General features: G+C 39.4%; 2 protein-coding genes across 4 annotated transcripts; both read right to left on the bottom strand.

Moving 5' to 3' along the window:
* Window positions 1-16,595: 16,595 nt before the first annotated feature.
* LOC104109131 (alkaline ceramidase TOD1) lies at window positions 16,596-20,180 on the bottom strand. Of its 2 annotated transcripts, none has more exons than XM_009618348.4 (4): window positions 19,866-20,175; window positions 19,574-19,780; window positions 18,433-18,990; window positions 16,596-17,542 (listed from the first exon to the last, which is right to left on the bottom strand). In XM_009618348.4, exons 1-4 carry the CDS (start codon window positions 20,116-20,118, stop codon window positions 17,193-17,195), a joined length of 1,368 nt encoding a protein of 455 aa, XP_009616643.1. In that variant the 5' UTR covers window positions 20,119-20,175; the 3' UTR covers window positions 16,596-17,192. The 2 variants fall into 2 exon arrangements, with proteins under 2 accessions (XP_009616643.1, XP_018630726.1); XM_018775210.3 differs by lacking the exon at window positions 16,596-17,542 and adding an exon at window positions 17,568-17,810 and having other exon boundaries at window positions 19,866-20,180.
* Window positions 20,181-26,440: 6,260 nt separating this feature from the next.
* LOC104109134 (cyclin-dependent kinase E-1) lies at window positions 26,441-44,270 on the bottom strand. Of its 2 annotated transcripts, none has more exons than XM_070192320.1 (16): window positions 43,939-44,270; window positions 43,735-43,845; window positions 43,551-43,654; window positions 43,432-43,474; window positions 43,216-43,314; window positions 34,931-35,000; window positions 34,744-34,838; window positions 34,582-34,615; window positions 34,420-34,504; window positions 34,226-34,303; window positions 29,002-29,049; window positions 28,230-28,262; window positions 27,859-27,967; window positions 27,341-27,559; window positions 27,150-27,258; window positions 26,441-26,837 (listed from the first exon to the last, which is right to left on the bottom strand). In XM_070192320.1, exons 1-15 carry the CDS (start codon window positions 44,161-44,163, stop codon window positions 27,190-27,192), a joined length of 1,422 nt encoding a protein of 473 aa, XP_070048421.1. In that variant the 5' UTR covers window positions 44,164-44,270; the 3' UTR covers window positions 26,441-26,837; window positions 27,150-27,189. The 2 variants fall into 2 exon arrangements, with proteins under 2 accessions (XP_070048421.1, XP_070048422.1); XM_070192321.1 differs by having other exon boundaries at window positions 26,441-26,833; window positions 43,939-44,267.
* Between the last annotated feature and the right edge of the window lie 27,819 nt (window positions 44,271-72,089).

Raw genomic sequence — 72,089 nt, 5'->3', positions numbered from 1 at the left:
GAATTAATGGCAGCCCTTGGGCTCGATAGATAATCCCAGAGTGAGAATGGTTGCTCAAACTCGAGTTAGGATAGCCCTTAGGCTTTTATAGTCGAGTGAGGATTTGCTCAAACTCGAAATAAGAATATCCCTTAGGCTTAGTGGTCGAGTGAGGGTTTACTCGAACTCGAAATGCGGCAGCCCTTGGGCTTCGTAGTCGAGTGAGAATGATTTCTCTAACTCAAATTAATGGCAGCCCTTGGGCTCGATAGATAATCCTCGAGTGAGAATGGTTGCTCGAACTCGAGTTAGGGTAGCCCTTAGGCTTTTATAGTCGAGTGAGGATTTGCTCAAACTCGAAATAAGAATAACCCTTAGGCTTAGTGGTCGAGTGAGGATTTACTCGAACTCGAAATAAGGTAGCCCTTGGGCTTCGTAGTCGAGTGAGAATAATTTTTCGAACTCGAATTAATGGCAGCCCTTGGGCTCGATAGATAATCCCAGAGTGAGAATGGTTGCTCAAACTCGAGTTAGGATAGCCCTTAGGCTTTTATAGTCGAGTGAGGATTTGCTCAAATTCGAAATAAGAATATCCCTTAGGCTTAGTGGTCGAGTGAGGATTTACTCGAACTCGAAATGAGGCAGCCCTTGGACTTCGTAGTCGAGTGAGAATAATTTCTCGAACTCGAATTAATGGCAGCCCTTAGGCTCGATAGATAATCCCCGAGTGAGAATGGTTGCTCGAACTCGAGTTAGGGTAGCCCTTAGGCTTTTATAGTCGAGTGAGGATTTGCTCAAACTGGAAATAAGAATAGTCCTTAGGCTTAGTGGTCGAGTGAGGATTTACTCGAACTCGAAATAAGGTAGCCCTTGGGTTTCGTTGTCGAGTGAGAATGATTTCTCGAACTCGAATTAATGGCAACCCTTGGGCTCGATAAATAATCCCCGAGTGAGAATGGTTGCTCTAACCCGAGTTAGGGTAGCCCTTAGGCTTTTAAGTAGAACAGTACCTATGCTAACAAAACTGCTTTTACCAAAACCTATAGTGTTGCATAAACTATCCGCAGCTATAGATTAGCACCTTTTAGGAAGGGTATAATCTTGCTATAACCTTATCATATGGCAGCGACTCAGCCTCTATTGCACTGGATAACTATTCTTTCTGGTAAGCTTTTTCATGTGCAATTTTTCTGGCCTACATTTTGGAGTTGTAGCACAATCTCTCTAATCCTCTGCCAACTTTCTTTTTAATTTGTATCCCATGCAACTAAAGCTTTCATTTTGATAACTCGTTGTTATCAGTCCATAAGAAGGTCCTACATACACTATTAGTCACCAGTTTAAAGATCCTTTTTGGCAGCAGAAATACCTAGGTCCAGTATGTCTGCATCTTAAATAATACACTTTTTATAAGTTGAACTCTCCCAATGTATGACAGAAACTTAGTAGACCGACATTTGATTCTAGCAATTATCTTGTCAAAAAGAGGTATACACTGGGTAATTGTAAGCTTTCTGGAAGATAAAGGTACTCCAAGATATTTGAAAGGCATATCTCCAAAAGTGAGGTGCATTTCCTGAATAATCTATGTTCTGAACTCATGGCTTACCCCAGCTATATGAAGTGAGCTTTTCTCCAAGTTTGCTTGAAGACCATAGACTTTAGAGTAGTGATTAATAGCTGCAACAGTTTAATAGAAATCCTGTCATCCCTGCAACCGATAAGAAGGTTATAAGCAAAGCAAATATGAACAAAATCCATTTTTGAGCATATGGGATAATAGTTAAAATCTGGATTGTGCTTCAATTGGTTCAGTAACATATTGAGATACTTCATTGCTAAAACAAAGAGGTAATTAGGAGACATTTTAGCTCCTTGACTTAGCCATTTCTTTGCATGGAAAGTTGGAGTAGGCCAAATATTTATCAACAGAGACTACCACATTATCTAATTGACCAGCTTCAGAGAGGAAGACAAAATTCAAGTAATAGCATCATTTTATTGAATCATAAGTTTTTCTTATATCCACTTTAATCATACACGTAATTAGAGACACTCAAGTTCTTGAATGTCTCTTCATCAGTTCATGTGCAAGAATTACATTATCAAGAATGTTCCTAGCTTCCCTAATAAAAGTATATTGAGATGGGGCTACTAGGAAATAGCTTAGCAGTAAGAATCTTTACTATCAACATGCTAAGAATTTTCCAATAGAAAATGCTCTGAGAAGAATTTTCAAGAAGCATTCAAACATGATTCATGAGACACAAAAAGTCACTATTGTTTTAGTCACATAAAGTCATCTTACCAAAGCGTAACTAAAATATAAACTTTGGGGGAGAATACGAATATATTTTGACCGAGAATATCTTATAGGGGTCTCCTATTAATCGGCTTAATAAAATGGATTTAATGTAAAATGTGCAGAAATTACTATGCAGTAATTAAAACTGTGCACAGATTAATCTATGCATAAATAGAAGATGTGTGAAGAAAAGGAATTAGTAGTTAAGAGGTGTGAAATAGAGGAAGCTCCTGGCGAGATCGAGGAGATAAATACAATATGCATGACAAATACAAAAACGAGTAACAATTACTTTATTTAAAGGATATGCGGCTTAATTCAATACGCATAATTAAAAATAACAGATAGATGAATTAAAGATAAAATAAATGATCAAACCAATTGCAATATGATGACCAAGCCTGATCTTAGATTGAACAGTGGAATTCGTCCACGATCGGGCCCTCGATGCAAGCACGGCCGTGAGTAAGAAAAGAACAAACAAGTAATGCCTTGAACAGTAGCTAGAAGACAAAAGTAAATTTTTTTATTGCTTTGAATTGCGCGTTACAATGTGTCAGATCAAACAAAAACTTCCCTTTTATATAGTAGGAGAATTTCAGTCCTAGTATAAGTCTAAGAATATTAAAAAATAATCTTTTTCCGGTAATTGTTGTTCCATAATCGATACTGAATGAGATTCGCGCTGTAATATCCAGTTGAGGACTAATATTACGGCCCCCTATCTGTCATGCATAACCGTTCACCGTGTCTCCCGAGGTCTAGAAGTTACACTCGGTGCGGGATGTGTCGTTTTACCATATCAGATGTCGGATAGATCGCTCATTCTTCCCAGGTCTCGATATGAGGGATTTTTGGCCTCGATTATAATCACGTCGATCCATGTTTTCCCTTCGTTCTCTTATCGGGGAACCGGGGAAAATTTTGTCCCCGATTTTACCCATACGCAGATAGTCCTCTCATTTTTCGGAGAGTAGTTTTATCGAAGCGACGGGAAGAGATAAATTAACCCTGGTTCCTTCCTTCGTAAGTTACAACCGAGTTGACGGGCCAACGAAACGTCCCATCAGTCGCGTCGCTTTGACTTCGGACACGTGTCAGTCGTCGGTTGACTGTCCTCGGATGCGAAACGGCACGCATTGATTAGCTTTCCTCTATAAAAGCTCAGATCCCTTTTTCACTTTCCGATTCCAGAGCTCTCTGATTTACCCTCGAAATTTCTACTTAACTTTATCCTCTTCATATATTGCCCCTTGGATCTTCATATCTTCATTTTCAAATCTTCATACTTCTTCTTGAATCTTCAATCTAGACCTTCATATCTTCATCCCCACCTTCAAATCGTCATATTTTTCTTCAAACTTTCGTATTACCCAGATTTCGATGCCAAAAACTTTCAAGTCCATGCCTCAGCAAACTGCTCCTTCAACGTCCAACCCTGCCATGGATGCCGAGGTGGCCATTCCCTAGGTGGTCCCGGAGCCTCCCTTGAAAAGTTTCATTCCCGGGGGCTGCTCTATCGAAAATGACTTCAAAGTCGAGAAAGCCTCCAGTCAGCAGGACTGAAGCGAGGGAATATGGAGGTACATATGCTCTGTTACCGTGGACACATTCCCCATAGTTCGGGTGGATTACAACTGGGACGGAAAGGAGGTGGTCATTCCTGGGCCCGACGAAGACATCACCACTTACGTGGAGGCGTACCTAAGTATTTACACTTACCCCTCCACGCTCGTCCAGGTGGACCTTATATTCATCGACTTCTATAAAAGGTACAAGGTCTGCCTTGGGCAGATTCACCCATCCTTTTGGAGGATCGTAATCCTCCTCCGCCACTTTGTAAACAATACTGAAGCACCTCGGTTCACTCTTGACCATTTGCTTCGCCCTTACAGTCCCCGAATCATCTGAGGAGGGTTGATCAAGCTCGTTCGCCGAGCAAGTAAAGCTTCATTCTCGAGCATCGATGAAGATTGAGATCGAGGTTGGCAAGGAAGGTTCATTCGAGTGAAAATCAAAGACCTCATTCCCCCCGAATTTCTACCGTTCCCGGAAAAGTGGAACTCATCCCGTAAGTCTTTTACTTCTCAAGCACTTGGAAATTTCTTTTGTTCTTTCTATAATTTCTCGTGTTTACCGTTGTGCAACGGCCGCCTGGGTTCCTAATGAAGTCCCACACTTCAAGGAGTGGATCGAGGGGATCTGCAAACAAATATCTTACTTCGAGTGTGAATGACGTAAGCTCTCGAAGGGCAAGTGGGAGGCCCGTTCCCATGGTGAGATTTTCTCCCGGATAATTATATTCACACACTTGACTTGAATTTTTGCTAAGTCTTCTTCCTTCTCACAGGCTTGCCCAAGACCACCGAGCTTAGGCCGTTGGATGAGGACGAGGACCCATCCTCGATTGCCGAACCCTATGCTTCGAGACATCTCGGGGCTACCGCAAAGGAGGATAAAAAGACGAAGAAGAGAAAATACGCGGGCTCCCCGGATACCGAGGTGAAGAAGAAGAGGGTGGTCATCCGGGTCCGAAAAAGAAACAAAAAGAGCACCAAAGACTGGGTACCAGACCCTGATTCCCTTTTCCAGCTCAAGGATTACCCCAAGGATGATGAACTTGAGTTCATTACTCACGAGACAACCATCAACGAGGGGGAGCAGGCGACAACCGGAAAAGGTGGCCAAGAGGTCGATCCTTCTCTAGCTAGGGAACTGGAAGGAGATTCAGAGGCCATGACCTCCTGAGAAGCCTCTCCTATCCTAAAGAAGGTAGATGGTGTCATCGACATCACAAAGACGTCATCTCACATTGAGTCCATGTTCTAAGAGGCTCAAGCCAATAAAGATAAATCAAATGAGATGGCATCGGGGCCAAATAATGCCCTCAACATGTTTTTCGACAACATGAATATGAGCGCGTTGGATGACAACTCCGGGCTTGGTCACCTGGAGGTCTTAAAAAAGGATGTGCCATCGGGAGCGGGTGAGCCGAGCTGGAACCCGAAGCTAGTGAGGTAGTTCCTTGCCCCGAGTATAGATCCCTACCGTACGATAACGGTCGTTCTTACTATCCAAGCTGACCCAGGCGTTATTCGCTCCGGTGGGCGTGGACAGCTATCGTCGTTGCCTGTGACCAAGGAAGACCAGGCAAAGATGAATGATGTAGGCACATCGAGCCTTTTCAACGAGGCGCAATAGGCACTGAACCGGGTAAAACGACTACTGTTTGTATCCTTTGTGGATTTTGCTTAGCTTTAGCATGTTCTAATGACTTCATTGTTTTTCATTATTCGGTGCTTCATCATGAATCCTTTGGTCTCGCTTGGAAATCAGCCAGGTCGAGTTCAAGCTCAAAGAGCAGGTCTGGAAGAAAGACATGTACAGGGCTCTCAGTGAACGACAAGACGAGCCTCTTCAGGATCTCCTAACTCTCCGGGCCGAGCTGGTAAAGGCGAAAAAGGAGGACTTGTCTGTGAAGCATGAGCATGCCGATCTGGTCGAGAAGGTAATCTTTGTGGCTAAAAATAAGAAGCTACTCGTGATGACTAACAACGCAACTTTACAGGTCCATGAGAATATAGACTTTATTGACGAGCTTCAAGCCGATATAGATGAGGTCAAGGCCACGACCGAGGCGCTGAGGGGCTGGATGGACCTGCTGGCTTCAGAAAAAGAGGTTACGAAAGAGGAGCTAGCATCGGTTAAGGACCAGCTCCGGGTAGCAAAGGATAAGGTTGACAAGTGGTATTGGCTAAATGATGAACTCCGAGCTCATCTGGACTCAGCCGTCACGGAACGGGATGCCCTCGGCTAGGAATACACTGCGCTGACCAAATTTGAGGAAACTTCAATTGATTCATCCAAAGTCGAGGAAATGTTGGCCTAGTATAAGGCTGATATGGAGATAGTTGAGGCCCGCCTAAAGGCGAAGACTGAGTATGTAAAGCGGCTATCCCGGAGGGAGACCCTCGAGGAGATTTATGCCCGAGATATTGACCCGCCGGCCGAGATCGAAGAAGCCAAGAGGCTCAAGGCCAAGGCAAAGAAACTTTATGAGCCTGAAGGTCCCGAAGGCCCCGACGGTTCTGAAGGTTCTGACAGTTCCGGTGTTGAGTCGAGCCCCGGTGAAGATTAGGCATAAGTGCCTTAGTTATTTTTTGGTTTTCCCTTGTATATTTTCTTTCTAGCTTGTTTTGAGGTCGTTTTATCGTGCCTTTGTAAATTTGTTTTGAAATATATAAAATTTTCCTTTTGGAAATACCATGTTTTTACTTTCAACATCTCTTTGCAATTTGTTATTTGCATATCGCTCTTAATGACTTAGCGTAGAATCAAACGTAATCTAGCATATTTGTTCTTCAGAGGCCCGAATGGGGCCCGATTGCGATGGAAATTTCGAACTACTCGTGACTTCGAGATTTTGATAAAATTGAAGGCTTTTAAGATGCTTAAGTGTTTCAGTCATATACGACGATATTTTTGCTAAGGGTAACCTCTTAATAGGTTTTGATTATATGTAAGGGCGTTACTTCCTGAGTACGGACTTCGGACGTCTCCGAGCCTTTTTTAGGGTGGCTGTAGCTTTTAGTATTTGGGCTCTGCCTAATAAGCTTGATGGCTCCGGGATTCGATAACCCGGGCCGTCTAAATTAGTTACCAAACGACAGTCCTCGAGTAGGGGTAACCCGTGGGCTTTAGGATTTATGATCCGTTCTGAAGCATCGAAGAAGCGGAATGCCCAGTAATAAAGTATAAAGGAAGCAAAGATTTCTTTCATTGTTGTATATGTAGGGTACATAGTCGGAGGCACATAAGCCTTGTGCCGTGGCTAGAGTGGGATACATGGGCACAGTTCTTATGACCGTTTGACCCTTACAATGAATAATAATCACTAAGCCTTGGCAGATGACCGACGATATTCATTCCCCACTTCATAAACGGACACGACGATATGATCGAGTAAAGCATCTCTCCCGGTTGATGAATCATCGGGGTGTATCTTTGACATTCGTTGCATTGTCGTACGAAGTCTTTAACATCCTTCTCCATTTCATTCCAATAGTATCTGGCTCTAATATGCTTTAGAACTAAAGATTCCTCTCACGAATGGTTCCCGCAAGTTCCCTCGTGAACTTCCCTCATGGCATATTCAGTCTCTCCCGGGCCTAAGCATCTAGCGAGTGGGTCGAAGAAGGACCTTCTGAACAATTTCCCTTCGACTAAACTAAACCTGGCAGTTTTGGTGCGCAGGACCTTTGATTCCTTGGGATCCGATGGCAATTTTCCTATATTCAGGTATTCTATGTATTTGTTTATCCAATCCCAAGTCAAACTTGTCGAGTTTACCTCGGTGTGACCTTCTTCTACCACTGAATTCATCAGCTGCACATTACTGCCCCCGAATTGAATTCATCAGAGTTGACAGACGACCCTAGGTTGGCTAGTGCATTGACCTCGCTGTTTTGATCTCGAGATACATGTTGTATAGTCCATTCCTTGAATTGGTGTAGGGTTACCTGCAATTTGTCTAAGTACCTCCACATTCGTTCCTCTTTTACTTGGAACGTTCCATTGACTTGATTTACGAAGAGGAGGGAGTCGCATTTAGCTTTGATCACTTCGGTCCCGAGGCTTTTAGCTAGTTCTAGACCTGTAATTATATCTTCATACTCAGTTTCATTGTTAGTCAGTTTTACAGTTCTAATAGATTATCTAATTACGCTTCCCGTGAGTGGTTTTAACATAACACAGAGCCTGGAACCCATCGTGTTGGAGGCACCGTCTGTGAATAGGGTCCAGATTCCTAAATTAGCCCTCGAACTGAGCAGCAATTCCTTTTCAACTTTGGGTATGAAGGTCGGCGTAATGTCGGCCATGAAGTCTGCCAAAATCTGAGATTTTATGGCATCTCGGGGTCGGTACTCTATATTGTACCAGTTAATCTCCACAACCCATTTGGCTATCCGGTCCGAGAGCTCGGGCTTATGCATGAAATTCCTTAGCGGGTAAGAGGTTACAACACATATGAGGTGGCACTGAAAGTACGGTTTTAGTTTCCTGAAAGTGCTTAGCAAGGTGAGCGCTAACTTTTCTATGCGAGGATAACTTGTTTCGACATTACCTAGGGTTCTATTAACATAATAAATAGGAAATTGTGTACCTTATTCCTCCTGAACTAAGACACCACTTACCACCACCAAGTAAAGGTACAATTTTTTGTTTGCCTTAGGAGTGTGCAGCAAAGGGGGCTCGACAGGTATCGCTTGAGTTCTTCCAAAGCTTGCTGGCATTCCGGAGTCCAAGAAAAATTATTCTTCTTTTTCAATAGTAAATAGAATCGATGGATCTTGTTTGACGACCTCGAGATGAACCAGCCTTATGAAACTATATGCCCTGTCAGTATTTGAATCGCCTTGATATTGTCAACTATGGTAATGTCCTTTATGGCCTTTATTTTGTCAGGGTTGATCTCTATCCCCCGATTAGATACTATGAACCCGAGAAATTTGCCCGAACTGACCCCAAATGCACATTTCTCCGGGTTTAGCTTCATATTGTACTTCCTTAGTATGTCGAAGGTTTCCTGCAAATGTTTCAAATGGTCCTCTTCTCGTAGGGACTTGACCAACATATTGTCAATATAAACTTTCATTGATTTCCCTATTTGTTCTTCGAACATCTGGTTTACTAGGCATTGGTAGGTGGCACCGACGTTCTTTAATCCGAATGGCATTATGTTATAATAGTATGTGCCAAATTTCATTATGAAAGAAGTCTTTTCTTGATCGTCCGGGTCCATCCAAATTTGGTTGTACCCGGAGTAGGCGTCGAGAAAACTGAGTATCTCGTGCCCAGACGTCACGTCGGTCATTCGATTGATGTTAGGCAAAGGGAAAGAATCCTCTGGGCATGCTTTGTTTAGATCTTTATAATCCACACACGTCCTTAGTTTATTTTCCTTTTTAGGAACTACCACTACATTAGATAATCAATCTGGGTACTTCACTTCCCGGATAGATCCTATTTTTAGAAGTTTAGATAGCTCATCCTTGATGAACGCGCGTTGGTCTCGGACTGTGGCCTCCTCTTTTACTTAACCGGATGGAACTGCGGCTCCAAACTCAGTTTGTGAGTGGTTGCCTCGGGTGGAATCCCTGTCATGTCAAAGTGGGACCAAGAAAAACAGTTGGCGTTAGCTTTAAGAAAATCAATAAGTTTTTTCCTGTGCTCGGGGGTTAACCATGTGCCCAAGTATACCTTTCGATCTGGTAGATGCTCGATTAATATAACTTGCTCCAACTCTTCGACTGTCGATTTGGTGGTGTTGGTATCATCAGGAGCTATGAATGATCTTGGGACGTTGTAATCGTCCTCATCGTCCGCTCCTTATTCTTCATGTTTCTCCGGTTTGACTGAGCATGGTATCAGTGATTTCTATTTAATCACTTCTCTATTTGTCAGTTCCGCGTTCTTCGATGTTAAAACTGTGGGCACCGGGATCACTTCATCGACAACAAATATTTCCTTTGTGGCCGGATATTCTCCGTAGACCATTTTGACTCCCCTCCCCCCTCCCTCCCCCGGTGTGGGAAATTTCAGCGCCTCATGTAAGGTCGAAGGTACCGCCCTCATGTTGCAGACCCATGGCCTTCCAAATAAAGCATTGTACCTCATATCCCCTTTGATCACGTAGAACTTTGTTTCTTGGATTGTCCTGCAGTGTTTACCGGCAAAGTTATCTCTCTTTTTGTTGTTTCATATGCCATGTTGAATCCATTCAATACCCGGATTGCAGGTATGATTTGATCTGTAACCCCAATTGCTCTACGATCCTAGATCTGATGATGTTGGTCGAGCTACCTAGATCAATTATCACACATTTACCCAAGATTTATTGATAAGTACAGATATTACCAGTGCATCATTGTGAGGTTGTACGATGCCCTTGGCATCTTTGTCGCCGAATGAAATAGCTCCCTCCGGAACGTAATCCCGGGTGCGTTTTCCCCTCGTAATAGATACTTTAGTGCATTTTATCATTGGCCCTTGGGGGACTTCGACTCCCCCAATGATCATGTTGATCGTGTGATGAGGCTTTTCTTGTTCGACCTGTTTGTTGGCGTCCCTGTTTCTGAAGTGGTTTTTGGCTTGCTCACTTAGGAATTCTCGAAGGTGCCCATTATTGAACAGTCGAGCAACTTCTTCTCTTAGCTGTCGGAAATCTTTGGTCCTATGACGGTAATTGCCGTGATACTTACACATATAGTTAGGATCTTTCTGGGTTGGATCGGACTGCAATGGTCGGGGCCACTTGGTCTCTTTGATGTGCCCTATGGCTGACACGATGTTTGTAGCGTCTATGTTGAAGCTATATTCCGATAATCTTGATGCCTCACGCATATCTTCTTATCTTTTCTTGTATTTAGCTTATGTTTTAGTCATTTTATTAGTTTATTATTTACTCTTTTCAACTTTTTGAATCAAATTCCTTATTTTCTACTCCCGAGCGACCTGTCGAACCCATTTTTGCTCATCAACCCCTAGCCACTAGGCCCTCGATTACTTATCTTCTCGTTATTTACTAGGTGACGCCCGAATTTGTTTCCCCTTCGATCCGCATTGTACGGTTGGTATTGATCTCGGATCAGTCTTAGCTCCTGATTAATGGCTCTCTTAGATCTATCATCAGTCCTGACGGGGTAAACAGATCCAGAAGAGGCCCCGAGTTGGTCGTCCTTGACCCTGATCTTCAACTGGTACCTGTTGTGGACGTCGGACCAGGTTACCACCGGGTACTCCACCAAATTTTCTTTTAGCTATTGAGAGGCCACAGAACTTTGGGGTTGAGCCCCTGAGTGAATGCCTAAAGAACCCAATCATCTGCAACTGGTGACAGGTCCATCCGCTCCATCTGGAACCTTGACACGAACTCCCTGAGCATCTCGTTATCCCTTTGTTTGACCTTGAAAAGATCTGACTTTCTGGTCTCGACCTTGATAGCTCTAGCATGGGCCTTTACGAAAGCATCTGCAAGCATAGCAAACGAGTCAATGGAATTCAGAGGCAAGTTGTGATACCATATCATTGCTCCCTTGGACAAAGTTTCCCCGAACTGTTTCAACAACACCGACTCGATTTTGTCATCTTCCTAATCGTTCCCTTTAATCGTGCATGTATAGGAGGTTACATGCTCATTTGGATCCGTGGTCCTATTATATTTAGGAATATCGGGCATACGAAACCTCTTTGGGATCGACTTTGGTGTCGCACTTGGAGGAAAGGGCTTCTAGATAAATGTTTTGGAGTCTGGTCCCTTCAATATTGGAGGTGCTCCCGGGATCTGATCGACCCTGGAGTTGTATGTTTCTACCTTCTTGTCGTTGGCCTCAATCTTTTTCGCCTGACTCCACCCGTTTCGTCAATGCTTCGAGCATCTTCATTACCTCTGAAGTTTCTCGGGGATCGGCTTCACCCAGTCTCTCGGCAATTTGTTCATCACTTCGAGTGGTTTTCCGTGATCATTCAGGCTCGACCATGTTGGGGGCGCGGCTTTGATTCTGCAGTTGTGCTATCGACGCTTATTGAGCCTGTAACATTTTGAAAATCAGTCGTAGGCTTACCTCATCACCTTCATCTTCGGGAGCTTCTCGAGCTGTTGGTCGGGGTCCCCCGCGAACACTGTTTTCTGGATCATTAGGCAAATTGATGTTGCTGGTCAGCTGCGAGTTAGCATCGACCGGGTCGGCCGCTGGGACACCGTTGGGATCGGCAGGAAGCACATCATTACTGGGCACCACATTATTATTTTAGTCATGATGGCCCGACTTAGCATCAACGTTCAAGTGAGTAGACAGAGAGTTTGACATTTTTAGGCTGACTTGGAATTAAGATTTCAAAGAACAAGCGTAAAATAGGGTATGTTATGGAGATTCATACCAAATCACCACTATTATCCTTAGCCCACGGTGGGCACCAAATCTTTTACCCCAAAAATAAATAATAATTAAATTTGTTTGTGGTTAAAAAGATTGGTTTAATTCAATACGAATAATTAAGAATAACATATAGATGAATTAAAAATAAAATAAACGATCAAACCAATCGCAATACGATGACCAAGCCTGATCTTAGATTGAACAGTGGAATTCGTCATCGATCGGGCCCTCGGTGCAAGCTCGGTCGTGAGTAAAGAAAAAAACAAACAAGTAATGCCTTGAACGGTAGCTAGAAGACAAAAGTAAATTTTCTTATTGCTTTGAATTGCGTGTTACAATATGTCATATCAAATAAAAACTTTCCATTTATATAGTAGGAGAATTTTAGTCATAGTATAAGTCTAAAAAGGGTAAAAATCTTCTTCTTCCGGTAATTGTTGATCCATTATCGATCCTGAACGAGATTCGCGCTGTAATATCCAGTTGAGGGCGAATATTACAGCCCTCTATATGTCATGCATAACCGTTCACTGCGTCTTCCGAGGTCTAGAAGTTACACTCGGTCTGGGATACATCGTTTTACCATATCCGATGTTGGATATATCGTTCGTTCTTCCTGGGTCTCGATATGAGGGATTTCTGGCCTCGATTATAATCATGTCGATCTGTGCTTCCCCTTCGTTCTCTCATCGGAGAACCGGAAAAATTTTGTCCCCGATTTTACTTGTACACATATATAATTAAGATCTAAAAATTAAAGAGCAGCTAGATATCTCATCATAGTTAAAATTTTAGCAATATTATATATCTTCCTATGGGATATGCCATCAGCCTGCAATTGAAGCTCGAATTAGTAAATCCATCAAAATACTTAGCGGGCGTTTGGACATAAGAATTGTAAAATTCCTAAAAGTAAGTGAAATTATTTTTCAAGTGAAAATAATATTTGAAATTAGAGTTGTGTTTGGATATGAATATAATTTTGAGTTGTTTTTGAAGTTTTGTGAGTGATCTGAGGGAAGGTTTTGAAAAATTAGAAGTTTTTCAAATTTTCGAAAAATTTCAAAATTCATCTTCAAGTGAAAATTGGAAATTTTATGGCCAAACACTGATTTCGAAAAAAAGTGAAAATTTTTCTAAAAAAAAAAGTGAAAAAATTCTTATGTCCATACGGGCTCTTAGAGTGTGTCTGGTACAATACAATAACAACACACCCAGTAAAATCTCACTAGTGGGATCTGGGAAGGGTAGAGCGTACGTAGACCTTATACCTACCCCGGAAAGGTAGAGAGGTTATTTCCGGGAGACCCTCGGCTCAACAGAAGAGACAATAATATCAGAAAAGAAGCAAAAGAATAGGTATGTAGCAACAAAAGAAACCAGAAAAATAATAACAGTGTCGTAAGAGACAGTAAATAAGTGGAAGGACAATAACACAATACTATACAAAATAAAAAATAGTGTGAACACAACATTGACCGCTAACATACCTTGACAAAACTCTATCAAAGTGTGTCTTTGACTCTGGTAGGAAGGAAAATATTTTCTATAAGAAAGTCATTTTTCAATAGTTGGTATGACTGAAGTCATTTTTCATGAAAAAGAAAAAGAAATTCACTTATGGACGGAAGTCATTTTCCTTACAACTCTCGGTGATCGCCTTAAATTGTAGCAAGCATAATCTTTTGCCAATCCGTCAGGAAGTTGAAGTAACTTCTGGCCCAAAGATTATTTTGGCACAATTTATTTTAGAGGAGTAAAAAGTTAAAGAACGGCACAGAAAATAGCCTATTTGCATATCTCCCAAAACTTTGATACTTTAATCTAACATTCAACATTCACATTCTAACTGGTCATAATCTATCAGCTTTTTCCACTTCAAGATTAATGTGGTTGTTTCTTACTTGACATTTCCTTTTGCCTTTTCCTCTTCCACCTTTTCTTCCTACAAAATAAAATTTATTTCTTTGATCCAATTTATATGATGACCACTTTGTCTGTTTTAATTATAGCTTTCGGTTATTCAATTTATTTTTTGTTCAAATCTTAAATTCTAATGTGATTAATTTTCTTATGAAACTAATTTTTAATAATTTTAGTATTTCTTCTTTTAATAAGTAATATTTTCTTTGTTTCAGTTTATGTGACGCACTCTGTTTATTAGTTCGTTATAAAACGAATGACATAGTTTTATATTTGAAAACAATATAACTCTACACTTTCTATTTTACTCATTTTACCCTTAATGAGTTTTATAACCACACAAATTGGAAGTCATGATACAAAAACTTTCACCCTCTACGTTTTTAAGCAGTGGCAGATCCAAAATTTTGAGGAAAGGGATTCAACATTTTAAAGAAGCGAACAGTAAAAACTTTTGTCAAATGAGTTCACTAAAAAAAATAAAATTAAACTATTATTATGAATTAAATAAATCACATACAGTGGTACATCATTTTGAAGTAATTTGTTTTTCAAACGAAATATCATATTATAATAAATAATGAACCAAATATGATTGCAAAAATAACTAATAAAAAAATCCTAATTAAAAGTGTGTATATATATATCAACGTGCAGATAGTGGTAATTGATCCTGGAACCAAAAGAAAAAACTAAATGCCATAACCACACATACATACTATGCTAAGGGCATTCATTTTATTTTTAGGCAAAATACATAAGTTACCCCCTAAACTTTGGACCAAATTCCTATTACACATTTTTTGCGAACGAAAATTACCTTACACACTTAACCTTTCCGGAGTGTGCCTGAGACACACCCCTTTTGACCAGGTAAATTACACGCAAAAGGAGCGTGAAGAGGTGAAAAATGAGCATCTGAAATTTTATATGAATGGTGTAGATTTGAGCAAATTGATCCAAAGGTTTAAATATTTTTTTTTCTTTTTATCCTTTTTTCTTTTACCATTACACACAGAATACAAAAAGAAAAGAAAAAATCGCTAATGCAGGATGCTAAAACCTTCGTCCCCAGCCTTCCTCCTCATTGGTCTTGTTCCCACGATAAACCTCATCCAAGCGCTCCAGTAGATCCAAGTAGGAATAAAAAAGAAACAATCTTTAGATTTAATATCTTTACCCGTACTTTTTCTCCAAAGTCATGGAGCTATCAGTGAAACCCTCATTTTTTTCGTCTTTTGTCAGTCGGAGATGGAATTTTGCTTGAAACTCCGGCCGGTGAAATAGTTTAAATTCTACTTCAAGTTGAAAAAGAAAGAAATTAATACAGCTGGGTGCTTCATTTATATGAATATGGCAGTAACACAAGAAGAGAGTTAATGGATTTTTTTCTTGTGGGTTCTATCTGCCATGCTGCTAGATTTTAGAGGAAGGATCATTGCACATTTCTACTATAACTTAATTGGTGCAAACTCAATAATCCATTTTAGATATCAATCAAAATAAAATGAAAGAAATTCTTGATTTTTCTTAAAGAAAGGGATAAGCAAGGTATTTTATGAGGGAATTTTCCGGTTAATCGGAGAGGAAAGTGGTGGACATGGGGAGGGGATGGTGGGGGCGTGGAAAAGATAAGAGACGGGTGGGGAGGGGGGAGGATTTATTATCTGATTTCTTTTTCGATTGGGATATTATGTATTTTCTTTTTTCCCCTTGAGTTATGACACATGTCACGATTTAATTAGGGGTGTGATGCAATCTCAAAGAAAAAATGGTCAAACATAAAAGTGATCCATAGTTTAAGGGGTAACTTATGTATTTTACCTTATTTTTATATATATCTTAATAACTGTAAAGATAAAGTGTAGTTAGTAGGAATCGATCCTAAGACCAAAGGGAAAATTCGAACCCTCTTAACCATTTTGCATTCATGTTGTGCTAAGGAGATTCATTTTATTTTATATATTCAATAATAACAAATATAACCTTATATACTTAGTGTAATATTTCGGCAAAGGGTTCGGATCCCCCATCCCCTTAAAACAAATCTGCCCCTATTTTTAAGATCATAAGTTTCACGAGTTTTTTTTTCTCAATTGAAACCAATGAGTAATGTAATAAGGATTCAATTGAAACCAATGAGTAATATAATAAGGGGTCGATTGGTTGGAAAGATATTATCCCAGGATTAATTATCCCAAAATTAGTTATTTCACCTTTCCATGAGGATAAGAAAACAATACAATCCCGGGATAACTAATTTCGGGATTAATTATACCATAATTTTCTCCCAACCAAATATGAGATAAACTCTTCTTAAATTTAATCCTGAAATTAATTATTCATTATCCGTCGTACCAAACGTGCCCTAAGAATTCAATCTATATTTAAAACTTGGTATTGAATTGAACATCATTATACACATGCGACGCGAGAAGTAACAAAAAAGCTAAATCAAAATCACAGGATTCACCATATAATTTGAAAGGTAGCTACTTGCTAGTTGCTACAAGTCCGAATAAAAAAAAAAGTAATTCAGAACTTGTCTTCACCCTAATCCACCATTCACTTTTTTACTACTATAAGCTATAGAATCTGAAAAATGATTGGCTTAGACTTGTTGCAAAGCTTAATCTTCACAATATCTTTCAACTGAACATTCACTGACAAGCTGTCATGATCTGTCAGCTTTTGTAGGTGAAGCTTAATTTGGTTGGTTGAAGTTGGCTTATTCTTTGGCCTTTTTCCTTTTCTCCAACCTTCCATTCCAATGACAACTAATATATATAGTGTAATTCTTTTTTATAATATTAATGTCTCTTTTAAGATATTATAACATCTTACCTTTCTCCTTTTCCGGTACATGTCTTATTTTTTTCGAAAAGATGATACTTATCAGCTTGTGTACACGTTGAAGTTTTTATCGAATATCTGCTATTTTCCACTAGCAGATACTAATCTTGACTATTATAAAAAATTACATGTAATTATTTTTTTATATTACTTAATAGCGTATAAAAGTTAAGCCTAAGAAAGATGAGATGAAATCAATCTTGGGATTCACCCCACATTTTCAAAAGGTAACTATCACACTTGCTCCTACCAGTCCCATTCACAAGTAATTCTGAAGTTGCTCTCTTTGTCTTTGTGGGCATCACTTTTGGACCAGTGATGACCCCACCATTTTTAAGGTTGTGCCTATACTCAACTGCCACTTGTTCAAATACTTCAACATCAAACATGTTCAACTTCAACTTAGGTTTCATCAAATCCCTCACATATGCAAAGGGCAATTGGTCCCTTGGGTTAAACCCTTCAAGTTCATTAAATAAGAGGCAAGAGAATAAATTGGTTGCCGCACTATGTTTCCTCAATATTATTGCACTATCTGGTACATCTGCAAGAACCAAGGAAAAAGCCCATACACATAAAAAAGAGTTTTCCATAAAAATTTCAATAACATTAATTTGCAAGACACATTGTAAAGAACTAGACAAGAATCATGATTAAACTAAGACTTTTGTTCTTTGTACAATGATCAAAATAAGACAATTTATATGAAGAATACCCTAGAAGAAGCAACCTGAATAGAAGTTTCATCAAATAGTCTGGAATATTGATCATGGGAAAGAGATTAAAGGTTATGCTATGGCCCTGCCATTAAACTATCTTCAAAAGAAAGAAAAGGTTAATTAAAAGCTCATAGTTGACAGTATATATATTTAAAAATGCATTGCTCTTATCATTTTTTGCTCATAATGTCATTGAACTTAACACATACTCCATACCATATAGTGTGCTAGTTCCATGTAATACCTTGTGTTCTTAAAAGTGAGATTAACTATTTGAATATGGACTGGCTTTAATTAACAAAAAAAAACTATATGGATGTTCGCCTAGCATGAATATTTTGTTTTCTTTCCCCTTTTCTTGTTGGTGATTGAGGAATATTAAACATATATGTCTTATTTAATGTGATATTCTCTATCATATAGCTCCAAGCATCACAAACAACTCGTGCTTTCTCAAAGAGAGATTTGACTGAATACGGAGTTTAAAAAATGAACCAAGACTAATTTCAAAACATATCAAAGGTATCATTTAATCCGGCACTCTTAAACATGTTATGACATTTTTCTAGCTATAACAGCATTCCATTACGGGTAAAATTAAAAGTTTAAAATTAAAGAGTTTTGAAATATAGAAATATGTCATTTTTAGTGTAACAGACTAACAGGCTAAAAAGGAAAGAAACATAACGAAGAGAGTATCAAATATTTACATTACCTGAAGGGTAAGGCTTTTCAGGATTCCATGGTTGCAATCCATTCTCACAATAAGTTTCCATTTGTTTCTTCAATCCATCAACATCCCACCATTTCTTCCATCTACCAGTAGCCATGGCTTCCTCCATTGTGTGAACAAAAAAGGGATGTCTTGAAATAGCCATATCAACATTTTCCTTAATAACAAGTGAGTGAATCAACAAGAATGGATCAACAACTAGCTGCATTTTGGCATCTATCCAAATGCTATATTTAGAGTTTGGGAAAAGCCTATGAACCAAATATTTTGGAATTACTCCATTCATTGCTGAATTCTCATACAAATGTTCTTTTGCAACTTTAACAATTCTCCATACTCCAACTGAATTCCCATCTGAATTTTTTGAAATTAAGTTGTGATATTGAAGTCCCTTGAGTGTCACATCATCTACAAACATGTAAAAGCATATAGAATAGGGAGTTTCTTTGCCTAGTCCTTTTGGCTGCCTGATTTTGTCATGGTCATTGAATATTGCTGAAATAACCACTACTCCCTTGCACTTTTCCATGGCCATTCTATCTGAAAATTTCAAAAAAGAAAAAAACCAACACAAAATCATCATTGGTTTAACTTATATATACTGACAGTGACACTGCAAATCTTTTTACACACTCAATGTATCTTAGCATGTTGTAGAAGATAATTTACCCTATTTTTCAGGTTACTAATCTCACATTTTACACAGTTACTAGTTTTTCGGTGATCTGACACCATCAGTTTATGAAAGTTAAACATTTGAATAACTCGTCCAAGATTCATTTTTTCTTAGTAATCGTATAATGATGATCCGTGAACCGAGTGTCTATCGGAAACAATCTCTCTGCCTTCACAAGAAATGAGTAAAGTCTGCATACACATTACTCTCCCTATACTCCACTTGTGAGATTACACTGAATTTGTTGTTGTTGTTGCATAAAGATGATAAAATTCAAGCATAAATTACAGAACAGTCAGAATTTATAGCTTCAAAAGCCACAATCAGAAGTGACAAAAGGAGACAAGAAAAGTAATTCTAGCTTCACAAATGAAATGTGAGTACATGAGAATTAATTCTGAGATCCAAAAAGGAAAATCTTAGTAATTTGAGTACAAAAATACTAACCAGAATTACTGATAGGGAATTGTTTAAAGAATCCACAAGGTATTTCAATTCCATCATCAGAATGATCAAAATAAGAAAACCTTTTCTTGATACTAAAATTCCCACCAAAACTAGCAGCATTCCCCTGAATATACCTCAAGTTTTGTGAACCAAGAAATGTAGAATTTTCACTAAATTCATTGATTTCCTTTAAAGCAGCCCAATAATCTGCCAAAAAAACACAACCCCATTATCTCAAACATCAAAATTTCATCAAAAATCAAAGAGAATTCAATTGTTTAATTTTTTTTACCTGAGAAATAAACAGGGGAATTGCAAGAAGAACGAAAAGTGGGGAGGGCATGTTTGTGTTCACCATAAGAAGAATTGTACAAGAAAAGAGGAGTCTGAATTGGATCATTTGGAGAATATCTGAAGAGACAATTTGTTGGAGAAATGAAAGAAGTGTAAAGAGCTAAGAAGAGAGAGGTGAAGAGGTAGAGAAGAGAAATGCAGAGAAGTTTTGAGTGGCAGAAGAGTGGTTTGGATATAGCCTTGATCCCCATTTACCTATTCTCATAACAGAAATACCATCTTCTCGTGTTGTTATCATCCTATGCAAAAAAATTTTAAAAAAATCTTCTTTTTCTCAACCAATTATTATCTCATTTATGTTAGAGTTTTTTTTGGGATTACAAAAATCTTAGATGTCTTTTTCATACAATACATGTATCAATCAACTATTCGTCAATCTCAAGTAGTAGGAGTTTTCCTATACGAATTCTATTTTATTTTTTTAAATTATTTGCATAATATATGATACTTATTCCAAACGAATAAATACAAGATATGTTTTTGATGCATAGACTTGTATCAAATTACTATGGACGTGTAAAAATATTTTCCATCATATTTAGCTAGTATGTGCTCTATTTAGGTCTAGCTACTTCATTCTATAAATTAAAGTCCTTCGCTCATTTACCACTATACCCTGATCTTGATGTAGCGTGTGTTCAAGCCGGCACATTCTAATGAATAATGATATTCATTATTAAGAAAATTTTATACATTATTTTTACATTGATCGTCAACGTAATGTTGATTTTTTGAACTTAGAATCAGCTATACTTTGCTCACATAAGTGGATATACATATATATATATATATATATATATATATATATATGTCTTCTCCTATAGTAGACAACATAAAAATTTAGGAATAATACATACCCTCTCCCCTGAACTAGTTCGGTTTTTTCAAATGCACACTTAAACTGTGGTCCTATGACCTCCTTTAATATTTTTAAAACGACATAAATACCCTTTTAGTGATGATGTGGCACAGAAAATGAGCTCACTCTCTAGGAGGTACGTGAGAAGGAAAAAATAAGTTAAGATTGACTAATGTGTACAACTGTCATTTCTTAATTGGATACTATACAATTAATTACATTTAATTAATGTAATTAATTAATTATGATTTTTCCTTCCCTTCTTTTTCGATTTTCATTTCTAAAACTTAGCCATGGCGCTGCCTCCCATCCCCTCCAGCTATCTCTTTCCCCGTCTTTCATTTTTGACCTATAATATCTTGTTCTTATCTCCAACACCTCCCAGAAAAATTCTCAAAAATACATGGTAGATAAATTTGCGCTTAAAAAATCAGTAAGCAAAAACAGAAACAGTCACGGTTTGCCTTGACTAGAAACCTTGCAGAAAATTTAAGTCATTTTTGGTTCTCCCATTTCAAACTAGAAAATATTTGACAAAGTGTTTCGAATGTGGTTTGCCGTCGTTTTAGATAGAAAACTGTACGGATTATTCTAGTTAGAAAAATTCCGACGAGGAGTTCGTCGGAAAAAATGGAGATCGGACCTTTGTTGAACAAAATGACAACTTTTCTTTTGTGGGGTTTTAGTCAAAGTATTGATAGTCAAGTCAAGAAAAAAAATAAAACTATAAAATAGGGGACTTGAATGTAGAACTTGCATTTTCAGACGAGCGCATTTAAGATGAAAAAGCGGCAACACTAGTAGCTCCGGCGAAGTTGGATGGTGAAGAAAGAAAGAAAGAACAACAACAACAACTCAGTATAATCCCACTAATGGGGTCTGGGGAGGATAGTGTGTACGCAGACCTTAGAGACGCTATTTTCGATAGACCCTCGGCTCCCCCCTTCAAGAACTCTCCACCTTCCCCACCCTCTTGGGGTGACTCAAACTCACAGCCTCTTGGTTGGAAGTGAAGGGCGCTCACCACTAGAGCAACCCCGTTGATAATTAAGTGATAAAATCTAGGTGCCAGCACGTGTATTTCACACATTAACATATATCTAGTTGTGAGAATGTATTTATTCCATTTCGAAAATGTTCAGATGGATCATATATATGATTCATGCAAAGTTTAAGTGTGAATATGAAAAAATCAAACTAGTTCAGGGGGCTAAATATGTATTATCCCAAAAATTATATATACGGTGCGACGATTATATCATGGCCATGTGGCCCATGCATTAATTTTACTTCAAGTGAGATGTGACAATGACTAAGGATATATCGAGAATTTCCAATACGTCAGTAATATTCTTGTGATACGACACTACTAAATCTGTCTTTGGAAGTGACAAATCAGAGTAGAGGGAGAAAGGAATAAACAGAAGAAGACAAAAAATGTGGGATATATACTTTTGCTGTTATGCGAAGGAAAGAAGCTTCTACTCCCTTTGTCATTTACCTAATTCTTTTTTTTTTTCTTTCCTTTTTTTTATTTTTATTTTGCAGGCTCAATGAATAGGTAATTTTTTGTTGAGAGAGTCAACCACAAGCACGCAATGACTTATGTCCTCTTATTATTTATTGAGAATTTTATAGAAATATCCAAAATAAGTCTAAACTTATCAACTTCTAGTCATTAATCATAGACTTATCAAAACTAGCCAAGCGCATACGAAAATTAAAAACTCAGAAAAATAAGGATTTTTTCTGTCCAAGAATCACACGCAAAGATCTTCTTCCATATTTTTAAGCATGATCGACAACATTAGATGCAAAATGGAAAGAAAATTTCATATATGAGGTAGCTAACACGGTGATGAAATACAAAGAAAAAAATATACAAGATTCAAAAAAACTAAGCAAAAGGGACCTTTTTCAATGGGTATGGTTGAAATTTATTGAAAACATATAGATGAGTCAATATACAAAATTTGAGAAAAATTGGAGGTGATTTGGACTTATTTGGTATCAAAATTCATAGTTAAAATCAAATTTAAAAAATAATTCTATTACACATGTATCATGCATGTATCTCACACAGAGATATACATCGATATACATATGATACACATTTGATACAAATATGATACATATGTGATATAGTAATGATACATAGTGTATACACATATCATCTTTTTAATTTCCATATTCATCTTCTACTGCGAATTTTCAATTCAAATTACCTCAAAACTCTATCAAATCATCCCAAAACTTAGATTCAAACTCTTTAAGATGCATTCAATCTATTCTAACAATACACACTCAAAAGAAAGCAGAAAATTAATATTATTTGACTAATATTAGTAATATTTTATGAATTGACTAATTTTCGTACTAACATACTTATGGGTTGAAATAACTAGTAGTTTCTCTAATTTATTTTATTAAAAGGATTCTCTATGACTTTTGGTTAAGATATTCTAATTTGCATTCTAAGGTTTTGACATCTGACCAATCATATTGACCCAATGATAAAATCATATAGAGTTTCTGCAACTCTAGTCTTTTCAAGGGTCACGGGATCTAAGTCAAAGCCCTAACGCACCTATAATGGAATTCATGCAGTTCTTTTGTTTGGTCGAGAAGAAAGGGAAAAAAGTAGAGTGGTTGGTTGGTAGGATGGAATAAACAAGGATATTCTATTGGCTTCTATGTTACCGGGAGATCACGGATTCGAGCCGTGAAAACAGTCTATCTTACAAAAATATAGAGTAAGGCTGTGTACGATAGACATATGTGGTCCGGCCCTTTCCCGGATCCCGCGCATAGCAGGAGCTTAGTGCACCGGGCTGCCCTTTTATTCTATTGGCTGGGATATCTCATGGGATAAGCTATCCCATCTTCTATATGGAATAGCTAATCCTACAATTTTAGTACAAAATAATTCTTGAAACTAATTAATACTCAACCAAAAAGTGAGATAAAATAATCCCGCATTTTATTTAGAATTATTAGCCCTTATCCCGACAACCAAACAACTGTTTGAAGGAGGGACAACCTAAACTTCTTGTACAAGATGAGAACCTGGTAAACAGGTTAGAGAATTGATCAATTACGTACATTGCAAACCACTATCAAAAACCAAAATAGTAACAATAAATAAAGTTGATAGTTGAAGCTGGTTCAAAGACCAACACACTCTCGCTTCTCTTCTTGACTCGAAATGAAGGCAGTCGCCATCTTTTCATGTTCAAGATCCCTTTAACCTGACTTAATGAGGCCATTTTATCTGCAACTTAATTGGTTGATATCCCTAAAGCAATATTTAGTGAAGATACAACCTGTGTATAGTTGTAATCGCACTTCTCTGTCTTTCATTTATCTTCAAACTAACCTCGCTACTAGTAGTATATTTAATTACATCAATGCAAGATATATATGTGTTTGACGTATAGATTTATATCAATTAACCATGGCTAATGATATATATTCTCATTTTTTGGTCAGCTATACTTTTCCCTTAAAAAAAAAAGAATCAGCAATAATTTTGGCTCACATAAGTGGATATATCTTCTCTCATGCACAACATAAGAAACAATATATTCTGTACGATTATATTAATTATGGCCATGCATCAATAAGATTGTACTTCGAGTGAGATGTGATATTGTAGTCGTCAGTATAACTACTAGTAGATTGATCAATTAATATGCGTCATGTTATTGGTAGGTTACATCTGTTCGATCAATATTATTAATTTGATACCGCCGAACGTCGTGATAGAATGGTAGCCGGTGGGTACTTAATTATTTCGAGGTTTCGAATTTGAGTCCTAGATATAAAGTCATTTTTGAATTTAAAAAAAAAAAGCAATGAATAAACGGGTCCTAATATACAAGTGATAAGATACTTTAAAATCTGTCAGTTGAAGTGACAAAAGGAATAAATAGAAGAAGACAAAAAATATGGGGTTAATTTCGCTGTTATGACAAAAAATACTCCCTTTGTCATTTACCTAATTCTTCTTTTTCTTTGTATTTTGCAAGCTCGATCAATTTTCTGTTGAGGGTGTCAACTGTCAACCAGACAACCACAAGTCCACAATACCTTATTTCATCTTATTACTTATTTAATAAAAAGTCACTCTTTATGACTTTAGGTTAATTAAGATGTGTGTTTTCTTTTTTATTCTTTGCATTTAAGGTTTTGACATCTGACCAATTTTATAGTATATCGGTGATAAAGTCATAAAGGAAGTCGAGTCTTTACAAGGGTCACGGGGTCTAGCCAATGCCCAAACGCACTTATAATGGAATTCATGCAATTCCTTTGTTTGGTCGAGAAGAAAGGGAAAAAAGAAGAAGAGTTTGACTTTTATATAATTGTAGATCTATATTGCTCATGAAATTATGTTCTTGAACTAGTACATGGTTTTTTAATATATCCCAAGTTATAAAAGTATAATGAAAATAAACAAAGCATTTCCAAAAATATGAAGTGTGTGATTTACCTAAATTGTGTATTCTTCTGTGAAATCAAGGTCTCTCTTTGCCAAGTCAATGCGGTGAAACGTGTTCATGGAATACATATTGAAATACTTTTAGGGATATTTTTAATATTGTGGTGTCTAGCTAGCCTCCGCGCGTCTCAATTAATATTTCCAACAAATTTCACGAGGTATTTACTATCTTTCATCAGTACAAGTATCGGATAACTCTGTCCACCAAAGTTTGAACATATGAGAAGAAATTATCTAGTATTTTTGCATCTACTTGAATTTAAATTTGAGACCTCATGGTTCCCAATCTATTTCATTGACTACTAGATCACACGCAAGAAAATGCCTTGTTTATTCAACAACAGTTGGCTGCTAGCTTACTATTTAAGAATTATGTTAATGAAAATGACCATTTGATTGCTATTTCTATTGATACAGTTTGACTTAGCACAACAAACAAACAAACAACATTACGCAGATCTTACACCTACCTAGTAAAGGTAGAAAGGCAATGTTTGACTTAGCACAAAATTTAGTAAAAAAATAAAGACTTTTGAAATATGTAACCTAAAATATTTTATACTAATATTTATGTGTCTAAAGCTTTTAAAATTTGCGGTCATAAATATTTGTGTAGTTATAAAAACTTGTTATTAAGAAAATATAAGAATATGTTATTTTTTCTTAACGGACAAATAAGGAATAGCATCAAAGCAAGTGAAGGCGGAGGGGTATCAAAGTGATCTTGTTGACTTGGGGAATATTCTTGTTGATTACCTAGGAGGTCCTCGCAATTTAGGAGCTCAATAATGGACTTAACAACCACATGGCGCAAGTATGTGAGTATAACTTTTACCGAGTTTAGAATAAGACATCGGCACACGTTTATTTGTAACTAATCAATATTTTCTTGCTAGAAAAATCATTTTGCATTTGAGTAATATTTTTCACTGACAAACTAACTCTTGTTTTGAACCATTGTCATTTTCTCCTCGTACCTTAAAGAATATACTAGTATATGTTTTCCTTCATGTCATATCACAACCCAAACCTAAATGAACCTGTTTGATTTGCAGAAATTTCAATTGAGTGTTTCCCTTAAAAGTATGCATAACCGTTAAAGCATTTCAGATTGCTAAATAATTGCTCAATTGTAAACTGGACCCTAAAGCTGTAAATGTGAAAATTCATGTTCTTACGTAAACACGCTATACACTATTCATATTTTACCCAACACTATCTGCTACATATGATTCAGGTTAGAAGAAGACAATAAAATGACTTGCCTGATACATTGATAATTGGTTGTTGTACACATATACATATATACAAATGTATAGATGGGTTATGCATGCAGTTCATATAGATTAAGTAGCGGCCATGGCAGAGCAGACCAACACTGATGTCGTTAGTGAAAGCTGATATGGAGCAATATCTGATCCATAAGAGAGTCCCATCCGCAACCTGACATAACAATTGTGCCAATTGACTCTCTTCTGCTTCATAAATGTGGGAAAACTTGCCCATCCATGGTCAGACTGAAGAAACATAATCTTCCTGAACCCATCTGCCTAAATATGAAACAAGAGAAAGGTTACAACACAGCCCTTTAATCAAAATGCAGGGCCATCTTTACTTCTTTTTCTTTTGAACTAAACATGACATGAAACTCAAAAGAATGAAAGGTCTTCAAAAGAATCCCAAAATTAAAACCTTACGGAGGCAGCTACTCCCACTTGCCTGCTAGTTTTGCAACGAAGAGGAGAGGTTCACTAAAACAGGCAGGCGGAAAAATTATCTACTCCTTTTTCAAAAATGATAAACACCAACTTTCTACTTTTTGTGGGGAAAGAAAAACAAAGACAAACTAAAACGGAACATACCAGAGTTGTGTACGTGTATGATTGTCGCTGAAAAAGACTTTCAGAAACGTCTAGATTTCTGTTGTGGAGGGTATCCAGGCATTCCCATTCCTGGATCTTTCCTTCTCATCTGATTGACATATAAAAAGCATCAATCAATTTAGGGATAGGAACTACCGAAAGTATAACAGTACCAGGCTGACTAGAGCAACCTGCTGCTGATGTGCCTGGGCAGCAACACCACGCTGCATGGGCATGTTTCCCGGGTTCATTCCAGCACCCATGCCAGCTTGAGAAGCAAGATTATAAGCAGACATGGCCTGAGGTTGCATCCTTTGCATGTTGACCATTGGCATCGGTCGGGGCACAGTTCTATTTGGCATTACATGGGGACCTTGCATGCCACCAGATGCTGCATTTCCTGATGATACCTGCTCCAACAAATAGTAATATGAGCAAGATGCAACTGACCAATATGGCCCCATCCTAGTCCTATAGTATGAAAATGTGACATAGTTTCAATTGATTAGCTTTCTCTAGTTTTTTTTTAATTATTATTTTATTTTATTAGCTTTCTCTAGTTACTCCTATACAAGCAGTCTTTTTTATTGAAATTTCATATATTAGGAAATTAGAACTATATCAGTATCAGTAGTAAATAAACACCAAAGAAATAAACCAGCATTCATGGAGATATGAACCCAGTCGACATAGAGATTTTTGTACTCACAGGCTGAGAAGGTTGAAGACTAATTGTTCCTTCAAAGTCTGTAGTCGTGTCCACAGGTCGAGTTGGATAGTTCACAATTTTTTCTCCAGGCTGTGGTGGTACAAGTGCACTGTCACAATTAAGCAGTTTTGAGGGTTAATGGAAGTTACTAGATTAATAAAGGTAGTCTCCCCAGAATGAAGGAAATATAAAGCATCAACAAGTGCTACAGCTCCACAGCATGTCTAAATGGATATAAAAAGGTAAAACTTGTAACTCTCAAATTTCATTAAAAGTATTTGGGTGTTCTAGCATGGTTTAATTATACCAGCTTAGTGAAACTTTTCTAAATCAATTGTTTGACCAAGAGACTATGGAAGGCAAGCACTTACTTGCGGCCAGGTAGAGGTTCCATCCGAAAGTACCTATAAACCAGAAAAAATAAAAAAGCTTTAACAATAATACAAGGCAAGCACCCACCCAATATCATAACAATTCAGAAGAAAGCCGAGGCCTTCACTTCCCTACTTTAGGTGTCAGCTTGACATTCAACATTTTTTATGAACTAGCGTTGATCATATAGGTAATAGAAAAACGAATGCTAAATAATAGGTTTCCTCTATTTCATGTCAAGAAATTTCCAAAACCATGATAAGTGTTTCGGCATAAAAAGGAATAACCCCACATAACTTCACTAGACCAAACACTATATCAACTTTACTACTTCAAGGAAAAAAGCTACTGGCAAGAAGCCTCGCCTGGCTGGAAGATCAGCTGAAAAACGTCTATAACATGGTAAACGAAATTGAATAGGTACAGTATGCGGACCAATAACGCTCAATAATTGTTTAGTAAAAGAAAGCCCACTGCTTAAGGGATGGAAATAGGAGGACATCGAAATGGTCAGCTCTGTTATTTTGGACGGGACAACAAAATACAAAAGAGTAGTTAACTGTCTAATAATTTTGATCAGGGACATATTCAATCAATTAGTGAATACTTGAGAACCATTTTACAAACTTATTTTGCGATGAAATATGCCATCATATTTGAAACCATTTGTAAGCGAATAATGCTCCAGAGAGAGAGAGAGAGAGAGAGAGAGAGAGAGAGAGAGAGAGAGTGTGTGTGTGAGAGAGAGAGAGAGAGATGAAGAGTCCATACTCATGCTCGAGAGCTTGCGTTGCTGTTATCCTTTTGCGAGGATCATATCTGCAAATTAGATGACGTCAAAATATAACAATGATCTCAATTAATAGAAGCTTCTGAAACATAAGTAACATGTCAATAAAAACTGCAAAAGTAACACTGGGGCATAAAATCAAATGCTTGCATTATAATTTAGTAAGGATTTTTTAAAAAGAAAAGTAAGGTACATCTATTGTGTATAGCACCAAGAAAGTGCTCTAAGACCGAAAGAATTCACAAATACAAGAGCTTCCTTATTTAGCTATGTAGGATATTGACATACTCAATGCTATGGCCTATATCATTTACAATTAGATTTTTACACCAAATATATAAAAGGAATAGGCATGCACATTTCACTGAGATAAAGAACCTACATTTCCTTCAAAACATCGTTTGTTTCTTTTTAAGAAAGAACAAGTATAGTAAAGTTGCGGTGAGATTAGATGAAATTGGCGGTGCCTACATACAAACAATTCAAATTTTAGGCTCGGGTTCCAGAAGAATGGTATGATAGGAAAAAATGTTCACACAAAAGCAAAATAGGATGGTTGAAATGGAGAAGTGCTACCAGAGTGTTATAGGATAAGAGGACACTTACCAATATAAAGGCAAGTTCTATAAAATGGTTGTAAGACCAGCAATATTTTATGAGAGTGAATGCTGGGCCCTACGGTCCAACATATCAATATGATGAGTATTTCACGAATGCAAATTTTATGATGGATGTGCGATCATACAGGATGACAAGATTACAAATGATCATATCCAGCTAAAAGTGCAAGTAGCACATACAGAAAAACTGCGAAAAGTTGGCTTGATGGTTTGTCATGTCCTGTGTCAATCTCCAAAAGCACTTATGCATAGGTATGAAACAATGGTGATTAAGGTGTTAAAAAGTGTCGAGGTAGACCTAAAATCGCATGGAAGAAAGTTATTGGAAAGACCTACAATCTTTTAAAATCCATGCACACTTTGGTGAAATAGGACAAGATAGAAGAAAAAATATCCATTTAGGTAAAATACCAGGCTATGATCAAAATTTAGTTCGCGAGGAGGTTTTTAGGTCTTATTAGAGATATATTCTTTTTGATCAAATAAAGTGAAATTTCATTAAGATCACATCCAGTAGACATTGAAATTATAAACTTCGTAAGGAGCTTACAAAGTAAAAAAAAACTGAACAACATTATTTACAATGTGATGTTTGTTCCAACAAAGAATGTTAGTGAGACATCTATATTTCAAAGTATGGATAGGAGAATAGCTCCCTTCAAAACATCAGTATGTTATTATTTTTCAACAACAAACACCAAAAAATGTTGGAACATCCTGCTAAATCTTCCAGATAGGCCTCTTTACATTCCATTGCACCTGTTAAGATTATGTAACATTTTGTATGATTTGGTGGGTAGATACAAATTAATGTTAAGATTCGAGTATGACTTTGTATGAATTGGTTAATAAGAATTAAAGTGGTTAAGGACAACTTTAATTGAATTATAACATTACAAATTATGATGATGCTCAAAGAACAAATCAAGCAATCAATTCCTTCTTTAAATCTTCTTTCATTTTCTACTATTTTAACATGGTATCAGAGCCTCTACGATTTTTGTAGAGACTCAAGTAGCCTTCTTTGGTGACTATCCTGGCAGCTTTTTCTGCTGTTTATTCCATCACTTTTTTTGACATCTAATATTCTGAGACTTTTCCACTAGCCACTATACCGGTGACCGTTTCAGGCGGCTGTGCACGTCTTCCTGCTCTATCTTCTCTATCAAAATCCTTTGAACTCTTGGCTTACATAAATCCTAAGTCTTCAATATATCTTCTCTCTTTCATTTCTTTATTTTGAGTTGAAGTGGTGCAATTTCTTCTAAACTTTTCATTCATCTCTATTCGTTCTAATTTATTCTCAAGCAAGAATTTTCTTGTTCCTCTTAAAAATGAATGAATCATATTGTCTTTGTTTCCTTCCTTTGTAAAAGTGCAAGCCAGTAGTAATGGCATTCCTCACTCTACTTCTTTGAATGGAGTTGTGATAATTCTCTACAGTACAAAACAACTAGACAACAGTCGTTTTAATCCCCACTACTTGCACAAGTTAATCACGTAATCCATTTGCTTATGTCACACAGTTTTCACCTTAAGACACACGTAATCGCATTTCTGGTAATAAGAATCATTTGTATACACTTAATTCCCCTCTGACCTTTTCCTTTGTCACATTAGTTAATGGATCAAAAACTATGATTAAAGGAATAGGTAAGGCTTATCCTCCTCCTTCATTGCTTTTAATGTTAATTCATTTTACCCCAAAACATCCATATAAATATCCATTAGTAAATTGACCAAGAACCTAAGTTGTTTTGTAACCTTCTTGGCTAACTCTATTTTTGTGCGGGACCGAAGAATAGGATAGACAATTGGAATAGAACATGAGCCACAAAACTTATCACTTATCTAAGCCCAAAAACACATGGTGCTTTTACTTTGAGTGCTTCTTCTCATCTTCTTCATAATCACTCGAGACATCCAAGTATTTTTAAATTATAGAAGATGGTGTTGAGTCTTTCTAAGTAGGCGGTAGGACATAGATTTGGTTGAAACTTGAAAAAATTAGTTTTTTAAGTTGTGTTGAAAAATAATTTTTGAAAGTTGAAGTTTCTGTTTGGACATGCATTTTGCTTGAAAACAAGTTGACGTTTTGTGAGTGGAAGAAAAGATTTCACCCAAAGTGGCCCAAACCAATTTTTGGAACTTGAAAATTTTTCAAAATATTTTCTAAATCCATGAACAAACAATGTTTTCAAAATTCTTTTTGAAAACAAAAAGTGAAAAAAAAATCTATGTTCAAACAGGAGCACTTGTCTTCCTTAGAATGTGAGTTATGTCAGCTAGGTAAACATAGAGATGCCTTTTTCCCAAAGAGGGTCAAAACGGGGTTACAACTATGTTTGAAATTATTCACTCAGACATTTGGGGTGCCTTTAAGTACATCATTGCTTTAATCGATGAGCATTCTCGTTGCATTTGGTTATTTCTAATGAAGAATAAATTTGAATTGTTTTGTATCTCCGAAATAAAATTATGTTGAAATTCATACTCAATTTGGTGTATCTGTCAAGGAACTAGTCGGCGATAATGAAGGGAATATTTCTCAACACCTTTCTCCACTTTTATGTCTTTCTCTAAGGCATTCTTCATTTATGATCTTGTCTGCATACTCCTAACAAGATGGAATAGCTAAAGGGAAGAATATGCATTTAAATGAAACAACTTGAAATCAATTATTGATGCTCATGTCCCTATTCGTTTTTCAGGGTGAATTGTCATAACTGCTTGCTATTTAATTAGTCGTATGCCTTCAGATATTTTGAAGCACAAGAAACTTTACTCTATCAAGAGACCTCTTCCTCCCTGTGTGTTTATTTTAACATGCTTTATTCAAGATCTAACTCCTTGAAAAGATAAACATCAACCCAAGGTTACCAATCCTAGGAATAGTCTCGTCTTCAAAAAGGTTACCAATCCTATGATCCTATTACAAACAAATTAAGTCCTTTGTATTAGCAAATGTAACATTTTTCATGATATCCTCGCACTTCTCATCAAATTCAGAAAATCAATAAGCCATGTCATAATTTTTCCAATCGAACTCTTCTGCCTCTAGCTCTCCCTAGTTCAGCTCCACTTCAGGTTTACTCTAGACGGTCTCGATCAAACCATTTGCCTGCTGATTCTATTGATGATACAAGTACCCAAAGTCCACCTAGTGACTCATTACCTACTCCAACGCCATCCCCTGCTTCGGTAGGATACTCTATATGATGAACTTGGTCTCCCAATTGCTCTTGTAAAAGGTACTAGTACTACTCGCAATCATTATCATGTTTTAAATTTCTTAAAGTATCACCAATTATCACCCTCATATCATGCCTTTGAAACAAATTTCTCCACCGTCAAAATACACAAGATTGTAGCTAAGCAATGGCTCGTCTGGGCTGGCTTCAAGTGATGATTGAGAAAATGACGGTTCTTCATGATAATGATAATTTGAAGATCATTTTTTTAAAATAGGGTAAGATAACAATTGAATGTCGTGGGTTGTTTATTGTAAATGTAGGTGCTGATGGGGAAAGGTTACCCGTCAAAATTCTAAAAGCTAGATTGGTGATCAAGGGGCTGTATATGAGTGATGTTCTGCCCGAGGGGCTGTTTATGATTTTATCACTGAATTGCATCGCATTGGCATGCACACATGACATACAGGCATAGAGATGTATTTTTCCACATGCTGTACAACATCACATCATTCATGATTTCTCACACATTTTTACAGATGGGCATAGTGATGCATTTGTTTTACACGGGTTATCCGGAAGGAAAATGAAATATCTTATTTATTATTGAAAAAATTTTGGGAGAAATTATTGTTTTCAAACTATTCATATTTTTGGCAACTTCGGCAAACGATTTGGGTTTTCACTGATGTATTTGAAAGGAAGAACTATCATTTTTTTTTTAAATCATGATTTGGATGAGCATTTTATCTCTGAGTTATTTCTGGTATTATTTGCTTTATGTTATTATGGATTGTTGTGGACTATTGATTATGGACCCGACCTTGGTGGAAGCTCGTCACTACTTTCAACCTACGGCTAGGTTTGTTACTTACTCAGTACATGGGGTCGGTTGTACTGATACTACACTTCTGCACATTGCGTGCAGATGTTGGCTGTTGTTGTTGTTGTGCTCGATGGTTGCGGGACTTGAAAATGTACTTGCGTTCCTGTTGTAGCTGCCTCTTGTTCAGGGTAGCCTTAGAGTTATAAAAGCTTTGTTTATGTATTATTCAAACAGACTATGTATTTATTTCATTTCCGCTTTGTATACTCTTTTCTTAGAAGTTCATGATTTGTACTACCAGTTCTTGGGATTGTACACGATTAAGACCTTTATTCACTTAAATTGCTTTAATAATTATTATTGAAATTGGATAGTTGGTAATTGGCTTACCTAACGGGTTGGGTTAGGTGCCATCACGACTAGTTGGATTTTGGGTCGTGACAACATGCCATCTCTGACAAGGATTAAAACCCCAGAAATTTAGCATGCATACCATCATCTGGCAGGTATATTGGATTTGAAAGCATTACAAACTAAATGCTGCATTAACTAAGAAATGGGCACATACTCAAGCATCTTAGAAAGGAGGTCATATGCAGGACTTTTGGGAGGCAGGTGCAAAACACTATAAAGTGCAGGATTGTCACTGCAAGGGAAACAATAAAACTTTTAGATGATAAATCCAATTGCAAGGCAAGGACGGCAAGACAATTCACTGCTAAAAGAAATCCTTAATACTAAAAGCAGTATGAATGAACCTACTACTTATGTCCTTGAATACGCTGCACGTCAGATTGCCAATGTGGAAGGTTTACCAGCGTTGGCCACTTTTCTGGTGTGGGATGACCTGACAACCATATGACTTAAGTGCAGTGTTCAAACAAGTAAAAGGAACAAAGAGAAGATTCAAAAACTAATCCTCACCGAGAACCTTAAATATCTTGTCAAGTTGGTCAAGCTGCATTACGAGCATTGTTCATTAGATGATTAAAATAAAAAGTTACACGGCAAAAAGATCAATGATATGCTATTGAACCCCCAAAAGGAAAAGCATAAACGCAATGTTGAGAGTACAAAATATTTAACCTGGAACGGGTTTGGTGTTCCTTTCACTTCTTGCCCTTGAAATAGTGGCTTTAGAGTAAGAAGCTCGGCAAATATACAGCCAACAGCCCACATATCTACATAAACATATTTTTCTTGGTTGAAAAGGAAAAAACGTTTACTTATTTAGAGTGACAATTATTGAAGCTCAAAAGACAAAGGGTCATACCAACTGCACTTGTGTAGTGTTTTGCCCCAAGAAGTAACTCTGGTGCACGATACCAGATGGTCACTACAACCTGTCAGTACTCAACGTACAAAATTTCAAAGTTACTACAAAGCAGTGATATCCGACAAAGAAAGTCAAATGTGCATCTAAAGAGAAAGAAAAGAATAAGGAATCATCGTTTTGTATTTAACTTCCACTCCTGCAGCTCAATCAGAAAATCAATTCTTATCAAAATGTAGGACTGGTAAGTATGTCAGGAGCAAAAGAATTAACATGGCCAAAGTTGTGACAAATTCTTCTAGTTTGTTAGTATATCTGGTACATAGCTATCACGTCCGTTGTTTTTTTTTTTAAAACTGCTACTGGAAATTGTTGCTCCCTGATTGTTACTATTTGATGCTACTTTTTCTCCCTTTTACAGAAAATTGTTGCTCCCTGATTGTTATTATTTGATGCTACTTTTTCTCCCATTTTTCCTTATTGTTTTTTGTCTCCCTCTTCTTTCTTTCTTGCCCCTCTTTCTTCTTCTTCTTCTTCCCTTTTCTTTCTTGCCACCTTTTCTTGAGCTGAGGGTCTATCGGAAACAGCCTCTCTACCTATCCAGGTAGGGGTAAGGTCTGCGCACACACTACCTCCCCAGACCCCACCTGTGGGATTATATTGGGTTTGTTGTTGTTGTTGTAAAGTTGTGACAAACAGAAATAATGTGATGCTGGTCATATGTATCTTTGTCATTCTCAAACTCTTCAAATATTCTTAGTTTTAACCCGGCCCATGTTATTTAGTAATCCATCTCATCATCTTCATTTACACAAAGTGGGTTCAACAGATCAGTCATACAGACTATGTTAAACCAGTGTTTTAAAAGGCATGGGCGTAAGGCGAAGCGTTTTACATATGCCTCAGCGAGGCGTAAACCCCGAGGCACGAGGCGTAAGCCCCATAGGTATTTAATTTTTAATATTTTATAAAATAATATAATTACAATAAAGGTAAAATTACATAAAAATTGAAGAAAATTATAAATATGTGAAATCTATAATATATATATATATATATATATATATATATATATATATATATATATATATATGTGCTCCATCCTCACAAAAAACTAGTCAAAACAATCTATTATACGCTACTTACAAGCACGAGTAACTTGAGTCTAAAAGAATAAAATTTTCTACATAGAGGAACAAAAAGGATGACTAAACTGCAATTTGAACTTTGAACTTGCTGCTACGAAGGAGAATGGAATTTTCTTTGTATTTGTAAAAAAAAAATTGAATATTCGTTGCTTTTGGGAGATATTAGCAGACTAGCGGACAAGATAAAGAATTGGAAAAGACCATGCTGACTTTTGAGAATTTGGGTATTATATGAAGGGCTTATTCAACAAATTTTGTTTTAATTTGAAAAAGTCTCTGGGCTTACGCCTCACTAAAACAACGCGCCTCAAACGCCCGGGCGTGCGCCCTGAATTGCTGGGCATACGCCTCTTGAGACTTTCGCGCCGCACCATCGCCTCGGGGCGTTTTTGGTGCGCCTCGCCCCAGGGCTCGCTCCGAAAACGCCTTTTAAAACAGTGTTAAACTACATACGAAAATTCATATATATTAAACACACAATATGTGTGGCAGTGTAGAAGAAATAGATGCCAAGGGATGAGGGGTGAGGGCCTGTCTTTGTTTTTTGTGAGTTTTACCCAATAGAGGCCATTACTCTAGATAAATGGGTGTTGTTCGTGAAGAACTATATTTTTCTTCAGTCCTCTACTTTGTCGTATAAGACTTAACAGGGTTTGCCTACAACATCACTAAAGTATTACTTAATAAAAAAACCAATAAATTATTACTTAATCAAAAAAATAAGAGAATATATTTTAAACAATCACATTTTAAAAGTCATAAGTTGGTAATACCCAACTTTTAGCTTTTGGCTTATTTTTGCACTTTTCATGCTTAAAAGTAAGTGTTTTTAAGCACTTTTTATCATTGTCAAACACCACAAAAACTAAAAAAGTGCTTAAAAGCCAATAAGCACTTAAAATAAGCAATCCAAACACCCCCTTAATCTTGGTTCTCTCAAAGTTGAACGGCTTAAGCAATTTTTCATAATGGAACTTATCAGTTTCGTTTTGGGACCAACTTGTTTTGGTTTCAAAAATTACAGCAGGATTGTACAACAAAATTTGGTTGTTGGGTTTATAAAAGCCTAGAAAACCAAAAAACAAGTCAAACCAATTTCATTTTGGTTGTTCTTCAACTGCTGGGTAGTTTCTCAATTTTCTTAAGTTACTCCTTGGCCATTTTTTTAGGGGGTTTAGAGGGGGGGGGGGGGGGACGAAATTCCATCTTTTTCAAAAATATATTTAGTACTATCAAAAGAAGATTAGTTAGGTTTAATCATTTTCTAACATTAATGTATTGGGGTTTTAGTGATAATTTTCAGATCAATATAAACACTCAATATGTTTAGTGTGCCCAATCAAATGCCATCACATAAATTGGGACAGAGCGAGTAACTTTTTTTGTCTCTGCTTAGATTTGAACCATGGTCTCACATGGTCCATTCCAGCCCAATTGACCGCCTAGACCACAGCTTTTAGGGGGGGGGGGGGGGGACGAAATTCCATCTTTTTCAAAAATATATTTAGTACTATCAAAAGAAGATTAGTTAGGTTTAATCATTTTCTAACATTAATGTATTGGGCCTTTAGTGATAATTTTCAGATCAATATAAACACTCAATATGTTTAGTGTGCCCAATCAAATACCATCACATAAATTGGGACAGAGCGAGTAACTTTTATTGTCTCTGCTTAGATTTGAACCATGGTCTCACATGGTCCATTCCAGCCCAATTGACCGCCTAGACCACACCTTTTGAAGAGAAAGATAAGAGGAGACGAGGAAACAAGGGAAGCTTGAAGCTTTTCGGACTTTATCTACAGCAATTGATATGGAATAGCTTTTGTTGGATAACAATGGTATTCAGCCAAGGGCACACCTCGACGTATTCACTAAGTGCTACCTCCCGCCAGAACAGGTGCCGCATAACTCTTTACCTCCCACCAACACAGTTTTTCCATCAAGGCTTATACAGATGGAAAAAAAATCATCTAATCCACGGTCCCAATTTATGCGACACTCTTTCCTTTTTAGTCAGATCAACACATTTAGTCAACTTTGACAGCCTATTCGAGAAGAACTTCTGTTTGTTTTTCCGACAATCTCACTCTTTCGCCGGTGAACTTTACTGGTAAGTATCCCTCTTTCTCCGGTGAAATTGACCAGCACATAAACCCCAATTCTTCTTTCTGATGATTCTAGACGGTTTTATCCAAATTATATTATATATTTTGTTGTAATTTCTTGTGTAGATGCTCCTTTTTGCTTAACGAGGCTTCCTATTCCGATTTGGCATAGTTTGTGAGTCTTACTAGTTAATTTGCATTTTATGTGGTTCAAAGTTCTCACGGTCTGCATTTAGTTATGCTTAAACTAGTTTTCTGAGCTTCTCTCCTAAAAAGGTGAAAGAAACAAAGAAACTAGGCCACTTTTTTCTATTGATTCGTTTGGAAAATATACCAATACGAGAACGATACAAAAAGTAGAGACATCTATACAAAAATTGAACAACTGTTAGCAATTTAAAAAAAAGTTTGCTGCTTTAATATTTTTTTTCATCAGCCTTTTCAGATCTACAATAACGTTTTTCACTCTAGCTTCAATCACGTTTTTCCCTAATTTGAACCCCTTTTCACTTTTCCCTTATCTCCAAATGCTTTAACTGGTTCCGGCGACCTCCGTTTCGTGAAATCACTGGTAGCTTAAAGTTGAGCTCTCTACGTTAATTTTTTTTTTTTGTGTGTGTGTGTGTGTGAGAATTAGAGGGCGGACCATCTTCTTCTTCCCCTCTCTCTCTTTCCCTTTCTCTCTTCCCCCTCCCTTATGTGTGTGGGTGCGTCTGTTTCTTTGGACGGGTGCAGCTTCTTCCCGGCGAGGACAGACTATTTCCGGGTGTGTTCAGATTGCCGGCAAGTTTCATAAATTCCGGCGACTTCCGAACAACTTTCAGGCGGGACACAGCAGAACTTACCAGTGCTCTTGAGCAGATCCGACACGCTTCAGGAAAACTTGCTCCAGGTTCTTTCGTTCTATATCTGGTACTCGTGGTATCGGTATTTTTATTGTATTTTTTCTGCTCGCGGGAGTTGGTACCTCCCGTTTTCCAGTTTCCCTTTGTTGTGTGAGTTAAATTGCTGACATCTTACCTCATACTAGTTTATTTACCGTATTAGTGTGCCTGTTGTTGCAACTTGTATTCTTCTGATTTGGTTTGTTGCCTTGTGTGATAGTGATTCCCCTTACTCTGCCATAGGTAGAGTGGTTGTGGTCTGGAATGGTCGAGTGAGGTCATGTCCTCGGGGGGAACGGGGGGTGGGGCGGAAGGTAGGGCAGGGTTTAAGGGGTGGGGCGGGAGACAAGGGAGGTAAAAGGAACAAGGGTGTCTGTAGGTTGAGAATTGGGTCATGGAACGTAAGTACATTGACGGGTAAATCTATAGAGTTGGTGAAGATCCTCCAGAAGAGGAGGGTCAATATAGCGTGTGTCCAGGAGACAAGGTGGGTAGGGTCGAGGGCGAGGGACGTGGACTGGTATAAACTTTGGTACTCAGGAGTCCAGAAAGGTAAGAATGGAGTGGGCATCTTGGTGGATAGGGAACTTAGAGAGTCTGTGGTTGAGGTTAGACGAGTGAATGATAGATTGATGACTATTAAATTGGTGGTTGGAGAGTGCACCCTAAACATCGTTAGCGCCTATGCGCCGCATGTGGGCCTAGATGAGAAGGTTAAACGTAGCTTCTGGGAAGGGTTAGATGAAATTGTGCGTCAGGTTCCGCCTGCTGAGAAGCTATTCATAGGAGGGATTTCAATGGGCATATTGGGTCGACCGCAGGTGGTTATGGCGAGGTGCATGGAGGCTTTGGTTTTGGGGAGAGGAACGGAGGAGGTACATCGTTGTTGGACTTCGCTAAGGCTTTTGGGTTGATGATTGCGAACTCTAACTTTCAGAAGAGGAAGGGGCATTTGGTTACTTTTCAAAATGCGATGGCGAAGACCCAGATTGACTATCTCCTCCTCAGGAGGTGTGACATAGGGTTGTGCAAGGATTGCAAGGTGATTCCGGGTGAGATACTCGCGACGCAGCATAGGCTCTTGGTGATGGACGTCGGTATTATGTTAATGAGGAGGAAAAGGTCTACTCGAGGAAGACCGAGAATCAGGTGGGGAGCCTTAACTAAGGATAAAGCCCAAACGTTGGAGGGGCGGTTGTCGGCTATGGGAGCTTGGAGGAGCAGTGGTGACGCGAGCATTATGTGGTCAACGACAGCTGACTGTATAAGGGAGGCTGCGAGAGAGGTGTTAGGGGTCTCGACGGGCGTCTCTGGTGGGCACAAAGGAGACTGGTGGTGGAATGAAGTGGTCCAAGGTAAAGTGGAAGCAAAGAAGGCGGCGTACCTGAAGTTAGTGGGGAGCATAGGTGAGGAGGAGAGGCGAGTGTGCATGGATAGGTATAAGGCACCTAGGAAGGAGGCTAAGCTGGCGGTCACAGAGGCTAAGACTGCGGCTTATGGTCGTATGTACGAGGAATTGGGGGAAAAAGATAGGGAGAAGAAGTTATTCCGGCTGGCCAAGTTGAGAGAGAGAAAGGCTCGGGATTTGGACCAAGTGAGATGCATCAAGGACGAAGATGGTAGAGTATTAATGGAAGATGCCCAGATTAAGAGGAGATGGCAGACTTACTTTCATAAACTTCTGAATGAAGAAGGGGATCGGGATATTGTGCTAGGCGAATTGGAGCATTCCAAGAGTCACCATGACTTTGGGTACTGCAGGCGTATCGAGGTTGAGGAGGTCGTGGGAGCTATGCGTAAGATGAGTAGGGACAGAGCGACCGGGCCAGATGAGATTTCGGTGGAATTTTGGAAGTGTGTGGGGAGAGCAGGTTTGGAGTGGTTGACTAGGTTGTTTAATATTATTTTTAAGGGGAAAAGGATGCCGGATGAGTGGAGGTGGAGTACGGTAGTTCCATTGTATAAGAACAAAGGTGATATCCAGAGTTGTAACAATTATAGGGGTATCAAATTACTGAGTCACACCATGAAAGTGTGGGAGAGGGTGGTTGAAGCGAGGGTGAGGATGACAGTGTCTATATCCGACAACCAGTTTGGGTTCATATCGGGTCGTTCGACTACAGAAGCTATACACCTTGTTAGAAGGTTGGTGGAACTATACAGAGAGAGGAAGAAGAATCTGCACATGGTGTTTATTGACCTAGAGAAATCGTATGACAAGGTTCCTAGAGAAATTCTCTGGAGATGCCTGTAGGCAAAAGGTGTGTCGGTTCCCTACATTATGGCGATTAAGGACATGTATGATGGGGCTAAAACTCGGGTTAGTACAGTAGGAGGCGAATCTGAGCATTTTCCGGTTGTAATGGGGTTACACCAAGGTTCTGTGCTCAGTCCGTTCTTATTCGCCCTGGTGATGGACGCATTAACACACCATATTCAAGAGGATGTGCCATGGTGCATGCTATTCGCCGATGACATAGTTCTGATTGATGAGTCGCGAGCTGGTGTTAACGAGAGGCTGGAGGTTTGGAGACAGGCTCTTGAGTCTAAGGGTTTCAAGCTGAGCAGGACGAAGACAGAATACCTGGAGTGTAAGTTCAGCGCTGAGCCAGGGGAAGTGGGAGTGGATGTGAGGCTTGATTCGCAGGTCATCCCGAGTAGAGGCAGCTTCAAGTACCTTGGTTCGGTTATCCAGGGGGAAGGGGAGATGGACGAGGATGTCACAGACGGTATTGGGGTAGGATGGATGAAGTGGAGGTTAGCATCTGGAGTCCTGTGTGTCAAGAAAGTACCACTGATACTCAAAGGTAAGTTTTATAAAGCGGTGGTTAGACCGGCCATGATGTATGGGGCTGAGTGTTGGCCCGTTAAGAACTCGCATATCCAGAAGATGAAAGTAGTAGAAATGAGAATGTTGCGGTGGATGTGCGGGCACACTAGGATAGATAAGATTAGGAATGATGATATTCGGGAGAAGGTGCATGTGGCTCCCATTGATGACAAGATGCGAGAAGCGAGGCTTAGATAGTTCGGACATGTTCAGAGGAGAAGCCCAGATGCTCCGGTACGGAGGTGTGAGCAGCTGGTTACGGAGGGCACGAGAAGAGGTAGAGGGTGGCCTAAGAAGTATTGGGGAGAGGTGATCAGGCAGGATATGGCGAGTCTCCAGATTTTCGAGGACATGACAGGAAGATGTGGAGGTCGAGTATTAGGGTTGTAGGTTAAGAGGTAGTTGAGTCGTGCCTTACTTCGTAACATGGTGGGACTAGCCATGTAGGGTTTTTGTCTAAGATAACTAGTGGGAATGTTGCGGCTTACTATTTCGTTTTCAGTGCAGGTCATATTTACTAGCTATCGCTTTTGCTTTACATCTTTCTTCTAGATTTCATGGTGTTCCTATTTTTCTTATGACTGTTGTGGTGATACTAATATTTACTAATATTGTCTCCCTTTACTTTGCATCTTTCTTCTGGATTTCATGGTGTTCCTATTTATCCTACGATTGTTGTTGTGATACTAATATTGTCTCCCTTTTTGCTCTTCTGTCTTTTTTTTTTTTTTTGAGCCGAGGGTCTTTCGGAAACAGCCCCTCTACTCCTTCGAGGTAGGGGTAAGGTCTGCGTACACACTACCCTCCCCAAACCCCATTAGTGGGATTTTACTGGGTTGTTGTTGTTGTTGTTGTTTCCTTTTTAGTCAATCAAAAAAATAATGACACTTTTCTATATTTAGTAACAATTCAACTTTAAAAGATCCATTTTACCCTTAATGTGTTGATTTATAGCCACTAATATTTCTATGGCTTGTTTTAGACCACAAGTTCCAAAAGTATTTCTTCATTCTAAAAGTTTGGGCGCAATCAAACACCATCACATAAAATGGGATTGAGGGAATAATTATTTTTTTTGTTTCTGCTTAGATTTGAACCCTTGTCTCCCATGGTCCATTCCAGCTCAATTGACCGCCTAGACCACACCTTTTGATATCACTTGATAGAGAATAGCTTAAGCTTTTTATATATAATTTGTGTAACTACTCTACACTGGGGTAAGGGGAAGCAGAAGCACCGCACATAGTTGCAATTACAAGCTAAACCAAAAAGGAGAGATGGAGAAGCTATAGTTGCAATAACAAGTGTGTCTCACCCCATTCTTAGCTAATGGTTCCAATGGAGCCTGATAAATTCTTGCAAGGCCGAAATCAGCGATTTTAATAACTCCATGTTCCTCTCCGTCACCCATTACCTGTAAGGAGAAGTAAAGGATACAAGTATAGGAATGTTTTAATTATAAGAATGTTATTTACAAAAAAAAAATGTAAAAGAAGAGATGTAAGGATGGACAGACAGGCCAGAATCATACCAAGATATTTGATGGCTTTAGGTCTCGGTGTATAATCCAATTACTACAAAGGAAGTGGAATATTATTAAAGCCAAAGAATATAGTTCTAAAAAAAGGAGAGCTAATAAATATGGCTTGCCTGTGAAGATAATTGAGGCCATTAAGCAGTTGCCATAAAAGGGACTTGACTGTGTACTGATTGATTGCCTGATTGACCTTGTCTCTATGATGTCTAATAATTTCCTATTAAGATGCCCAATATTGTTTCAGGAACACTAATTATATAGGAAAATTAAATGTATAGGAGACGAGACGAGACTCACATAGAGGTCATGCTCGGCATAGTCAAAAGCGAGATAAAGGGACATATCAGCTTGATTGATATGAACATTGACAAGCTTTACAACATTCTCATGGGTAATCTCCCGAAGCAACTGCATCAATCAAAGAATATCTCCATTGTTAAAACTAAATAAATACTTACATTTCTCTGCTAGAAGAACTTAGTAATTAATATTAATTTTGACCATGATTTCGCGAATGGCGGTGGGAGAAACGCCGTCGCCGTCTTTAGATTGCTTGAACTTCTTGATAGCAATAGATTTGGAGCGGTTAGCTTTGATCTTAGCCAAGAAAACCAAACCGTAAGTACCTTCCCCAATTTTTCCGATTAAATCGTAGTGTTGCAGCCACTCTGGCCGATTGCTGCTATTGGAATTGCCGCCTCTGCTGCTTGTATTGCCATCTCCCATGCCGATCTCTCCCAATATCTATCTCTTTGTTTGTTAAGAGCTGAGATTATGAGTTTTCCTTCCCCAGACAGTCAAAAGGGAGGGTTTAGCCACAGTGCCTGGTAATGTTGTCATGTTTAGTTCTTTTTGCTCTTTTCCTTCACTAACGACATCTGGGCCAAGAGATACAAAGCCCAAATATTTGGTCTTGGCCCAATCTAGAGTATTCTGGGCCTACAGATACCTAACCCAATCTTGCTATATATTAGTTTGGGGGATCTTTCCATAAATTGCATTTACGTTTTTTAGCTGGTATACATAAATTATACACTAAGTATATATGATTATATACATATTATACATAAATTATATATGTGCAATCTATTTTTAATTTAAGTGGCTAAAAATGGCTTGCCATTTAGATTAGTTCTTCTATTAATTTACACGTTCGTAGTCCAACTCAAATCTTTTGGGATAGTGGCGGCCCAACAAGTTTGGCACAATGAATGGTATATGAATTTCTTGACTCCATGTTTGGACACTAATGATGGAAAGAGGAAAGGGAAGTTATAAAAAAAAAAAATCCTTCCTCCTGTTTGAATTGTTTCTACTTTTAAAAAAAAATATTGTTTCTACTTTTTCACAGTTGGACACCACAAATTAGACCCATTATATTGGTAACAAATTACAAATAGATTTCATTTATATGCATTAATAATAGTACACTTTTTTCGAACATTGTCAAGTTCTTTAGAGACCAGCTGCAAGTGTTGTTAGAAGTAAGCATGAGTGATAACTTAAAAAATTTGGTACATACAACCTACGGCGGATCCACGTATAGAAGAGTGGATGTTGAAGCATCCATTAGATGCTTATGAATCCATATAGTTATATTGATTATTTAATACTGTATGATATAAGTTCTTTAAGCACTTATAATATTGGATAGACTTCGGGTGCATTGGCTTAAGAGGATTGACATATGGGTGCTTAAACAGCTTCAAATACAATAGCTAGTAATAATCTTTTCATTTAGAACTTTTTAGAATCAGAGCTTCTGCGATCTTGGGAGAGAATCAAGTAACTTCCGCTGTTGGCGGGTGGCGCTAGCCAATATATGTCGCCCGTCTGCCATTGAGTATTTTGAAAAACGCCAGGCCAGTGATATATGCATAAAAAAGATCATGTTGAGAAGGACGGAATAAAATTCAAGTTCAAGGAGACGCTAGCAAATATGGCACAAGAAGATCAAAGGTCCTCTCTAAGAGTTTGAGATAGGTGGATTAACAATAAAATTGCAATATTGCAAGTTTAAATAGGTGCAAGCAATTTTACACAAGAGTGGGAAACTCTTCTCTAAAAGTTTAAGAGATGTTAAAAAAATTTGGAAGTTGATTACAAGTGAATCAACAATTAGGAGCTGGTGACAGATGCATCAGCAATTGGATGTTGGTGACAAAGTAAATCAACGGTAGTTGAAGACAGGTGCTTCAACAAAATTAAGTGTTGGTGACAAAGTGCATCAACGGGTTTCAATAAATTTGGTTGTTGATGATAAAGTGCATCAACGAGAGTAAATTAAGTGTTGGTGATAAAGTGCATCAACAGGAGTTGGAGACAAATGCTTCAACAAAATTGGTTGTTGGTGGCAAAGTACATTAACGAGGGTTGGAGACATGTGCTTCAACAAAAGTAGAAGATTGGAGAGAAGTGCTCCAACACACAATATACAACTTTGAATTACGGGAGAATGTTGGAAAACTAATTCAAAGTTGTAGTATGAAACCTTAATTGTTTAGGATTTGATATTTGCTAGTTTATTTATTTCATGTCTAAATAGAATGTGTAGTTAGAATTAATATAGAAATAGGCTTTCTTGTTTCTAGTTGAAATAGGTATCGTGATATTATAAATAGGGATATTAATAGCTTATTTTATGTGTGGAGATCTGTGGAGAAAATAAAGACTTGTAGAGATCTTTTAGAGATTTCTAATAAAATATTATTCCTTCAATTACGTATATAAGGCCCTAGCCACATAAACGCAAGACAAATAATGGCAAGAAATAGAGAATAAAAGCTGCAAATATTTTGTTGATGATAATGGATAAGCTTCTACTCGACCTAAACTTGAAGGCATACAAGTAAACAATAAAACTCAATAGAATGTACTCGATTGAAATTCGACGGTCCCTAGATGTTAAAGAGGATTTAATAGAAGACCATGGGTGCAATAGTTGAGTCGAGAACCCATTTGTGATTCTTTTGGACAAGTATGATGGAAATATGTGTTTAAAAAAAAGAGTGACGTTTGTATATATAACGCTCTTTAAAAGAGCGCTATATATATATATATATATATATATATATATAACTGTAAACCGCGCTATATAAATAGCGCGGTCTATAACCGTGTTATACCTGTTTTGTGGGCCCACCAATAAGTCTCATGCGTTTAACTGACATAACAATAATTCAAATGGGTATAGCCTCTTTAAAAGAGCGTTATACCTAAAAGAATTCAGCCCACCAAGTTAGGCATTGCCTTATTTAAAGGCGTTAGGATTTTACAAAAATCCATTCAAAAATATTCCTAACTCTCGTTCAAATTTTTCTTCTTGTTAAATTCTCAAGCATTTTTTCATAATGTCTGAAGAGCGAAAAGTAAGGGTTTCATTATATTGGGGGGGTGAGGTTGTGGTGGCGAATAACTCTGTGAGCTATAGTTTATCTCCACAGTGTCATGTTAAGTTGCCACTTACAATAGAGTACGATAGATTGGTATCATTGTTATATAATAAATGAGTGTGAGGAAACGTTCAGTGAACCTTAAAGTAACCGTAAGATATCCTTATTCCGTTACTCCGTAAAGGGTTGCTTGTTACGCTGAGTTTAACATCGACGATGATGAAACTTTGAGGGATTTTTTGAGGACTCCGGATGAATACCGGGAATTTCTTGTGATAAAAATGTTGGAAATGTACGTCAAGGTCGAAGACGTTCGCAATAATGAGGTTGCGCATATTAGGGATAACCCTCAATCATCGGGTGGTTATTCTGGAGTAATTTTTGCCGGACATATTCCGGATGAAAGAGTTTGCCCTGATTTAAACTTATCACCACGGGCGAATGAGGAGCGAGGAAATAATTTCTCTCCTACTTTACATAATCTACAAGACGAGTGGTAAACTTCAATATTTCTTAGTATTACGATGTATATTTTTATTGTATTGAATTTGTATTAACACTCATATATTCCACAGGGGGCACCTGCCAGATATGACTTTTACAAGTTATGAACCCACGCCCAATTGGAATATGCGTAGTTCTGGTGTGTTGGATCACGGTGGTCCATCCGGGAGTCATACCAACGGGATAATGTCCATCAAGGAATGTCAACATGTTACGACTTGTAAGTGAAGTGATACAGCTATATGGAAAGTATTTATTAATTTCAATAGCTTATTATTTTGTTGTTTGTGCAGTGAAAATGAGCAAGTTGAACCACATGTCCTCACTCAATTGTCCGAAGACGACATATTAAATCGGGATCTAGCATATGCACAGAGTGAGGAAGAGAACAGTGATTATGACAACAATGCCGATGATTCCGGAGATGACACACCCTTCCCTCGTGAGGATGGTGATGAGGAGGAAGAGAATGAAGGACCTGATTTGACGAGGGAGTATGCTCCACCCCCGTTAGACCAAGAGTGTACGAGTCCCAAGTGCCGTTTCATTCAAGGAAGATTCCCTACCTTGATAACTTGCCAAGTATGCCGGATGTGGATGCTCTCACAAGGGATTTTGATGAAATTCGAACAGCAGTGTGGGATGATTATCCTGTGCCTGTGATGATGAGCCATAACTCGACCGGCGCACACTATCCAAATCTCGGGTCGGCCGATCCTTAGCAGCGGTCGATGACCCTGGGAAGTATGCTTCCCAATCCTCTCCGGTAAGGTCCGTGCCCGTGATCAATAACGGACCTAACGGGGTCACCTGTGAAGTCCCTGGAGTGAGCTGCATCCCAAGGCTGTATGACGGCATGCTGGTGGGATACTCGTCCAGCTCATGTAGGTCACCCGGCAACCCGGCAGATCAGCATCAACATCATCAACAGGGGCCTCGACGCCCCCTTGCTGGGGACCACCTCCTCGCCGCCCACCATGATCCTGTGCGGCAGCCCTGCCTCGAGGGGCAGCCCTGCCTCGTGGGGCACCTTTGCCTCGTGGGGAACCCCTCCCTCATGCGACATCCCTACCTTGCTGGTACTGCTCTGGCGCCACATAAGCATGGTCGTGTCCCAAGCGCTGATCCTCTCGAGCTCGCTGCAGTGTCCGGGCAGCCACCTCTGCAACCTACTGGTCGTAATCATGCAAAGAGGCCGCTCCCTTGCAGGCATGCTGCTGCATCTACAGTCCCATCTGGTAGACTATATGTAGGCCAATAGCATGCACAACATATAAAATATAAAATACAGAACACTAAGTTACAATTATATAATTAATAATAACAGAAAACATACCAAGGCCTCGTACCGCCCGACGTATGGAACGTACCGACCGTCAGCTTAATGAATGGGATTCCCGACAAAAAGTCGGGTAACGCGGTGGTACCAGGGCATATAGAGCTGAATAGTCTCCGTCTGGATCTGTGAAGGGGGGAATTAGGTCAGCTCGGTCGTCCCAAGTATGGACCTGCGCCTATAGCCATGCTATATATGCGTCGTCTGCCCTAGAACGATCATCCCACTGATAATGTGTGGCCTCCCATGTAGGCCCCTTGGTATATACTGCGGACGGCCAAACTGGCGAAGTACCCACTCCGTGGCATGATGCTCCACAATATCGAGGCACATGAGCGGGACGAAAGTGCTCCAAATAAGTCGGTCGGCCGAGCAATAATCGGGCAGGCCACCTATCAAGTCGTCATTGTATGGTGTCCATATGAACTATCAAATAACAACAGAAAATGTGAGTATGCGCAACACATGTGAAGCTATACCAAGTAAGTTTAGGTACACATTTACCTGTGCGCCCTCCAGCATATCCAACATATCCCTGCAAGGGGGAGATTATGCCGAGCCTCGTAATCTCGTACATATCCATACCGGAGAACCCACCTCTTAGCTAGAGGGAGAAACGGAGGTGGTACATCCGGAGGTAATGGTGGTAGAGGTGGCTGCAACTACAGGAATCGCTCCCAGGCCCAAACCTAACATACAAAGTTGACGTAAAGTTTAAGAAAATTTTTGACTAGATAGAATTGGAAGGAATGAACAGAGTATTCGAATATGTTATCACCTGTAGAAGCGGCAAAAATCCACATACGTCATGCTGGGTGCCCATGCTCGCCCGACACAAATGCCTGTACAAGTAGGCGAGAACAGCAGCACCCCAGCTGTACCGGGTAAATCATCTAGCAGCTGAAGATGATGAAGAAATCACAAGCTGACTAGGTTCCCCGACCCCCTCCCCCTCCCCAAACAGAAGGAGCAACAGCAACCTCGTATACCGGTGAATATGCAAATCATCTGTCTCCCCAGTGATGTCGGGGTGCAATATCTCCAAATGCTGTCGAATAGCTGTCAAACTCATGCGACTGGCTCCTGAGTATGCAGTCTCATCCTATGGCCTGTAACACTAATAGCTTATCGGAGACAGGTCCGGAATGCATAGGCGGCGTGTCCATGTCGTCTACTGTAAATTAAACAACATTAATTGAATATTTGATCTGTAAATTAAATAATTATTTTTTATAATTATATAATATTTAATTGGACAGAGTATATATCTATGGGTTCCAGGCTCGATATTTGATGCCCAATAGGACCAAGCTGTCCTAAGTTCTTGTATGTGTCAATTTTATTATTTTCGTAATTTTGTATGTTTATTTTGTAAATTAAATAATTAATTTTTATCATATTTAATTGGACAGAGTATATACCTATGGGTTCCATGCTCGATATTTGAGGCCCAGTAGCACCAAGCTATCCTGAATTCTTATGTGTGTCAATTTCAATATTTTAATATTTTCATAATTTAGTATGTTTGTTTTGTAAATTAAATAATTAATTTTTATCATATTTAATTGGACAGAGTATATATCTATGGGTTTCAAGCTCGATATTTGAGGCCCAGTAGCACCAAACTATCCTGAATTCTTATGTGTGTCAATTTTAATATTTTTATAATTTTATATGTTTGTTTTGTAAATTAAATAATTAATTTTTATCATATTTAATAGGACAAAGTATATACCTATGGGTTTCAGGCTCGATATTTGAGTCCTAGTAGCACCAAGCTATCCTAAATTCTTATGTGTGTCAATTTAAATATTTTCATAATTTTGTATGTTTGTTTTATAAATTAAATAATTAATTTTTATCATATGGACAAAGTTTGTGTTTGATCTATCAGTATAAAAGATACTTAAACTACATGGATTCTACGCTAAAAGGGCACTAGTCTTTAAGCAAATAAATAAACTTAACTAGATAAAAACAACAAATATATTTTAATCACAAAACACTAATATCTTAGTCCGAATAAAAATAACATACTAGTTTAATCGCAAAAAAAAATACAAAACAACATGGAAACACATTCAAAATAACTAATATGCATTATTATACGAGTTTCGACATAAACTAAATCGGGATACCTCGATTTATGTTTTTCGGAAAGTCGATGAATTGAAAATTTAAGCCCGAAACGAGGAAACCACAACAATAGAAGGCTTGGCTAGGATGTGGGACCTGCAATCTTATCTTTTTGTGTGACGGGTGGGGTCCACTATATTTTTTTAGATAGAAATTTGAGGGGGGGAGGGGGAGGTCACTTCAGAATTTTGAAATGGGGAGGGGGGTGTTTGGTTCGAATGTGGAGAAGAAGGAGGGGGACCGTTTATTTATCTATGTATAGCGCGGTATATAATTGCGCTATACATATATAGCGCGATTATATACCACGTTATGCATAGCTGTCTTATCAGCCCTGCATAGCTCGGTTTACAGTTGCATTATATATATATATATATATATATATATATATATATATATATATATATATAACGTTCTTTTAAAGAGCGCTATACTTTTAACTGCCAAAACTTCGTTAAAGTATAACGCTCTTTAAAAGAGCGCTATATATAAAAATATCACTCTTTTTTTTAAACACACATTTTCATTACACTTGTCAAAAAAAATCACAAATGGGTTTTGGACTCTGCAATAGCTAGTCAATAGTGTTGAGAATGATTCTTGATATGAAAGGTAGATAATGAACTCTTGATTAGTAGAGAATGGTTGCCAGAATCTCAAAGTCTTTTTAGGGACAGGTTGTCGCAACAGTTGTACTTGTGTTGATCCAGAGAGGATTGTACGAAGCAAATAGGTACATATTAGGCAACACATGCCTATGGGGTCAAATGTCCTAGGACTATCGCCATGCCTTTTATGTATGACTCCAGAATTAAAATGTGGTTCTTTTGGACTCAAAGAACTAAAATGTGTGGAAAAAAAATTGGGAACCAAAATATATATAACGCCCAAGCTTAAGGCGCTATACCTTAACGGTCGTTTGCCCAGTTAAGGTACTATCCCTACTTTGCGCAACCTCATTATTGCGAACGTTTTCAGCCTTGATGTACATTTCCAACAGTTTTATCACAAGAAATTTCCGGTATTCATCTTGAGTTCTCAAAAAATCTCTCTGAGTTTCATCGTCATCGATATTAAATTCAGCATAACAAGCAACCCCTTGCGGAGTCACAGAATATGGATATCTTCCGATTACTTTAATATTCAACGGATGTTTGCTCACACTCATTTTTTTTATATAACAACGACACCAATGTATTGTACTCCATTGTAAGTGGCAACTTAACATGACACTATGGAGATAAACTATAGCTTACTGAGTTATTCGTCACCACAACCTCACCTCCCTCTCCCTCTCCCCCACCCTCCCCCCCCCCCCCAATATAATGAAACCCTAATTCTTCGCTCTTCAGACATTATAACAAAATACAAAATAACTTAAAGAAGAAATATTTCAGGAGACTTGAAAATATTTATGAATGGATTTTTACAAAATCCTTAACCTCTTTAAATAAGGCAAAAACCAGTATGGGGGTTACAATTATTTGAGGTATAGCGCCTTAAATATGGGCGCTATACCCAGTTGAATTATTATTATGTCAGTTAAGCCCAGAAGAATTATTGGTGGGCCCACATAATATATATAGCGCGGTATGTTAGGGCTTTATACATATAGCGCCTTATATTAGGGCGCTATACTTAACTGGACAAACGACCGTTAAGGCATAGCGCCTTAAGCTTAGACGTTATATATATTTTGGTTCCCAATTTTGTTTTCATACATTTTGGTTCTTTGAATCCAAAAGAACCACATTTTGATTCCAAACTCTCTATATACGCTTGCCTGTTCATACATCTTATCATAGGGTAGTTCCAAATTTTACCATTATAGTTAGCCTCTCACTTAGTATTGTAAATGTCTTTGTCATGGGGAGTGCAAGTCTTCAAATATGCAAAGGTGGAAACTCTTAGGTTGCGCGGCGGGAGACGTAATAAGTTTTCAAAATTGACATGTGTCTTAAAGTTTTCAATGTACTCATAATTTCGATATGTCTCAAATATTTTGTAGGATTTGATTTGGATATATATAATTCTTGCACTTGATATTTGGATATAATTCTTGCACTTTTCAAGCATAAATCTTCGAAATCCTCTCATCACTTTCATATTTTTAATCGGGTTCTATGATTTTTGTTTACCCGAAAAACGGATAGAGTTGAATTTGTATGTAGTTCTAAGGGTACGTGGTATAACTTGACACAAATCGTAAGAATAAGTAGAAATATCGATTATTGATTATAAAGAAAAGATACAAACTGAGTGGAAATGAAGATGATTTATAAACAAGCAAAAATAAAATTATGTATGAAGCTCAAAAGGATAATCTCTTCATATGGGAATGTATCAACAGTATTTGAGTTACAATGTATTAATGGCTTTTTTTTTTGTTGGATGCCCTTACAGAAATAATAGCCATCCCTCTTATAGTGGAGGGATCCTACTTTGGATATAATAAAAAGTACATAGTGGGAAACCCATGATAAATCAGCATTTTTCTAATTTTCGCTGAGATTCCCTTTCTTAGTGCGGTTGTAACGACTCTTGTCTCTTAGCTCGATCTTGATCGGACTTGGTATCGGTTGGTTTCCAAGCTTAGAGCTCGATATGGGCTCGAGCTCGATATTAACTCGGGGTCCGGTATTGACTCGAGCTCGGTATTGGTTGGCCTCCGGTTCTTAAGCTCGATTCCATCGCTTCTCATCATAGGTCAATTTGGGTTCGAGCTCGGTAATAACTTCGAGCTCGGTATTTGATCTGTCCCTGAAACTCGAAACTCGTTTGTGCCTTCTTCGGATCTCATCTCGATATTATGAAGACTCTCTTTGGTCCATTATGTTCTCATCTCGACCAATCGTACGAAGGCCGAAATCGGTTTCAACCGTATACAGATAGTACTCTCGTTTATCGGGAAGAATGTGGCGAGAAACGACGTGATTTTTTAATGGTGCTATTAGATATACACTGATGTTTGCATCGAGCCCGACCATGACGTATGTGATAGATGTCGCATCGGTTCAGTTTACCAAGGCATTTAATGCGTGTCAGACGATGGTCGGACACTATTGATATTGAACCACCATTGCTCAATCTATAAATAGTCCCCCCCCCCCACTCTTTTTTACCATTTATCACTTTTACATCTTCAATCACCAAATTTTCCAAGTTCTTTCTCGCACCTTCTGAGTTCATTTGTAAATCTGTGATTTTCATTGCAAAAATCTTTCCTCTGCGATTTTTACTACAAAATCTTTCTTCTATAATTTTCACTGCAAAATCTTTCTTCTGTGATTTTCACTGCAAATTCTCTTTTTTTTATTAAAAACCTTTGTCATCTCCTTCTATTTTTGATCTTTAAATCCAGAATGGCGAAAACATCTAAAACCATTCCTCAAAAAGAAAAAGCTTCTTCTTCACAGCCTGCTGCCGACAAAACACCGGTGAAGCCACGACCTGATGAGTGTGTTCCCGGGGCGTGTGTTCTTACCTCCGATTTTAAGATCGACAAAAGCTCCCCGGTTCCCAGTCAATGCGAGCCAGTATCGAGGTATATGTGCTCCATAACCGAGGAACATCTTAAATAGATAAGGAAAGATTGCAAGTGGGAGAACAAAGAAGTGGTAATCCCGGCTTCCGAGGAAGCTATTACTACTCACGTGAAAGGGTTTTTAAGTGTGCATACCTACTCTTTCACGTTAGGCCCCCTTGACCATGTTGTCATCGATTTTTGCCGTCAATACCAAATAACCCTAGGCCAAATCCATCCTTCTTTTTTGGTTGATCGTTATTCTTATCCGCTTTTTTGTGAGCAAAATCTAGGGGATGCCTTTCACCCTCGACCACCTTATTAGATTGTACAGCCCCCGCCTCTTTCGAGGCGGGTTAATAAAACTCCAGCGTTGGGCTACCAAGGTGCTGTTCTTGAGCATAGACGAGGACAAGGATCGAGGCTGGATGGGAATGTTCGTTCGAGTGAAGACTTCAGACCTAATTCCGGCTGAGAAGATGCCATTTCCCAAGGAATGGAACATGAAGCGTAAGTGTAATTCTGTTGTTATCTCCTATTGTTTTGTCCCTTCGTTTCTGTCTCACCGATATCTCCTTTTGTGATGCAGCGGTTCCTTGGATGCCCGGTGCAGTTCCTAACCTTAAGAGCTAGGTACGGGACCTGCCTTCGACCTCTACATACATCGAGCGCTCGTGGCGTGATTTGTCAAAGGGTCGATGGGAGGCCAAAAATCATGGTAAGCTTTTTTCTCATGTCTTTGATAGTTCGAATGAAATATTTTCCATATACGTAACCAATTTTTTTGTGTGTAGGCCCGGGCAAAGATGCGGTTTTGAGGCCCCCGTCTGGTGAGGAAGAGACGCCGGCCCCGATCCCGAAACCGGTGAAGGACCTTAAGAGAAAAAGGGCATTTACTTCCGAGGATCCACAACCTAAGACAAGGGCGGCTCGTAAGCCGAGGAATAATACCACCCCTTTGACCGAAGAATCAGTTTGGCGTCTAAGGGTTGAAGACGAGGAAGAAGAAAAAGACGACGAGTTCGTACTGGTGGCCCGAGTGAAGAAAACCATCGATGCCCCAAAGGTAGCTGGATCGATGGTGGTTTTTAAGCCTCTGCCTCGAACTGAGGGGATATCGGAGAAGGGTTCAGGCAAAGTCCCCGAGTTACTGGAGATCAAGGATGCCTCCCACCGAAGTCAACAAACGGTAGATATATCTGAAGAGGTCGGCCCTGAACATCTCCGAACCGAAGAAAATGCCCCAAGCGACTCGCTTGGGGCAATAGTAATCGGAGACTCGCCTACTCTCCCCGCCTTTTCCGAAGGGGCGATTCGGGAAGCCCAAGCTTTAGGGACTCCCGAGGTAGGCCGGTCTCACGAAGGGGAGGACCCCTTACATGATTTGTTTACTGGTGTCGAGGATGTTTCTTTCCCTAGAGATGTGTCGGGCATTTTCTATGAAGTGCAACAAGCTCTGAATCGGGTAAGCTCTAACTCTCTTCGTTGGTACCACCTTTATGTTTGTTTTTCTTTTCTAACTTATTTTCTTCTTTCTTCATAGGCCTCTGCGGTTCATTGAGAAGCATGTTCTCAATCTCGAGGTGAGCTGAGTCGGTACGAGGCCGACCTCCGAAAGGTCACTGAAGAGAAACCCCCTTAAACTCCTCTGCGGGAAAAGGGAGGAGGAAATCAAGGAGCTCCGAGCCGAGTTGGCAAAGGATCATCAAGACCAGACAGACCTGACTAAGCAGGTAATGATAATCTTAAAAACTCATGGGCTCAATTCAGGATCAGAGGCTAATATTTCGATCTCACAGCTGCAGCAGAAGCTCGAGATGATCGGGCAGCTTCATGAGGAGGTTGATATAATAAAGGTGGAGACCTTGGGGTAGAAAGAAGGTATGGATCGCCTTACTGCATAGAAAGAGGCTATTCGACCCCAATTATCATTGGCCGAAAGTCAACTTCAAGGCATGAATGAGAGGAGCTTGGTTCAAGCAAGAAAAATAGATGAGCTTGAAGCTTGGTTGACTTCCGAACTTGCCAAGGCCAAATCTGAAGCTAAAAAAGCAAAAGGCGAGGCGGATGCATTCATGGCTGTCTATCAGGCCGATGCTGAAGCTGCTCAAGTACAAGCGAGAAAGGCAGCTGAGACCGCTCAAACTCGAGTATACTGGGTTGCTGAACTTGCCAAATGCCAATCTCGGATGGAGACCCTCGAGGAAATCCATACTCGAGGTTTCGATCTCACTGAAGAGATAAAAAAGTCAAAAGAACTTGAAGCCGAAGCTGGAATCCTGGCTTTCGATGATGATGATGAGAGTAAGAGCGGGTCTGAGAGCGGGGAGGAGCTCGATGGAGAAGAGGCTGCTCCCGGACATAATCAGGAACCTTAGGATTTCTTGTTTTTGATCTTTTTTGTGTAGGGTCCTGATCGGACCTTGTAAATACTCATATATATGGAGATCTTTTCCTTTCCCGATTTGTCTTTGTTTCATATTCTTCCTTGTGAAAACTTTGTTTCAGTTATGCCTTATGAAAGTTTTCATCCGTTCGAGGCTTTAGGCAATTTGATCGAAGCCGGATCTTGAAGTCTTTATATCCGAGTGAGTGATTGCTCGAACTCGAAATAAGATTAGCCATTAGGCTTAATAGTTGAGTGAGTGATTGCTCGAACTCAAAGTAATGTATCCCTTAGGCTTTTAATAGTCGAGTGGGTGATTGCACGAACTCGAAGTAATATAGCCCGTAGGCTTTTAATAGTCGAGTGAGTGATTGCTCGAATTCGAAATGAGATTAGCCCTTAGGCTTAGTAGTCGAGTGAGTGATTCCTCGAACTCGAAATGATATAGCCCGTAGGCTTTTAATAGTCGAGTAAGTGATTGCTCGAACTCGAAATAAGATTAGCCCTTAGGCTTAGTAGTTGAGTGAGGGATTGCTCGAACTCGAAATGTCGTAGCCCTTAGGCTTAGTAGTCGAGTGCGTGATTGCTCGAACTCGAAATGACGTAGCCCATAGGATTTTAATAGTCGAGTGAGTGATTGCTCGAACTCGAAATAAGATTAGCCCTTAGGCTTAGTAGTCGAGTGAGGGATTGCTCGAACTCGAAATGACATAGCCCTTAGGCTTAATTTTTGAGTGAGTGCTTGCTCAAACTCGAAGTAATGTAGCCCGCAAGCTTAGTGATCGAGTGAGTGATTGCTCGAACTCGAAGTGATATAGTTCGTAGGCTTAGTGGGACTTGATCTCGTTGATTTTTCGGTTGGCATTCCCCGATTTATGGGGTAATGGTCGGCCCTTAAGCCTGTTTGCATAATAGATCACGAAATAAAGGATAGATTCTGAGATATGAGGTATCGGTAATGAAGAAAATTTCTCTTTATGTCGTTATACATGTGTTCATGTTTTGTACCAGGGATCGAGTAAACTATACGAGCATGGTTTGTTTTGACCATTTGGCTCTTACAAATTTTTCCTATCAAAACCCTGTTGTCATGAAGTAACTTTCTTATGTCGAACTTGATAATTGAACTTGATATATTCGAGGGTAATGCCCCCCAGTATTCGAGGTTGATTGTAAAGAGACCCCGGATACTGTTGAATTGTTCTAAGTTAGCACGATCAATGGTTGCCTCATTAAAAACCTTGCCGAAAAACCCATTTGGGACAAAACCGGTCTAAGGGAAAAAGAGTGCAATGCGTGCTTTCAGGCCTAAAGGCTTCGAGTTGAATAACCCATCCCTGTTTCTGATCGACCATCTGCAAGGGTTAATTTCGAGATATATATGAACATAGGAGGGTCGTACCTTAACAGTAGTATCGTTTTAGGTGCGACACGTTCTAATTGCTTGGTAGTGGTTTGCCATTTATTATACCGAGCTTGTAGGATCCTTTTCCGACGATTTCGAGAACCTGACACGGTCCTTCCCAATTCGGACCCAGTTTTCCTTCATTTGGATTTTGAGTGTTGAGGGTGACTTTCCTTAGCACTAAGTCCCCGATTTTAAAATGGCGAAGATTGGTTCTTCGATTATAGTATCTTTCGATCCGCTGCTTTTGGACGGACAATCGGACGATAGCGGCTTCTCGTTTTTCATTCAATAATTCGAGGCTAGTATTCATAGCCTCGTGATTTGACCCTTCTGTAGTATGTCGAAACCTGGCACTGGGTTCCCCGACTTCGAATAGAATTAAGGCTTTGGAGCCATATACTAAGGAGAACGGGGTTGCCCCCGTACTGGACTTTGATGTTGTTCGATATGCCCAAAGGACTTCGGGTAGAATTTCTCTCCATTTTCCCTTAGCGTCGTTCAACCTTTTATTTATGTTTTGAATGATAGTCTTGTTCATCAATTCGACATGTCTGTTCCCACTAGGGTGATACGGCATTGTTAATATACTTTTTATTTTATGGTCAAGGAATTTCGTCACTTTGCTGCCGATAAAATATTTTCCGTTGTCACACACTATTTCGGCGGGTATCCCAAATCGACATACGATATGATCCCAGATGAAGTCTACAACCTCTTTCTCTCTCACTTTCTCGAATGCCTGTGCTTCAACTCATTTAGAGAAATAGTCAGTCATAAATAAAATAAACTTAGCTTTACCTGGGGTCGATGGCAGAGGGCCGACGATATCCATCCCCCATTTCATGAATGGCCATGGGGATATGACTGAATGAAGTTATTCTCCGAGCTGATGGATCATCGGTGCAAACCTTTGACATTTATCACATTTTCGAACAAACTCCTTAGTGTCATTTTCCATGCTATCCCAGTAGTATCCTGCTCTAATAATTTTGTGAATCAGTGATTCGGCGCCGAAGTGGTTCCCGCAAGTGCCTTCATGGACCTCTCGTAAAACATAATCGATGTATCCTGGTCCTAAGCATACTGCCAATGGTCCATCGAATGTCCTTTTGTATAATGTTCCTTCTTCAGCCAATGTGAGTCGAGCAACTTTGGTTTGTAAGGTCCTTGACTATTTAAGGTCCGATGGGAGTTTTCCGTTCTTCAAGTATTTAATATATTTATTCCTCCAATCTCAGGTTAAGCTTGTAGAGTTTATCTCGGCATGACCTTCCTCGATCACGGATTTCCAGAGCTGAACGACAGTCCCCAAGATGATCTCATCTTCCTCGACCGATGACCCCAAATTTGCAAGTGCATCGGCCTCACGGTTTTGTTCTCGAGGTACATGTTGTAAAGTCCATTCTTTGAAACGGTGCAAATTTACCTGCAGTTTGTCCAGATACCTTTGCATTCTATCCCCTCGAACTTCGAAGGTTTTGTTTACTTGGTTTACCACCAGTAAAGAGTTACACTTGGCTTCAATGACTTCTGCTCCCAAGCTTTTAGCTAGCTCGAGACCTGCAATCATAGCCTCGTACTCGGCCTCGTTGTTAGTCAACCTAGAAGTTTTGATAGATTGCCTAATAGTGCTACCCGTGGGCGGCTTTAAAACGATGCCTAGCCCAGACCCCTTCACATTCGAAGCACCGTCTGTGAAGAGGGTCCATACCCCTGATGATGTACCCGATTTTAACAAGAGTTCCTTTTCAACTTCGGGTACGAGGGTTGGCGTGAAATCGGCCACAAAGTCCGCTAAAATTTGAGACTTGATGGCCATCCGGGTTGATATTCGATATCGTACCCACTGAATTTGACAGCCCATTTGGCCAATCGGCCCGATAGTTTCGGGCTTGTGTAAAATATTACGAAGTAGGTAAGGGGTTAATAAGCATATGGGGTGACATTGAAAGTATGGTCTTAACTTTCTAGAGGCGCTTATCAGTGCAAGTGCTAATTTCTCTAAGTGTGTATATCTAGTTTCTGCTTCCCCTAAGGTTCGACTTATGGGAAATTGCGTACCTTGCTCTTCTCGAACTAGGACACCACTTACCGCTATTTCTGAGACTGCCAAGTATAAGTGAAGTTTCTCATCTGCCTTCGGTGTGTGAAGCAGCGGTGGGCTCGATAGGTATCGCTTCAATTCCTCTAATGCATGTTGGCATTCCGGGGTCCAAGTGAAATCGTTCTTCTTTTTGAGTAGAGAGAAAAATCGATGGCTTTGATCCGACGACTTCGAAATGAATTGGCCTAAGGCAGCTATCCGTCCGGTTAGCTTCTGCACGGCTTTTACACTGTCTACGATGGTGATGTATTCGATGGCCTTGATTTTATCGGGGTTGATCTCGATCCCCCGATTCGATACCATGAAGCCAAGGAACTTGCCTGAACCGACCCCGAAAACACACTTTTCGGGGTTGAGCTTCATGTTGTATTTCCTTAAAATCTCAAACGTTTCCTGCAAATGAACCAAATGGTCCTCTGCGCGCAGGGACTTAACTAGCATGTCATCAATATAAACTTCCGTTGATTTACCTATTTGCTCTTCGAATATTTTATTTACTAGGCGTTAGTAAGTATCTCCCGCATTTAGTCCGAAGGGCATTAAATTATAACAATATGTTCCATACTTGGTGATAAATGAAATCTTTTCTCGGTCCTTCGGGTTCATTTGGATTTGATTGTACCCGGAATAGGCATCGAGAAAAGTAAGGATCTCGTGGCCGGCCGTGGCATCGATCATGCGATCGATGTTAGGTAGTGGAAACGAATCTTTGGGGCATGCCTTGTTTAAATACTTATAATCTACACACATTCAAAGTTTGTTCCCTTTGTTAGGGACTACAACTACATTGGCTAACCATTCGGGATATTTTACCTCCCGAATGGACCCTATTTTGAGAAGTTTAGTTACCTCGTCCTTTATGAATGTGTGCTTTACCTCTGACTGAGGTCTTCTCTTTTGCTTCACCGGTTTAAACCTAGGGTTCAGGCTTAGCCGATGCGTCTTTATCTTCGGTGGGATCCCTACCATGTCTAAATGGGACCAAGTAAAACAATCTATATTATCAATAAGAAATTGAATATGCCTTTTCCTGAGTTCGGGGGTTAATCCCGTTCCTAGGTATACCTTTTGCTCGAGCAGGTACTTGATCAATATAACCTGTTCCAGCTCCTCGACCATTGATTTGGTGGCGTCAGAATCTTCAGGAACAATAAAAGTTCGAGGGGTCAGAAAATCCTCCTCTTCTTCTTCTATCTCACGCTTCCTTGATTCGGTCAAGGCTACTGGCTGTGATTGCTATTTGACTTCATGTTTACCTTCGATGCCTGACCATTTCGAGGTTGATAGTGTTGATATCGGTGTTACCTCATCGACCGTAAACATTTCCTTTGCAGCATGCTGCTCCCCGTATACTATTTTTACACCGTTCGACAATTGGAATTTCATCATTTGGTGGAGAGTCGAAGGGACTGCCCTCATATTGTGGATCCAAGGCCTTCCAAGTAGGGCATTGTACCTCATGTCACCCTCGATTACGTGGAACTTGGTATCTCGAATGGATCCAGCCACGTTCACCGGTAGAGTAATCTCCCGTTTAGTTGTTTTACTGGCCATATTGAAGTCGTTTAAGACCCGAGTTGCGGGCACGATTTGATCTTGTAGGCCGAGTTGCTCCACGACCCTCGATCGGATAATATTTGCTGAGCTACCTGGATTCACTAAAACACGCTTAACTTGAACTTTATTTAATAAGATAGAAATTACCAGAGCGTCGTTGTGGGGCTGAGAAATGCCTTCTGCTTCTTCGTTATTGAATGATAAAGTGTCTTCGGGCACATAATCTCTAGCTCGTTTTTCTCTAGTGATTGATACCTTAGTGCGTTTAAATATGGGTCCCTGTGGAATGTCGACCCAACCGACAATCATATGAATGACATGTTGGGGTTCCTCCTGTTCATTTTTCCTGTTAGCATCCCTTTCTCTGAAATGATTCTTGGCTCGATCGCTGAGGAACTCTCGAAGATGGCCCTCATTGAATAGACGGGCTACCTCCTCCCTTAATTTCCTGCAATTTTCGGTCTTGTGACCATGCGTTCCATGATACTTGCACATCAAATTTGGGTTTCTTTGGGAAGGATCAGTTTGTATGGGTCTGGGCCACCTAGTATCTTTGATCCTTCCGATTGCCGACACAATACCCGATGTATCGATGCTAAAGTTATATTCCGATAACCAAGGTGCTTCTGTGGGATCGACATACTTGTCAAAACCACTTTTGCTCATAAGTCCCCGAGAATTCTGTCCTCGATCGCTTCTTCGATTGTTCCGGGCGAAATTGCGTCCTGTACCATTATTCCTTCGATTTGCGGTATATGGTTAATATTAGTCTCTGTTTGACCTTGGATCCCTATCGACGTCCCTCTGGTTTTTAACTACCGACCTGTTTGGATGTACTGAACCAGAAGGGGCTCCTAATTGGTCGTCCTCGATCCTGATCTTCGATTGATATCGATTGTGCACATCTGCTCAAGTTACAGCCGAATGCTCGATCAAATTTCGTTTCAGCCGACGTGATGCTATCGAACTCCGCTCGTTCAACCCTTGGGTGAAAGCTTGAACGGCCCAATCATCTGCGACCGGTGGCAATTCCCTGCGTTCCATTTGAAATCGGGACACGAATTCCCTCAGCATTTCAGTATTCCTTTGTCTTACCTTGAAAAGGTCTGATTTCCTCGTTGCGACCTTTATGGCCCATACATGTGCCTTTATGAAAAAATCTACTAACATGGCGAATGAGTCGATGGAGTTTGGTGGTAGGTTGTGATACCAAATCATTGCTCTCTTCGAAAGGGTCTCTCCGAATTTTTTCAACAGCATAGATTCTATTTCATTGTCTTTTAAATTGTTACCTTATGCGCGGCCCAGTGCGCGGCCGCGCATAGACCGCACACCTGGAGGATTTTCTGCAGTATTTTTTTCTTTCTTTTTTTAAGCGCGCTAACCTCTAATTGGCCTTCAATGCTCCATATTAGCTCCAAAATACTCTTTAACGTCCTCATAGCCCGGAATTGCTCCTACAAAGCATAAAGTTCTTAATTAGAGCAATTTTTTATCATTTAACATTCAAATATCAATAAAGTGCAGCTAAGTTAGAGTGCAAATAGTAGCTAAGCTACATAATTATAGCCTACTATTAATACCCCACACTTAAACCATTGCTCGTCCCCGAGCAATCAAACCACACTCTACAGAGGCCTAACTTCACTAAGCGACTTCCCTAACTCATCACACCAAGAATATTTCACATAGATTGAGCACAGTAGTGTAACATCTTCCCCTCAAGAGTTGACTCCCACGCACCACGCAATATTCCTAACTTACTCACTTGCTCTAACACAGAGGTCAAGAATTACCTTTTCTTCATGAATCAAGTGCCTGCTCACAACAAAAGAGACTCATTCCACAATCAATAAAATTCACGCACAATGAGGGACTTCAAAATAGACAGAATTCACTCACCCTCAGAAACGATATTCTTGTGCCACAAAATATACTCCATAGGCTTGCCCGTAGTGTACTACTCTACTAATCGAGCTCATTCAGTCTAGGATCAAGTAGGAATTTATTTGGTTGTAATGTAGGCTGCGGGTTGGGTAGGATATATTTGGATATAAGAGTGACTACACCTCCCTAAGCACTTTAATACATATACTTTAACATTCAAGTCCATACTTATGTGAAACCATAACTGCACCTTCACATCAATATATATTAACTCTATACTTCTTTAAGCACAATTACATCAAGAGTCACCACTTATCAAGGAATATTTTTTTTTTACAGCAATACCACTATTTTTTCCTTTTCTTTCTTTTTCAATTCAAGTGGCTCTTACTTTTTCAAAGCAGTGCACCTTTCTCCTTATTTCATTAGTTCCACTCAAAAGCCAAACCAACCACCCCACACTTTAACTTTTACATAGTTCATAACAATTCAAGTGCTCATGAGAGGTTAGAAGGTTTAAATAGATAGTGCTCATGAGAGGTTAGAAGGTTAATTCAAATAAATGGGTAAGGCTTGTAATGTGGTTGCCAAAGAAATAGGATTACAGGCTCAAAGGAGTTAACTACGATACATAACAATTAGGTGGGTAAAATATATATATGGCTCAACAAAGAAACGCCTATATCACTTCCAAGACTGAACAAGACTATTATTTCGCTTTGCAAAAACACGGGGCAAGTTCTAGGCATCAAATGCAGTGCACAGAATACAACAAGCCTCACACACATATGGCACAAGAGTCACTCCAAATTGGATCATCAAAACACTCTAGTCAGGGTACTTAAGCCAAGTTAAGAACATACAATTTAAGGCATTCTTACAAGAATCAACAATTGAGCCTAAGCGTCACACTAAAGTACCCACTATATTCAAGGCATAACGAAGTTAAGAGATCCTATTTCCAATTCAGCCCATAGCCCAAGGGTCCCTAACTTAAAAATACAAAAAATAAAAAACTAACTACACCCGGTTCAAATGAAACCCTTGGAAAAGAACCGTGGCCCAAAACAAAACCAAGGGGGAATAGATACACTCCTAACAAAAGAAAATCTTTTTGTGTTTTTTTTTCTTCGACTTGAATCCCTCAAGAAACCCGTCAAATGATATCCATCGTCGGGACAAATCGAAACTTTTGAAGATTTTTTTTTATTCAGTTAACTAACGAAACTACACTACTCTACATAACTCTATACATACAACGCCAAAATTTGATCACGCCCAACTATACCTTATAAAAAGGACTAAGCGATCACTGCAAAAATAATCCAGTTCAAGAGTCCGGAGTCGAATTCCACAGGGAACTAACCTATTTGCTATAACTTTTAGTATCGCTAATGATAAGCTCAGACAATTTTTAGTGTTCAAGATTTTATTTGATAATTAACATAAATTATTTAACTAAGGAAAAATGACAATAAAAACTATCAATAAGCAAGAATGCAGTTGAATTCAAGGGTAAAAGAATCTAGGGTTATTGATTTCCCCAATTGTCGGATTACTTCCTGACACGTTAGCTATAATCTCGCCGTAACACTCTATAAAGATGATGAGTTCTTGCTTACCGTACTTATCTCTCAATCAATTACGATAATTTACTAGAAGCATTCTCTCGAACTACTCTAGTTGACAATTTGTACAACTCATAAATATCACAACAAAGCTTCGTTATCTCTAATCCCGCTTTTAAATTCAAGTAATTAATCTCTTAACTTACTCGAAAGTGGCGTTGTTCAACAACAATCTAATCAAGTGTTCTTTCTCAAGCAACACTAGAAAACTAGACTCGATTAATCAAGGGCCCTTTCAATTAATCACAAGAAACACATAGTTGAATAATTATAGAGTAAAAACGGCTCAATTATATCAAAATGTAATCAAAACTTCATCCAACAATTAGTTCCATCAACCCTAGATGACGGGTTTAGCTACTCATACTATTATGCACGATTACAATATAAAAAGTCATAACCAATAATGGAATTAAGAAGAAAAAGATGATGAAAAACTCATAGGAGAATTCTCCGTCTTGCTCCTTTTGTGTTCTTGCCTCCAAAGTTTTTCTAAAAACAGAGATACCCTCTTTTTGGGCAAGTTGGGCTTCATATAGGTCAAGGTTAGTCGCCTCTCAAATTACAAAATTGGCCTTGGACGATTTTACTCGGAAGCACGTGCGCGGCCGCGCATCAACTGCGCATCGACCGCGCACTTTGGCCAGTTTCTGCCTGACATGCGTGGCCCAATGAGCGGCTGCGCATATACCGCGCACCTGAAGGATTTTCTGCAGCATTTTTTCTTTCTTCTTTTTAAGCACACAAACCTCCAATTGGCCTTCAATGCTCCATATTAGCTCCAAAACACTCTTTAACGTCCTCATAGCCCGAAATTGCTCCTACAAAGCATAAAGTTCTTAATTAGAGCAATTTGTTATCATTTAACATTCAAATATCAATAAAGTGCAGCTAAGTTAGAGTGCAAACAGTATATAAACTACATAATTATAGCCTACTATCAATGGCACATGTGTAAGAGGTGACGTGTTCATTGGGGTCGGTCGTTCCATTATATTTAGGAATCTCGGGCATGCGGAATTTTTTGGGGATCAGTTTTGGAGCTTCACTTGGTGGAAAAGGTTTTTGCATAAATTTTTTGGAATCCAACCCTTTCAACACTGGTGGTGCCCCCGGGATCTGATCGACCCTGAAGTTATATGTTTTCATTTTTTTATCGTTTGCTTCGATCCGTTTTGTGAGTTCCTCGAGTATCTTAGCAATTTCGGAATTAGTTCTCGATTCTTGTTCATTTGATCTTACTATTGTTGGATCCATTCTGTGGGTGATTTCTCGGGGTAGACTGGGCTCCGGCCTGCTCGGTACCTGGGTTTGACTTTGCAACTGAGCTATCGCTAACTGTTGAGCTTGCAATATTTAAAAAATCATACGCAAGTTGATTCCGTTTTCCTCAACATTTTGGGTATTTCGAGCTGCAAATCGAGTTCCACAGTGAATGCTATTTTCAAGATCGGAACGTTGGTTTGCATTGATGGCCATATGCGAATTAACCTCTACTGGTACTTCGATCCAAGCTCCAATGGTATTGACGAGCGGCCTTTCCTCCCCGGTCATCAAGTTGTTGTTTTCATCTTGAAGGCCAACTGTAGGGCTATTAATTGAGAGTTCGTAGTTTCTAATCTGAAATCAAAGACACTCCCAAAAACAAGCGTAAAATGGCGTGTTTTGTAGAGATTCGTTTCAAATAACCATTGTTGTCCTTAGCCCCACGATGGGCGCCAAACTGTTTACCCGAAAAACGGATAGAGTTGAATTTGTATGTAGTTCTAAGGGTACGTAGTATAACTTGATACAAATCATAAGAATAAGTAGAAATATCGAATATTGATTATAAAGAAAAGATACAAACTGAGTTGAAAGGAAGATGATTTGTGAACAAGCAAAAAAGAAATTATGTATGAAGCTCAAAAGGATAATCTCTTCATATGGGAATGTATCAATAGTATTTGAGTTACAATGTATTAATGGCTTTTTTTTTGTTGGATGCCCTTACAGAAATAATAGCCATCCCTCTTATAGTGGAGGGATCCTACTTTGGATATAATAAAAAGTACATAGTGGGGAACCCATGATAAATAAGTATTTTCCTAATTTCCACTGAGATTTCCTTTCTTAGTGCGGCTGTAACAGCTCTTGTCTCTTAGCTCGATCTTGATCGGACTTGGTATCGGTCGGTTTCCAGGCTTAGAGCTCGATGTGGGCTCGAGCTTGATATTAACTCGGGGTCCGATATTGACTCGAGCTCGGTATTAGTTGGCCTCCAGTTCTTAAGCTCGATTCCATCGCTTCTTATCATAGTTCGATTTGGATTCGAGCTCGATAATGACTTCGAGCTCGGTATTTGATCTGTCCCTGAAACTCGAAGCTCGTTTGTGCCTTCTTCAGATCTCATCTCGATATTATGAAGACTCTCTTTGGTCCATTATGTTCTCATCTCGACCAATCGTATGAAGGTCAAAATCGATTTCGACCGTATACAATTTTCAAAAAATTGCACCAAGAAATACTTTTTATTATTGAAGTAATATTGCTTGTGGCAACTAGCAAAATTCTATAGATTAGAAAAGCGAGGATGTTAAATGTTGTCTATACGTAAGTCAATGCATCACCTATTTGTTGAATGTGACTAGTTTGTTAATTTGTGGAGAACCATATCTGCTTGGCTTAATTTTGATAATCAGCGTACGGACATTGTGCAATCCCTGCTCAAAATCAATGACAAGCACTGGAGGAGATTCAAGAAAAACATTGTGGCTGTTGTACTTGGAGCTGTAGTATGCTAGATATGGAGAGCTAGAAACCTAAAGATTTTTCAAGCAATATTGTATATACCAGTTTTGCATTATGACAAATATAAATAGGATTAAAAGAAAGAGTAAATATGCTTAGAGGTTCTAAAAGAGCTGGTAGATGTTAGGCTTTCATAAGGCAAATTTGTAATTATGGTCTCTGGTCCTAGGTCAATTGCTTAGAAGGTGGCCAAGGCATTAAACACTCTTTATGAAATGCGCGAACTTGGTCAACCAATCTACAATCACCCAAATAGCATCAAACTTTCTCAAAGTCCGTGGGAGCCCAACTACGAAGTCCATGGTAATACGCTCCCACTTCCATTCCGAAATTTCAAGTTTCTGAAGCAATCCGCCAGGTCTCTGATGCTCGTATTTTACCCGTTGACAATTTAAACACCGAGCTACAAACCCAACTATATCTTTCTTTATTTTCCTCCACCAATAGTGTTGTCTCAAGTCCTGATACATCTTTGCGGCACCTGGATGAATGGAGTACCACGAACTATGAGCTTCCTGGAGAATCAACACACGCAAACCATCTACATTAGGCACACATAGCTTGCCCTGCATTCGTAATACACCATCATCTCCAGTAGTGACTTCCTTGGCATCACCGTGCTGAACCGTGTCCTTAAGGACAAGCAAATGAGGGTCATCATACTGACGTTCTCTGATACGATCATAAAGAGAAGGCTGAGAAACCACACAAGCCAAAATTTGGCTCGGCTTGGAAACATGCAATCTGAAAAACTGGTTGGCCAAGGCTTGAACATCCAAGGCTAAAGGCCTCTTTACTACCGGTAAGTATGTTAAGCTGCCCAAACTCTCTGCCTTACGACTCAAGGCATCGGCCACCACATTGGCCTTTCCGGGATGATAGAGAATGGTGATATCATAATCTTTAAGCAACTCCAATCACCTCCGCTGCCGCAAAATAAGATCCTTCTATTTAAATAGATGTTGTAGACTCCGATGATCAGTATAAACCTCACAATGGACACCATACAAATAATGCCGCCAAATCTTCAAGGCATGAATAATAGCTGCTAATTCAAGGTCATGGACCGGATAATTCTTCTCATGTACCTTTAACTGTCTGGATGCATAGGCAATCACCCTACCATCTTGCATCAGCACTGCGCCGAGACTAATACGCGACGTGTCACAATACACAGTATAAGAACCTGAACCTGTAGGAAACACCAATACTGGGGCGGTAGTCAAAGCTATCTTGAGCTTCTGAAAGCTCTTTTCACATTCATCCGACCATCGGAACGGAGCACCTTTCTGGGTCAATTTAGTCATAGGCGATGCAAAAGACGAGAAATCCTCCACAAAGTGACGATAAAAACTGGCCAAGCAGAGAAAACTTCGAATCTCAGTAGCTGAAGATGGCCTGGGCCAACTCTGAACTGCATCTATCTTTTTCGGATCTACCTTTATTCTTTCACTGGACACTATGTGTCCCAAGAATGCCACCGAACTAAGCTAGAATTCACATTTAGAGAATTTGGCATAAAGTTTCTCTTCCCTCAGCCTCTGTTGTACATTACTCAAATATTGTACATGTTCCTCCTGGCTACGTGAGTACACCAGGATATCATCAATAAATACCACGACAAATGAGTCAAGATACGACTGGAATACGCTATTCATCAAGTGCATAAATGCTGCTGGGGCATTGGTTAGCCCAAATGACATCACAATAAATTTGTAGTGACCATAACGTGTCCTAAATGCCGTCTATAGAATATCCGAATCCCGAATTTTCAACTGGTGATACCTCGATCTCAAATCAATTTTGGAGAATACCCTCGCTCCCTGAAGTTGGTCAAATAAATCATCAATACGCGGCAAGGGATATTTGTTCTTGATTGTAACTTTGTTCAGTTGTCTGTAATCAATGCACATCCGTATAGTACCATATTTATTTTTTTACAAACAAAACCGGTGCACCCCAAGGTGACACGCTAGGCCTAATAAACCCCTTATCAAGGAGTTCTTGAAGTTGCTCTTTCAATTCTTTCAATTCAGCCGGTGACATACGATACAGAGGAATAGAAATGGGATATGTGCCCGACACCAAGTCAATACCGAAATCAATATCCCTGTCGGGTGGCATACCAAGCAGGTCTACAGGAAATACATCCAAAAAGTCTCGCACTACCAGTACTGAATCAATTGTAGGACTATCTGCATCAACATCTCTCACAAAGGCCAAATATGACAAACACCCATTCCCCACCATACGTTGGGCCTTCAAATAAGAAATTACCCTACTGGGAACATAATCTAGAGACCCTCTCCATTTGACCTTTGGCAACTCCGGCATTGCCAACGTCACGGTTTTTGCGTGACAGTCCAGAATAGCATGACATGGTGACAACCAATCCATACCCAGGATTACATCGAAATCAACCATAATAAGCAATAAGAGATTAACTCTAATCTCTAGTCTCTAGTCCCCCAATAGTTACCATACATGACCGATACACACAGTCTACAGTAATAGTATCGCCCACCGGCATAGATACATGAACAGGTAAAAACTAGGGAGTCACGGGGCATATCCATATAATGAGTAAAGTACGATGATACATACGAATAAGTAGAACCAGGGTCAAATAATATAGAAGCTTCCCTATGGCACACTGAGACAATATATGTGATCACTGCATCTGAGGCAACGACATCTGGCCTGGCAGGAAAAGCATAGAATCGGGCCTGACGGCCACCTGATCAGCCTCCCCCTCTTGGGCGACCCCTAGCTGATTGACCCCCACCCCGTGCTGGCTGGGCGAGTGATGAAGTAACCGGTGCTGAAGTCGTAGTTTGACTCCTCTGCTGCACTGGACCTCCCGAGCGATGAGGACACTGCCTCCACATATGCCCAAATTTCTCGCACTCAAAGCAGCTCCCCGGTACTGGTGGTGGTGCAGACTGAATCGGGCCCCGAGAACCAGAATAACTGCTAGAAGCACTCGGTGCAAATGAACCCTGAACTGAAGGCGCACGGGACGAACTCTGGGCTGGCAGGGCACTGAGAGATGACTGACCCTAATGAGAACTATATGAACCCTGGCCGGACGATGCACCACAGTGAACTAGATGACCCGTCTGAGTGTGCCTGTAAGGACGACCCCTACCGCGGTAAAACTGACCCCCGGAAGGAACACCGCTGAAATCACCTGGTCCACGAGGACTCTTGGCCTCCCTCTCTCCACGCCCCTGGCTACAGACCATCTCTATCTGCTGAGCAATGTCAACTACCTCATCAAAAGTAGCACCAGATACCCTCTCCCGAGTCATAAGTAACCAAAGCTGATATGTGAGGCCATCAATGAACCTCCTAATCCTTTCCCTATCAGTGGGAACCAACAAAACTGCATGACGATCCAACTCAAAAAATCTCATCTCGTACTGCGTCACCGATATGCCATCCTGACGTAACTGCTCAAACTGTCTGCGCAGCTCCTCTCTGCGAGACTGCGGCACAAACTTCTTCAAAAAGAGAACAGAGAACTCCTACCATATAAGTGGTGCTTCACCAACCGACTTGTGTCTCTCATAAGCCTCCCACTATCTGAAGGCAGCCCCAGAAAACTGAAAAGTAGTGAATAAGACCCCACTGGTCTCCAGAATACCCGCTGTTTGAAGCATCCACTGGCACTTATCTAGAAAACCTAGAGTATCCTTTGACTCAGCACCGCTACATGATGGAGGTCGAAGCCTCCCAAATATCTCAAGTCTCCTCTGCTCATCATCTGCCATAACGGGGACTACCGGGACCTGAGCAGCTGCAGCCAGCTGGGCTGAAAGTGCCCCAGGTATCTGAAGTCCCTGCACTACTTGCTCCGAAGTACGGGCAACAGGGGTATGAGTACCTCCCTCGGCCTGAGAAGTGGCTGGTGCGGCCTAAGCGGAAACCACTTGAGCAAGGCTGGTGCAAACTATTAAATATCTGAGCCAAAGCCTCCTGTAGGCCTGGAATCTCAATGG

Source organism: Nicotiana tomentosiformis, chromosome 12 (genome assembly GCF_000390325.3).
Source record: "Nicotiana tomentosiformis chromosome 12, ASM39032v3, whole genome shotgun sequence".
Taxonomy (NCBI): Eukaryota; Viridiplantae; Streptophyta; class Magnoliopsida; order Solanales; family Solanaceae; genus Nicotiana; species Nicotiana tomentosiformis.
The sequence above is the reverse complement of the archived record's forward strand: the minus strand, read 5'-3'. Positions and strand labels throughout refer to the sequence as shown.

Bases quoted from the DNA above. Each gene is read 5' to 3' on its own strand.
- LOC104109131 (XM_009618348.4), bottom strand. From the start codon at position 20,118: ATGGGGATCAAGGCTATATCCAAACCACTCTTCTGCCACTCAAAACTT. The intron at 19,781-19,865 runs GTAAAAAAAATT...TTTTTTTGGCAG, and splicing joins TTCCCCTGTTTATTTCTCAG to ATTATTGGGCTGCTTTAAAG. The intron at 17,543-18,432 runs GTAATGTAAATA...TGGTTCTTGCAG, and splicing joins TGAAAAGCCTTACCCTTCAG to ATGTACCAGATAGTGCAATA.
- LOC104109134 (XM_070192320.1), bottom strand. From the start codon at position 44,163: ATGGGAGATGGCAATACAAGCAGCAGAGGCGGCAATTCCAATAGCAGC. The intron at 35,001-43,215 runs GTGAGACACACT...GAGTACTGACAG, and splicing joins AACCATTAGCTAAGAATGGG to GTTGTAGTGACCATCTGGTA. The intron at 34,839-34,930 runs GTATGACCCTTT...ATGTTTATGTAG, and splicing joins ACACTACACAAGTGCAGTTG to ATATGTGGGCTGTTGGCTGT.